This window comes from Hyla sarda, chromosome 2 (genome assembly GCF_029499605.1).
Source record: "Hyla sarda isolate aHylSar1 chromosome 2, aHylSar1.hap1, whole genome shotgun sequence".
Classification (NCBI taxonomy): Eukaryota; Metazoa; Chordata; class Amphibia; order Anura; family Hylidae; genus Hyla; species Hyla sarda.
In genome coordinates, this window is record NC_079190.1 from 179,090,388 (window position 1) to 179,162,476 (window position 72,089).

At 40.8% G+C, this 72,089-nt stretch overlaps 1 long non-coding RNA gene across 1 annotated transcript; it reads left to right on the top strand.

The window, feature by feature from the left end:
- Positions 1–10,781: 10,781 nt before the first annotated feature.
- On the top strand, positions 10,782–49,425 carry LOC130355557 (uncharacterized). The gene is made up of 3 exons (XR_008888578.1): positions 10,782–11,004; positions 49,118–49,242; positions 49,329–49,425. It is a non-coding gene; the product is annotated as an uncharacterized LOC130355557 (long non-coding RNA).
- Positions 49,426–72,089: the final 22,664 nt, after the last annotated feature.

Below are 72,089 nucleotides of genomic sequence, written 5' to 3' on the forward strand. Positions count from 1 at the left end.
GCATGTCACCCAGTCAGAAGCCATATGCCCAGCAGAGGCGAGTGTTATGAGTGTTAGGCTCAGAATGTGTGTTACGGTCCCATCCAAAATGAGGCCACCTCCGCGTGGTGGATAGGGGGACACGTTTTGATCAAAAAGTTCACTAAGAGCCTCCATTTTTTGACTGAGAGTGCTGCTACAACCTTCTTTTTTTGTATTTGTAAATTACTTCTATTTAAAAATCTTAACCCTTCCAGTACTTATTAGTTGCTGTATAATACAGAGGAAGTTCTGTCCTTTTTGAATTTTCTTTCTGTCTGATCACAGTGCTCTCTGCTGACACCTTTCATTTTAGGAGCTGTCCAGAGTAGGAGCAAATCCCCATAGCAAACCTATCCTGCTCCAGACAGTTCCTAAAATGGACAGAGGTGTCAGCAGAGAGTACTGCAGTCAGACAGAAAATAAATTCAAAAAGAAAAGAACTTCCTGTGGAGTATACAGCAACTGACTACTACTTTACATTGTAGCAGATGGTTCTTTCTTTAGTGTTGTCACATGAAAAGATGTATTAAAATATTTAAAGAAACGTGAGCGGTGTAATTGCTTATGTGAGATATTGTATTTAGCATTTTTACAATTTCTTCTTTGTTTGACAAAGGGACGTGTCCACAGTAAAAAGGGGCTGTAGCTTACTAGAAAAAGCATGTGATTTTAGATTCAGTAAAAAGTGCACCAAATGCTAAAGCACACTTTGCATGTTTAAGAAAAAAAAATAATAATAATAAGCTGTTGGTGTAAACTTAAGCTGGACAGATTTCAGATGCACCAGATTCATCATTTCGCCTGAAACATAATGGGGGAGATTTAACAAAACTTTTCCAGAGGAAAAGTTGCTGAGTTACCCAGCAAAACCAATCAGATCGCTTCTTTCATTTTTTAGAGGCCTTTCCAAAAATGAAAGAATCGATCTGATTGCAACTTTTCCTCTGGACAGATTTTGATAAATCTCTCCCATTGTTTTCAAATCTTCTTGGAGCAGAAAATAAACTACGTCAAGAACTTACGGAATTTTTTAGCTTGAATGGGCCCCTATTTTTACTTAGTAAATTTTGCACTTTTAAGGGCTTCCCTTAAATGTCATTGCACTTTTTAAAACTGTCTAGGAAGGAACAGAGAGGCAAAGACTGATGAATCTGGTGCATTTAAATACTATCCAGTTTAAATTGCGGAATTTCCTTAGTGCGAATGGGCCATTAAACAACCAGGATATGGCGTAAATAACATTTTCTAATGTGTCTATTAGAGATAAGCAAATTTTTGAAAAATTATTTTTGGCTGATTCGACGAATTTTCCCCAAAAATTTGTTTTGGTCCGAATTTATTTGCAGCAAATTGCTATTAAAAATGGCTTTTTTCTGGCCTACAGAGAGCCTCAATAGGGGTGTAGAACCCTTTGCCTTGCTGTAACATGCATAGGTAGTGTGCTGTGTTAGTGAAATAATACTGTTATTCAGTATGACATGCAGATTACAGGCATCATTACTAGAATCACTGCCACAGAGCATCTGGATGTGGCAGCAGGGTCGAGATTTTTTATGTAATTTTTATTTAATTAAATTTGAATTTATTTCAATTTTTAAAAATCCTTTTTTGAGGACCCATTCTTGTGAGCATTTAGCTGGCGGCCCACCGCTAAGCGAACTACCACCTGTTCCAGCCCCTGCCTCTCAGCCCCCCCCCCCCCCCCCCCCGGCTGTGTTATTCTGTGTGGAACTGCGAATGTTTAATTTAATCAGTTATGGTTCATTGTTATCGCTCCAATCTGTTTCATTGGATTCCTGTGGTAATTCCAGAGGTAATATATTACGACCACTAGAGAGGAGTGAATTTTTTAAAAATTTGATTTGCCCGATTTGATTCACTCATCTCTATTGAGGACCCATAGAAGGGAAAGTCTGATGCCAGCAGCCGCAGTAATTCCAGCTCCAATAGTAAACAATTGCTGCAGTGTATAAGTTGCTGCAGTGAAAAAGCTCATACTTGTATCTTAAAATCGAGCTGACAGTCCTCTGCCAGGCAAGCTACCACCTGTTCCGGCCCCTGCCTCTCAGCGCCCCCCCCCACCCCACCCCTCTCCAACTGTGAAAGTGCAAATGTTTCATTTAATCAGTTATGGTTCATTGTTATTGCTCCAACCTGTTTAATTGGATTCTTGTGGTAATTTCACTGGTAATATATGACGTTGATGACCATGGGGCCACAATTGAAAAGATTGAAGAGATTTTTTTACATTTAATTTGAAGATTTTGATTAGATTCACAAGTTTAATGTCCCGGGTGCCCGAAGCATTTACTTTGAACTAATACTGTATGACCACAAAACCCAATATAACAAGGAGTCACATGGTGGCACAATGACAGAGCCTAGAGGTGGCAGCAGCCCGACAAGACCACAGGGCCTCACAATTGAAAAGGTTAAAACTTAAATTGAAGATTTTAAATAGATTAATATGTTAAAAGTTTAATTTAATGTGCCAACAGCATGAGGAGGCCATATGGTGGCACAATGACACTGCATGGAGGTGGCAGCAGCATGAGGAGACTGTAATGTGGCAGAATGACTCAGCCTGGAGGTGGCAACAGCCTGACGAGACCATAGGGCCTCCCAATTAAAACGATTAAATATATTTTAGAAAATTTTAATTGAAGATTTAAAATAGATTAAGATTAAGTTTCATTTAATGTGCCAGAAGCATGGGGAGACCACATGGCCATGGTGTGTCTGGGTCCTCTGTCTCGTCTTCCTCATAACCCTGTAGCTCCACAGCCTGCTCCTCCTTTCCTGTCAGATGACTATAAAAACCACCCATTTGACAAAACCATGCCTGTGCTCCATTGTCCACATCCCCTTCCTCCTCCAGTTTAGCCCCCATATGGCTCATGTGGCCTTGAGATGTAGGCGCCCCATCTCCAGTTCCCTGACCAGTTATCGTTCCCAACACGTGTTGTAGGATATGAAGCAATGGAATGACGTTGTTCATCCCGTAATCCTGGCGACTGACTAATAATGTGGGCCTGTTCTCAAAGGGCCTGAAGAAACACCAGGTGTCACGTATGAGCTGCCACTTGTTGACATTGAAGTTACACAGGGGAGTCCCCCTATCCACTTGGATAATCAAGAAATCAATGATGGCTTTTCTCGTTCGTATAGTCAGTCCAACATATGGAGGGTGGAATTCCAACGTATGAAAAAGTCACAAATGAGATTGTGTTGGGGGATGCCATTCTGATGCTGCAGCTCAAGGAGGGTATGCTTTGCGGTGTATGAGTGGCTGAAGTGCATGCAAAGTTTTTTTCCCCATTGTTACGATATCTTGCAGATGGGGTAACACTTCAGGAATCGCTTGACAACCAGATTGAACACGTGTGCTAAGCAGGGCGCATGGCTCAGGCTTCCTTGAAGCAGCACAGACAAGATGTTCTTCCCATTGTCAGTCACCATCGTTCCCATTTCCAGTTTTCATGGAGTAAGCCATGATTGGATTTCTTGATGAAGGAAACATCCTGAAGGAGGCATGCCTGAGGAGACCAAATAGTGGCAGAATGACCAAGCCTGGAGGTGGCAGCAGCAAGATGAGACCATAGGGCCAATTGAAAAGAAAAAATATATATTTTAAAATTTAAATTGAAGATTTTAAATAGATTAACATAAACATTTTTTATGCAATGTGCCAGCAGCATGAGGAGACCATAGGGCCACACAATTGAAAATATTAAAGTTATATTTAAAAATTTTAATTTAAGATTTTAAATAGATTAACATAACAATGTTTATGTAATGTGCCAGCAGCATGAGGAGACCATATGGCTGCACAATGACACAGCCTGGAGGTGGCACCAGCATGAGAAGACCAAAATGTGGCAGAATGACCAAGCCTGGAGGTGGCAGCAAAGGGCCTCACAATTGAAAAGATTAAAAATATTTTTTTAAATTGCATGTGGCCATGTTAACATCCTCCGGATACTTGATGAAAAACTCCCACACCGCAAAGTAGCTGACTTTCCACTGAACAGTCTGAACTGACTGACTGCTCCATTACTTTCCGGACAGGTAGGCTACCCTGGGCACGTTTGGCTCCAGACTTCCCACTGCTGCCACAATGCTGACTCCTAACCATGCTACCACCTTGCTGGCTCAACTGCTGCCTCACGGGCAACCTGCCACCCTCTTCATGTGATGATGATGAAGCCCCTTCTGCACCCGAGTCCCAAGTTCGATCGGCTTCATCAACCTCGGCTTTATGTCCTCCTCAGGTTCCTCAACAGTGTGTACTTCAGGAGCCTGATCGCTCCCAACACCACACACCACGCCACTCTCCCCATCACTACTTGCCCGTTTAGCGAAGGAAGCAGGGGATGTCTCCTCTACCACTTGGCTGGGCAGTAGCTGCTGACTGTCCTCTAGTAGATCAACCTCACTAAAAAGTGGGGCTGAACCCACAGCATAGGATACTTCTATGGGGGAGGGAACAGCATAGGACAGAGGCAATTGGAGGACAGGGACTGCTCCAGGGCCATGCCAACTGATGGTTGTGTCTGAGGAACCCACTGACTGTTGACTGGCGGTATCAGATGTCACTTGTGATGAGGTGGATGATCGAGTTTTTGCACTTTTGTTTTTTCATCCTTACCTTTTATAAATCATAACCCTTTCAATTTTCCACCTAAAAATCCATATTATGGCTTATTTTTTGCATCACCAATTCTACTTTGCAGGGACATTAGTCATTTTACCCAAAAATTCATGGCAAAACGGAAAAAAAAATCATTGTGCGACAAAATCGAAGAAAAAACGCCATTTTGTAATTTTTTTGGGGTTTCTGTTTCTACGCAGTGCATATTTCAGTAAAAATTACACCTTATCATTATTCTGTAGGTCCATACGGTTAAAATGCTACCCTACTTATATAGGTTTCATTTTGTCGTACTTCTGGAAAAAATCATAACTACATGCAGGAAAATTTTACCTTAAAAAATGTCCTCTTCTGACCCCTATAACTTTTTTATTTTTCCACGTACAGGGTGGTATGAGGACTCATTTTTTGCGCCATAATCTGAAGTTTTTATAGTTACCCTTTTTGCTTTGATCGGACTTTTTGATCACTTTTTATTAGTTTTTTAATGGTATAAAAAGTGACCAAAAATACGCTTTTTTGGACTTTGGAATTTTTTTACGTGTACGCCATTGACCGTGCGGTTTAATTAACAATATATTTTTATAGTTCGGACATTTACGCACGCGACAATACCACATATGTTTAGTTTTATTTACACAGTTTTATTTTTTGGGGGGAAAAGGGGGGTGATTCAAACTTTTATTAGGGCAGGGGTTAAATGACCTTTATTAACACTTTTTTAAACTTTTTTTTTTTGCAGTGTTATAGGTCCCATAGGGACCTATAACACTGCACACACTGATCTCTCATGCTGATCACTGGCGTGTATTAACACGCCTGTGATCAGTGTTATTGGCGCTTGATTGCTCCTGCCTGGATCTCAGGCACGGAGCAGTCATTCGTCGATCAGACACCGAGGAGGCAGGTAAGGTCCCTCCCGGTGTCCTGTAAGCTGTTTAGGATGCCGCGATTTCACCGCGGCGGTCCCGAACAGCCCGACCGAGCAGCCGGGTCACTTTCACTTCAGACGCGGCGGTCAGCTTTGATCGCCTCGTCTGAAGGGTTAATACAGGGCATCACCGTGATCGGTGATGTCCTGTATTAGCCGCGGGTCCCGTCCGTGTATAGCCGCCGGGACCGACCCGATATGCAGCGGGGACACCGCGTGACCCTGTGGCATATCGCGGGAGCCGGCGGAGGACGTAAATATACGTCCTTAGTTGTTAAGGGGTTAAAACAGTATTTGTCTACAACACCAGCAGGTGTGTACTTTTGGCTGGCCTTTCACAGTAACCAGCCCCTTAGGACTATAACAGGAACAAAATGGTACACCACGTAGATGTACGTACACACGTATGTACGTGGTATGCACTTATGAGGGGAGGAAAATAGGCTTCACTAGGGTTAAAACAGTATTTGCCTACAACACCAGCAGGTGTGTACTTTTGCCTAGCCTTTCACTGTAACTAGGCCCTTAAGACTTTACCAGGAACAAAATGGTATACCATGTAGATGAACGTGCGTAGTATTCACTAATGAGGGGAGTACAATACGCTCCACTACGCTTAAAACAGTATTTGTCTACAACACCAGCAGGTGTGTACTTTTGGTTGGCCTTTCACAGTAACTAGGCCCTTAGAAATATAACAGGAATAAAATGGTACACCACCTTTGTACGCACAGATGTGTGTAGACCAGCAGCAGGTGTGTACTTTTGGCTGGCACTTCACAGTAACTAGGCCATGAAGACTTTAACGGGAACAAAATGGTACACCACCTTTGTACGCACAGGTTACACTTAATAGAGGACAATACACTCCGTTACGCAACCTGTATTGGCTAATGGCAGGTGATTATGGCTTTTAGTGCTCTGCTCACCCTAACTGGCTGGCTACTACTAGCTTTTCAGTTGTTGTACACACCAGTGCTGCAGCATACAGTCACTGTGTACTACACCCAAAATAACACTTTCTCTCTCAATCTCTCTCCCTTCCCTATCAGTGCTTCTAGGCTGGAATTGGGCTTTAGGTGAATCGCTGCTGTTATACACCCAACATTGTACTTTCCTCTCAATCTCTCTCCCTTCCCCATCAGTGCTTCTAGGCTGGATTTGGGCTTGAGGTGAATCGCTGCTGTAAAAATGCTTTTCTGTGCAACACACTGCTCTCTGTCCCTCTCTCTCTGCAATAGAACGCTGTTGAGACTGGCCGCAAGATAGCGGCCGATTATATAGAGCTGTGACATCACAGAGGTGGCTGGCTGCTGATAGGCTGCATGCTGCATGTGATTCAGGTCATCCCTCCTACCTTTGTTCCCGCCTTCCCAGCATTCCTTGCCCCATGTCCTGACATGTGGAGCCGTCATCTTAGATGCCCTGGAGCCTGGTCCACACTAAATGGAGTTTAATGAAGCGATTTGTGTGATCAAATTGCGGCGATATTCGGATTCGTTGCGAAGCAAATTTTTCCTGAAATTCATAACAAATTCAGATTCATCAGATTCGATTTGTTCCTCCCTAGTGTCTATCAAGATTCATTCAATCTATCACACTGACAAACTTCTGCCTGTTTTAGTTTTAAATTAAAGACAGTAGTAACAAATCTACCCTGTATGTTTTACTTAGTTTTATTTGTGCTTGTTGCCAAGAAATAAACCTTGCTCTGGTTACAAAAAAAATTTGAAATATAAAGTTAAATATATACATATGCAGTATATTCAGTGCAGGAAAAAAATCCAATTTATATAAGTCTAATCACATCATGGCATTTTTACTACTTTAATTTATGAATTAAGAGCCTACCTATTATGCATGGAACATTATTTGGGTTTCATTGTTCCTAGATGAGTGCCCTTTTACCAGTTAATGGAATACGCTGAAAATTAACAAAGTATGTTTACTTAACAACTGGCAATTCATAAATTCATTACACAAGAAAAAATGTGCATTGTAATAGCTTTAATAGGTCTCCTTTAAAACATCTCATTTACATTTCTGCCTTCCTTGGCTAAGAAATTACTTCATTAAGATTTTCCTTTCTAAATTAAAGAAATGTTAATGACTGCTCTTATTTATGGCTTCCATATGTAAGTAGTTATCTTCCTTACAAATGGGAACAAAAAAAAAAAAAAAAATCTTAACAAATGGAGCCAAGCCGTTGAGTGTATGTAGTCTTTTTTTTTTTTTTTTTTGGGAGAAAGTACATGTGCCTTATTGAATTAACTTTAACCTCTGTGTCTATTGAGCAGACATCCTCTAATGTAAGGCCTTTTTTAAGGGGAAAGGAGGGGGTCTTATTAAAATTTATTTTGCATTGCAGAGAACACTTTATCACATTTTTCAGCCAATAACCTTTGTGAATATTAAACACCTGGTATGTCTTAGTACCCCGGAGACCTGGTGCTGCCGTGTTTGCCCCGTGACCTCTGGCAGTGCTATTCGCCTGTTTTTGACCCACTCTGGCTCTGACAAGCTGGCCATTCTGAAGAGTAACACCTGTCTGTCTAGGCTGACCTTAAGTCAATGAAAAGATGAAAAAAGTCAGCTGTAAAGAATAGGACCTACGCAGGTGTTTCCTACTCACCACCAAATGAATACATACAGTTAAAAAAAAGACAGGCACAAGATAATATCTGTCTAATAAAGAGAGACTAAAAACTACCAAAATAACCCCTGCTTTCTATCTAGAGTGCAGAATGGGGATAGAAAGCATTAGTTGAAAGTTTCCAGCCACCATCTCCCATTTATCACCATGTGGACTTTAGCTAAATGAACACTTGTGCTGATTTTTTATGTTGTGTCATTTTATTAACGATGTTTTAAAATTTTGCTGAGTGCAAGGCAGGCTATAACTCTGCTGAAAAGAGTCCAGTGAAAAGGGGGACGGTAATTGCTTTCTTAATGAAATTACAGCGCCCGCTCTATGTTTTATGTGCCGTACTTAGAAAAACTGCTCCACGACTTCAGCGCAACTTATACTCACATTTCCCAGGTTCCAGTTATTATTATGTTAGTTTGCTCACTTTGTCAACAAGCCAGTAACATGACAGCCGCCAAGAAGAAAAAACAACATTTAAAAACTTTTTATTTTATTTATTAACTGTTTAATTAACTGTTTTTTACAGTTATACGTGATTGGAAATGTAATTCTTATTGAATTCTTCCATATGTTCTGTAAAATGAGTACTATAACAGTTGTTCTGGAAAACAGGCCAAGTCAAGGACACTTTTTAAACACTGGCATCGACACTGTGCATGCTAGACCAATACGCCTATGTTTCATAGTGTTCCTTTTTTTCTTTTTTTTTTTTTACCTCCCAAAACATAATAACAAATCTATTATAGAAGCCGTTTACAGAAATCTTACCTACAAGATCTCCCTACAGCGAGTCCCATTTAATTATATCTGGGGCAAGTTATGCTTTATAGCTTAGATTTTTTTTTTCTTTCGTTTTCACTGTTCCCGTGCCGTACGTGTAATCCTGCCTCTTCCAAAAGTGAAAGGTCAATTCAATATTCTCATTGTGCAAACACAGTCTCATTGCTGCAGTCTGATACTCAAACACGGACTAAGAGAAACCCTTAAGTGGAGTGAATAGATCATTGGCAGGCGCAGCAACACTCGCAATTTTCTTTCATCCCTACACCAGCATTTATCGTCTTATATGTGCGAAAACATCTGAGACTAATTATATATTGGGATTTAAAGCCTTAGTAAGATTATAAGGAGATATTATATGACTGTATTTTGTATTTAAACGATTTGCAACCCAATGACAGACAGAAAGAAGTGAGCGCAAGTTTTTTTTTGTATAATATTTAAGCAACTTCCTCACTTCTAGTAGAACAGTAGAATAAGTGAAATACAATTGCCTTCACCCTTCTGGAAGCAAATGGAAGTGATCACTTTGCATCAGGCAGTGGGTATGATTTCTGCCAGGGCTCATAAAAATGTTCTATTGTTGATGTGCCTCAGTCAGGAACACTTAGCAGTAAGAATGTCAAATTGTCAGGTGCTTTTAAAACTGTAAGGCAAGAGACATATAGTACCATTTCCAATAGAAGCCAGAGGGACGGATTCCCCAAATGTCCTTTTTTAATGCAGTAACTTATTGTGATAGATGATACCGGCCATAATCACTGGAAAAAAACATTGAGAACATTTTTACATTTTATTCTCTAGGGATGCATGTGATATAGTTGTATTTTATTTTTCATCTGGTAATTCATGTAATACAGAACAATTGACACATAATTGTCTCTCTAGTTAAAGTGTGAATTCTCCCAGACTGTAACTTATATTAAATTTCTTAAACATTAGATAATTGACTAAATCCAGCGATAACGTTTTTGCTGTTTATCCATTACTCAGCCATTACATTGCCAGTTTATTGTTTACCTTTGTTGTTTTAGGTGTCATGTTCATGGCAGAACCCTGAGGACTACTCTATTTGTATAACTTTCATTAAAGTCAAAAGAAGTTACACAAATTAAGTAAAACTACTGGTTCAGCTGTTTTCGGTTTCCTGACTAACACTGGCACCCGCAAACAGGCCAGGAGCCATGTTTAACCAAGGTAGAAACATTTCTAATGGAGCAACACAGTTAACATTTTTAGATAAGACAGCACTTTATTGTAGTGGAAGGAATTGTATCCTTTATCTATCCATGGTGAAGGGTACTGCCATGTCTCAACTCCTCTATGGAGTCTATTTCAAGCAAAATAAAAAGACTCCAAAGTATGATTAGACAGGTGCACTTAATAGTTGGGTAAATAGTGGGGAGGATGGGAAGAGAGGTTAGGATGGGAACAAAAGATTTGAGGATGGGATACTAGGATGCAAGTTTTGGGGGGGAGGACAGGGCAACATTGGGTACTCTGATAGATGAAGAGAGTGAAGAGGTAATGGAAAGGAAGTGTGCCGGGGCAATGCAGCTGTAGTGTACAGAGCAGTAACATCTTCCCTACTTCAACACGGGTGGTTCAAGTCCCCCAAGGTGCCTGTCTCTATTATAGGTCTGAGTTTGTGTTTTCAGAGGTATCAGCACACTGTCACTTTAACTGTTGTGCAAGGGTTAACTGTTTTCAACTGTAAGAGCTGGTGAATAGCCACCTGTCTCTTGCAGCCAAGAAGGGAAGTCATCCTTGTTTCCGCCCTACCCCTCTGAGATAGGGAAGAATTCACAACAGTCAGTTAAAAGTCTGGCTCTGGCCAGTAAAGATGCAACAGCTCCTGTGTCACTCTACTATTCCACCTAGATTAGTAAAGTTTAAGCGGTTGTCCAAAGTCTCAGCATTTTAGAATTAATTTCTCGGTGCCCGGATGCAGATGACTGCTCCATTGGAGTCATGGTAAGTGCAGTTCACACAGTACTACAACCACCATCAACACTGCAGATCCACACCACCACCACACTCCTAGCGTCGCAAACAAAATCACTGCCAGCCCAGTATCCTAAACATAGTGACTGTTCATTATCCAAACTCAGCTCATATACAACTTTGGCATCACTTCAACCTTGGTGTCTTAATACACATCCGAAAGTGGCCCAGTCAAATCTCTTTGATTCCTTACACAGCTCGTCAAAAGCTTTTTTTTAAGTATTGCAGCCGTGGACAAGCAAATTAAAGGTACGGTTACTCTATAAACTGTTTTAGCAGTTTCATTGCAATTTTCTGTTTTTGATCGGATGTAGTCTTGAACCTAACAATGTTTCCCTTTTTCACCTTTTGTATGAATTCCTACATATTCCATAGTTTAGTTTTGTTATTTGCACAGGACTACTTAAATTATACATCTGTGAAGATTATGACAAGGTAATGTCCCTGTGGGTAGCAATGCACGGAGAATAAAACTCACGTAATGTACTGATATGAGTTTATTAAGCCACTGAGAGTAAATCAATGATCTGAAATCAAATTACTAATACAAATTGAAAGGGCAGAAAAAGAAAAAAAAACTGCCCTAACAAATCTTAGAGATTAAATAAAAAGAAAAAAATTATGTCAGGATGTGATGAGTGATATAATATTTAAAAATAAGGAAAATAACAAAATATGTAAAATATTAATGTGAGGGGTTTCAAGTACATAAACAACTAGATTTTATCACCTGCAGAACAACCTAAAGGTATAGCAAAATTGATGTTTTTCTTGCAGATTTTGATGTAGATTTCAGTATGCATTTTTATCATAGATTGAACTATATGGCAGACTTTGAAAGTCCGCGGCATGACCTAAAATGCTCATAGATTTTTTACTTCTGGTCCACACAATCTGCATTTAATTCCTCAACAAACATTTTACTTGTAAACATAGCCATAGATTTTTACCAGGGCCAGATTATAGTAAGGGCACATGGTGCACTTGCACTTAAGCAACCATCCACTTGGGCACCTAGAAATCCTACATAATTTACCCTCCAATGACTTTTCCTGTCCTGGTGAGGTGGCCATGCCCACATGTAAAACTCTTATATGGGGTTTGCTGTTGGTTTGACTGTTCTTTTAAAGAAGCTGTCCAGCAGTTAGAAATGTATCCCCTATCTACAGGAGGGGGGTGGGGTGGGCCTAACCGCTGGGACCCTCAGTGATCTACCTTATAGGGCCCCTGGCTCGGCCCCGGCTGTTCTCCTGTATATGATCCTACCCAGCATGTCAGCTGGCTGAAACATACCCCCTGATTAAAACCACCATGAAGAAATCAGCTGAGAATATGGATTAAGAGGCCCTACCTTCTTCCATCCCAGCAGCCTGCACTAATGGAGCCCTCATGACACTAATCAATGCTGTGCAATAGCACAGCATTGTTCAGCATATGCAATTGCAAGATTGCATGTAATATTTCCCTATGGGGATGAAAAAATAGAAAACAATTTGAAAAAAGGTAATAAATGTATATGAGCCCCTTCTCTCATAAAAGTTTCAATCACCCCCCCCCCCCCTTTCCCATAAACTAATGTAAACAAATATAAACATGAACAAATGTATAACAATATACAAAAAAAAAAAGGTTATAGGGGTCGGAAGGACAATTTGAAGCATGCTACAAAAAGTTGTAATTTTTAAGTAGGAAAATAAAAGAAAACCTATATAAACTGGTTATTGCTGCAATCATATAGACCTACAGAATAAAACTGAAAAGTGCACTGCGTAGAAACAGAAGCCCCCAAAAGTTACTAAATGGTGTGTGTTTTGTTTTTTAAATTTTGCCCACAAATATTTTTGTTTGCTTGTTTCATCTTAGAATTGGTGGTAAAATGAACGATTTCATTGCAATTGGTGCCACAAACGACAAGCCCTTATATGGGTCTGTAGGGGAAATGGAAAGTGTTATGGTTATTAACCCCTTAAGGACCGGGGGGGTTTTCCGTTTTTTGCATTTTCGTTTTTTGCTCCTTGCCTTTAAAAAATCATAACTCTTTCAATTTTGCAATAATATAGAAGAGTTGGAGAGGCTCTTGTCTGACTACCCACCAAATAAACCCGGGCTACCTAATTAGACACTTATACCCAAGGTGTCAGATTGTAGTTTGTCTGTAGAAATATATATATTAGGGCTCAGGGTTTGAGACAACTGGACAGGTTGTGTTTAAAGTAATATTTCAATTTATTGATTGTATATAATGTGACAATTGAATATTAGATAAAATGTAAATAGCAGCAACTGCGTCACACAGGGCCCTTGTGTAGGCACAGCACCAACTATTAAGAACTATAGCATATGTATAGTACAGTATATAGAATATAAAAATATACTTGTAAAAAATTTATAAAAGATATAAAATAAGAATATAGAGACCACCATAAACATATATATAGACAGATCCCTCTCTATATATATGTTTATGGTGGTCTCTATATTCTTATTTTATATCTTTTATAAATTTTTTACAAGTATATATATCCCATAGGGACCTATAACACTGCACACACTGACCTTTCACATTGATCACTGGTTTCTAATAAGAAACCAGTGATCGATGATTCTGCCGCTTGACTGTTCATGCCTGGATCTCAGGCACTGAGCAGTCATTTGGCAAGCGGACAGCGAGGAGGCGGGTAGGGACCCTCCTGCTGTCCTGTAAACTATTCGGGATGCCGCGATTTCGCCGCGGCTATCCCGAACAGCCCACTGAGTTAACCGGCATGGTTTCAGTTTCACTTTAGACGCGGAGTTCAACTTTGAACACCGCATCAAAAGGGTTAATAGCGCGCGGCACAGCGATCAATGCCGTGGCCCCGCGTTATAGATCGGGAACGGACACATGATGTTCCAGTACATCATGTGTCCTTAAGGGGTTAAAAAGGGAGGAGAAAAAGAGTGCAAAAATGAAAAATCCCTGTGTCCTTAAGGGGGTTAAAGAGAGGGGGATGTACATGCACAGTCTCCTCTTTTACACATGAGGGGATAAGGAGTAGATGATGTTTAGTTCCTCACTCCATTTTTAAAAAATCTGGCATATTTATTTGCCACCTTCTTTAACAATAGCCATTAAAAATTAAAATAATGATAGGTTTTAATTTTACTATATAAAAGAAATACTGCAAACTCAGTGTGTTATTTTAGATATTTTACACTTACAAAATGTGTATGAAGTCACCTGCATTTAGGTTATTTTAGGTGATGAACTGCTAGAGTGCATTAGAAGGTTGTCCACAATGAACAGAAACTTCCAGGTCCTGCTGAGCTCTAATGTGCAAACCATAAGCCCAGTTGAAAAGAAAAACAAGAAAATCACTGATAAGTTTTCGTAAAAGAAGGTGTACAATTTACTGCACTCCTGGGACAATGTGTTGGTTTTACATGCCTCTTAACAGTATATTTACTGCTGTTCAATAAAATTCTGTAATGCACCCTTTGGGCCTATTACTTAACTAGTATACTTGGAGCAAATAGCTTTGAGGGGGTCTTACTGGTTGAATGACACATGCATTTCCTTTGTTACTGCTGTCATGAACTCTTTGTAGTTCCATAGCATAAAAATAAAGGACAATATTTATTCTATTTTGTACCTGAATACAGAACATGCCTCAAATTCACTGCATTGGTAAACCCTTGGCATACAATGATTCTTTACTATACATGTCAAACTTACACTATTACTCTGTAGATTCCCTCATAGTTTTGTAGATTGTATCATCTAAATACATAGAAGTTCCCCTTCCTAGTAAGATAAACTGTATATAAATATAATCAACCTATTTAGCAATAGCTAAGGTACCACCATTTGTATGATATGTATATGTCCAACATCTTAGGTAACCCCCAGGCACCGATTAGTAACCAAGTCATATTTGTGCCACAACCTAACAAAAAAAAAAAAAAAAAGGACTACAGTAATACGCAATACAATGTTTATTAATTCAGATACATTATAAAATCACACAAATACATTAAATGGGCATACGGTGCATAGTGCAAACAGTAATACGCCAATAAAATACAGTGCATCCCATCAATAACTCATTTGCCAAGGAACCACACGAGCACCAGCTACCATATAAATATACTGCTAAAAAATAAGGCACCAAGAAGGAGTTGTTGGAATTGAAGGAAAATTTAAGGGTAGGGTCACACTTAGCATATACACTGTGTATTTGATGCTGCTTTTTTTTTTTTCTTGCAAAGTCTATGCAAGTAATAATAAACTCCCATAGATTTTGCTAGCACTGAAATATGCAGCGTCAAATATGCTATGTGTGACCTACCCTAAAGGTGTGAATGTAATCGATTGCAATATTAAAGTGAAAATATAAGTTTATTGGGGACATTTTTATAACTAAAGGTAAGCTCTAGTACCCTGTTGGGCTGCCTCTAGCCTGGAAACAAGATGAGATATGGTTGGGCTCCACATGGCATCCTGTCGCACATTTGTTTACAGATATTACAGCTGGGCCTTTAGGTCCTGCACACTCCCAAGTTGCTGAAGCCGCTCACCATGAATGCCTGATTGGTGATAAATCTGGTGAGACATTCCTGGGAAACTCTTGCTGTGTGTAGGTGGGCATTACCCTGCCATCAGAAGGAACAAGGTGGCCACAGGATGTCCTGCACATATCGCTGAGCTATTAGTGTCCCACATATGACTACTAGGACAGCAGTTGGGACAGTGTGTCACTTCATAGAAGGATTGAAGTCTTCACTAAATCCAATCGTAGTTTCATCCCCAAGAGAACCTCTATTCGTCTCTAAAGACAATACTGTGTCAGTCAGTAGAAGTCAAGATTTCTTGTTTAAATCAATTACTAAAGGTACCCTAGTTAGAGGTTGAGGGTAAATTCTACTACAAAACCAATTGCCCTAAGGGCACAAACATTCTACTTGTAGACCCTAACTTAACACATAACTTTTGTGAACCCTAAAATATAAATAAGTGCTTTAATGTTAACAGCACTTGATATAGTAAAGTGTAAATGAGTGCAGTGCGATTATACCCATGCAGCTCCAGTCATTTGCTACATGTAAGTTCAGGGTCTCATCTTATGGATGTTAAATGTTAATGGTTGCAGACCATCAACGTGTACTCCAGCTACAATGAAATTGTAAAAGGCACATACGCACACAGCCTCCCTGACAGGTTTAGCTCCATATAGCTTCTTCTATTTTATTCTTGGGCTGCGGACATATTAAGAAACATGTGTACCAATTTCAATTTCCAGCCATTTGGAAGTTATGCTGGAACATACCTATTCACATATATACACGTACGTTTTGATATAGTGTATATGTGTTGTATATAATGCATCTAGTATTGAGGCTGTATGCGATCAGATTAGCTTTACGATCTTCTAAAATCTAATGAAAGAACTTTTATTCTCTTCTTCCATAATGCCGGGAACATTCATGCAGCTAACACACTGTAGCCTGCCTGCTGTCAAATCTTATTGCACTGGCTGACACTGAAGCTGGAACATTTCCAATGAGTGGTTTGGTAAAGACATTATGGATGTTGCTATTTTTATCAGTACAAATTAATACTTCTATAATTAACTTATATATTGATTTACTGCTTCTGAACTTTTTTATTGATTTATGTTATGGTTAACCTCCCTGGCGGTATGATTCTGTCTGGAAATTCGTACCAAAAGTGGTAAAAATTTTTGCATTGAATTTCACATCTCCCCCCCCCCCCCCCTTGTCACCCCCCCCCCTTGTTACATTCTCCCCCTCCATGTTACATTCCCCTCCCCCCCTGTCACATCCCCCCTTGTCACATCCCCCTCCCCTTGTCACATTCCCCCTCCCTTGTTACATTCTCCCCCCTCCATGTTACATTCCCCTCCCCCTGTCACATCCCCCCCTTGTCACATCCCCCCCCCTTCATGTCACATTCACTTCCCACCTGTCACATCCCCCCCTTGTCACATTCCCCCCCCCTTGTCACATTCCCCCCTCTGTCACATTCCCCCCTTTGTCACATTTTTCCCCCCACCCCCCTTCTCACCTTGTCCTGCAGCAGCATACACTAGGTTTGCCGGGCAGATTTCAAACCTAGTGTATTTGCTGCAGAACAAGTCCTTTCCCCTTCAGCCAATCACTGGCTTTACACCACTGCAGCCTGTGATTGGCTGAAAAAGGAAAGGTCCTAGAAGATGAATAGTGAAGAGAGCAGGGACCAGAGCGCACGGAGGGGAACGACATCTGCAGGGACCAGGATTAGGTAAGCAAAAGTTATTTTTTATTTTTTTACTCCTTTATCCTTTTACACTTAGCTCAGTGTTTTTCTAACAGGGTGCCTCCAGCTGTTGTGAAACTACTACTCCCAGCATTCCCAGACAGCCTTTGGCTGTTCGGGCATGCTGAGAGTTGTAGTTTTGCAACAGCTGGAGGCCCCCTGGTTAGGAAACACTGACTTTTAGTATTTTTCTTTACCTGCTCTAGCCGGCCCCCACCACGGGAGCCGACCAGAGCAGATGATCGCATGTTTTCCCGGGGGTCGTATCGCTATATTGCATTGCTTTTGCGATATATCGTGCAGCCCTGCCGACAACTCTGCAATTCTACCCTGAGCGTGACTCGGGGTTACCAATCCTGGCAGGGAAAATTAACCCTGAGTCACGCTCGGGATAACCGCTCAGGAGGTTAAGGGAATAAATGAAACGTAAAAAACATTAGTGGTATGTTGTTATACTTAGATAATGTTCCTAACTATGTAAATCCTGGGGATTGTTTACCTTTACTGCTTAAAGGGGTACTCTGCCCCTAGACATCTTATCCCCTATCCAAATGTGTAGACGAGGTGGCCGAGTGGTTATCCATTGTCCATGCATGGGTTCGAATCCCATCCTCATTGGGCCCTTAAGACTTTAACAGGAACAAAATGGTACACCACTTAGATGTACGTATGTGGTGTGCACTTATGAGGGGAGGACAATGTTCTCCAGTATGCTTAAAACAATATTTGTCTACAACACCAGCAGGTGTGTACTTTTGCCTGACCTTTCACAGTATCTAGGCCCTTAAGACTTTAACAGGAACAAAATGGTACACGACTTAGATGTACGCACAGATTACACTTAATAGAGGACAATACGCTTTTAGTGCTCTGCTCACCCTAACTTGCTGGCTACTATTAGCTTTTCAGTTGTTGTACACACCAGTGCTGCAGCACATAGTCGCTGTGTACTACACCCAAAATTGCACTTTCTCTCTCAATCTCACTCCCTTCCCTTTGAGTGCTTCTATAGGCTGGATTTGGGCTTGAGGTGAATCGCTGCTTTAAAAAAAAGTATTTCTGTGCAACACACTGCTCTCTGTCCCTCTCTGCAATAGAATGCTGATGTGACTGGGAGGTGAATCGCTGCTGTAAAAATGCTTTTCTGCTATCTGCTATCTGTGCCTCTCTCTCTCTCTCTCTCTGCAATAAAAGGCTGAAATGACTGGCCGCAAGATGGCTGCCGATTATATAGGGCTGTGACATCACAGGGGTGGCTGGCTGCTGATAGGCTGCATAATGCATGTGATTCAGGGTCATCCCGTCGACCCTTGTTCCCACCTTCCCAAGATTCCTTGCCCCATGTCCTCACATGTGGAACAGCCATTTTAGATGCCCTAGTGCCTGGGCCGCACTAAATGGAGTTTAATGAAGTGATTTGTGTGATTGAATCACGGCGATATTCGCATTCGTTGCAAATCAAATTTTTTCAGAAATTTGGAAACAATTCAGATTCATAACAAATTCCGATTTGCTCATCCCTAGTCATAATGGTTCGATGGCTATAGAAGGGACTTCCCCTGCTTAGTGGACTGGTGCAGTGATGAGGGGTCTTCACAAGTTGGAGTAGTTATGTTCTCATGTGGCACAGTTTGTGTATTGTCCGATCTGATAGCTTTTGGGTGGTGCCCATGATAGTAAGGTGCAGTAAGGAAGTTGTCCCAAGCAGTACTCAGAAATCTCCTCCAACAGAATCATGCTCCACCTCATGGAGAGGCTAACTTGCAGATCTCTCAGCTGCCTCAATGCATCCTCTTACCGGAAAGGTTAAACTAGAAAAGACTGAACTTCCTTTCCCTCAGCTGAGGGAATGTTCCCAAAGAAAACTCCTACCTTCCCTTATAAAGCTACCTATCTGAGTCTATAGGTGTGCATATGCACTGCTCAAAAAAATAAAGGGAACACTTAAACAACACAATGTAACTCCAAGTCAATCACACTTCTGTGAAATCACACTGTTCACTCAGGAAGCAAGACTGATTGACAATCAATTTCACATGCTGTTGTGCAAATGGAACAGACAACAGGTGGAAATAATTGGCAATTAGCAAGACACCCCCCCCCCCCAATTAAGGAGTGGTTCTGCAGGTGGTGACCACAGACCACTTCTCAGTTCCTATGCTTCCTGGCTGATGTTTTGGTCACTTTTGAATGCTGGCAGTGCTTTCACTCTAGTGGTAGCATGAGATGGAGTCTACAACCCACACAAGTGGCTCAGGTAGTGCAGCTCTTCCAGGATGGCACATCAATGCGAGCTGTGGCAAGAAGGTTTGCTGTGGTTGTCAGCGTAGTGTCCAGAGCATTGGGGCGCTACCAGGAGAAAGGCCAGTACATCAGGAGATGTGGAGGAGGCCGTAGGAGGGCAGCAATTCAGCAGCAGGACCGTTACATCTGCCTTTGTGCAAGGAGGAGCAGTATTGCCAGAGCCCTGCAAAATGACCTCCAGCAGGCCACAAATGTGCATGTGTCCACTCAAACGGTCAGAAACAGACTCCATGTGGGTGGTATGAGGGCCCGACGTCCACAGGTGGGGGTTGTGCTTACAGCCCAACACCGTGCAGGATGTTTGGCATTTGCCAAAAAACACCAAGATTGGCAAATTCGCCACTGGCGCCCTGTGCTCTTCACAGATGAGAGCATGTTAACACTGAGCACATGAGTATGGAGATGCAGTGGAGAACGTTCTGCTGCTTGCAACATCCTCCAGCATGACCGGTTAGGCGGTTGGTCAGTAATAGTGTTGGGTGGCATTTCTTTGGGGGGCCACACAGCCCTCCATTTGCTTGCCAGAGGTAGCCTGACTGCCATTAGGTACCGAGATAAGATCCTCAGATGCTGGTGCGGTTGGCCCTGGGTTCCTCCTAATGCAAGACAATGCTATACCTCTTGTGACTTTAGTGTGCCAGCATTTCCTGCAAGAGGAAGGCATTGATGCTATGGACTGGCCCACCCATTCCCCAGACCTGAATCCAATTGAGCACATCTGGGACATCATGTCTCGCTCCATCCACCAATGCCACATTGCACCACAGACTGTCCAGGAGTTGGCGGATGCTTTAGTCCAGGTCTGGGAGGACATCCCTCAGGAGACCATCCACCACCTCATCAGGAGCATGCCCAGGCATTGTAGGGAGGTCATACGGGAACATGGAAGCCACACACACTACTGAGCCTCATTTTGACTTGTTTTAAGGACATTACATCAAAGTTGGATCAGCCTGTAGTTTTCCACTTTGATTTTGAGTGTGACTCCATATCAGACCTCCATCGGTTGATAAATTTGATTTCCATTGATAATTTTTGTGCGATTTTGTTGTCAGCACATTCAACTATGTAAAGATGAAAGTATTTCATATGATTAGTTCATTCATTCAGATCTAGGATGTGTTATCTTCCCTTTATTTATTGAGCAGTGTATTTTAAGTTCTTAGCTCTCAGTCCCACTTGATTCAATACTGCCATAGTGGGAAAAAATTATGGGGGAGATTTATTAAACTGTGTGAGAGAAAAAATTGTGTGATTTTCTCACAGCAACCAATCACAGCTCAACTAATGAGCTGAGGTAAAGTGTAATCTGAGCTGCGATTGGTTGCTGGGGGAAAATCACTCTATTTTTTTCTCTAACAGTACAAAATCACCATCACCATGTTCAGTAAAATGGAAGGTTCCATCATCAATTGCAGATCAAAAAACTTATAATGAAAAACGTTTGAACCCTGTTTTCAGCTAGTCCAAAAAATGAATTTGAATCTAAGACACTGCCCACCATATAGTGTCTATAGAAAGAGTATAGAATGTTTTCCTTAACTCTGCTAAATTCCCATCTGCTTATATAGATTTTTAAGTAATCAACACCAACATTAAGCCATATGTGCTTAAAGGGGTTATCCAGGAAAAAAAACTTTTATATATATATATATATATATATATATATATATATATATATATCAACTGGCTCCAGAGAGTTAAACAGATTTGTAAATTACTTCTATTAAACAATCTTAATCCTTTCAGTACTTATGAGCTGTTGAAGTTGAGTTGTTCTTTTCTGTCTTAGTGCTCTGTGATGACACCTGTCTCAGGAACTGCCCAGTTTAAAAGCAAATCCCCATAGCAAACCTCTTCTTCTCTCTGCAGTTCCCGAGACAAGCAGAGATGTCATCAGAGAGCACTGTTGCCATACAGAAAACAACAACTCAACTTCAGCAGCTATAATTATTGAAAAGATTAAGATTTTTTAATAGAAGTAATTTACAAATCTGTAGCAGTCTGGAGCTAGTTGATAAAAAAAAAAAAAAAAGTTTTTTCCTGGAATGCCCCTTTAATTGATCAGTAAAACAGAAATGCATTTGCATTGTTATGTAGATATGTTATCATAGGATTTTAATATACTGCATTATTATTATTATTTTTAGATCTTGTTTTTAGATCTTGTCAAGCTATTCTCCTATATTACCATTTAATCTGGAAATGTTGTTCTTTTATAGCTACCGACAATGCTCGAGCGTCTCATTGTTACACCTCTTCTCTGCAGAAATCAATTTACATTTCAAAAAGTGTAGACAGCCTGTCACATGGCTTTACACCATAGGAGGTCTTAAGCTGACCATATAGATAATACAAGCAAAAGCATTTCAAAAGAATGTCCGTGTTATGGAAATGAGCAGCACAAGACACTTCTTGTCTTTACAATGTGATCAGACAGAAAAAAATCGAAATGTCTCCAATATATGTGTCCCCTGACAGCAGGCCTCAAGCATGAACCTGCTAGCCCCATACATATTAGATTGAATGTAGACCCTACCAAAATTAACAACTGTCTATGGGGAATTATAGACTTTCAGGATACATTGTTATCTTTTATTTATTCTTTATTTTACTATTTTGAAATACAAATGTTAAATACTAAATATTATGGTTATCATCCTTTTTCTAGTCATATAATAAAATATTTAAAGAAAATAAACTTTTTGCCCTATTCGGGTTTATATTTTAAGGCTCGGAGGGGGAGTTAAAGTTAATATCATGACATCACTCAAAAGTCCTAAACCCCGGTCATCCTCCAGCCATCTATTTATAAGAAGAAACAATAAAGTATCTACAGACGGTGCAGGAGAGTGGCTGACATTTGGGGCACTAATGACATGCATGTTATGATAGGTGTTTGCTTCATTCTGAAGTGGCATATAATTCATTCAGCTGTGAATGAGTGAGGACAATTAGAGTAGTCAATGTATCCCACGTGTTCCCTGTAGCATTCGGAACGCACTGAAGGCACCAAGACAGACAATGGTTTGGAAATTGAGACTGCTTTTCGGCTGAATGTGATCCTGATTACCTCAGTTAGGCCACCTGCTGCTTTAGTGGATCATTACGTTTGTGTGTCTGTGTTAAGCAGTTTCCATTTGTAGTGCCTCAGGGGACTGCAACCTTAAGGCCAAACCCAGCTGACACCAATCTGGTGAAGCACGGCCTGAACAATCAGGTATGCGCACGCTGGTCTTTGCTCATATGCTGCTGCCCTTTCTTCTCTTTGATAAGAACAATAGATGGATTTGTTTTCCTAGCAGGGAACTTCTCGCACTTTGATATGCCATGTTGGTCTTTTAAGCTTTGTTTGACTGTTAATTGATGACTAATTATTGTACTTTTTTCACTTATTTATCAAAACAAAAAACAAAACAAGGAACGGTAGAGAAGACTTTATGTCAGTGGTCTCAAACTGTGTCCCTTCAGATGTTGCAAAACTTCAACTCCCAGCATGCCTGGCATGCTGGGAGTTGAAGTTTTGCAACATCTGGAGGGACACAGTTTGAGAGCACTGCTCTATGTATACCCAAGAACAACTGTTGTAGCATGTTTAACCCCTTGCCAACATCAATACCTGTCCAGTGGACAAGTTGCTGAATTGCCCAAAACAACCAATCAGATCGCTTCTTTCATTTTTAACAAGGCCTCTGCAAAATGAAAGAAGCAATCTGATTGGTTGCTATGGCTGTCCGGGCATGCTGGAAGTTGTAGTTTTGTAACATCTGGAGTTCCACAGGTTGAAGACCACTGCCCTAGTGTATACATGCGTCACTGATGCCAAGGTGTAAGGGCAAACCACTGTACATGTATGGCATTGTGATAGTACAGGCTCAGTACCTGAGATTAAAGGGGTACTTTGCCCCTAGACATCTATCCAAACGATAGGGGATAAGATGTCAGATCGCCGGGGTCCCGCTGCTGGGGACCCCGGGGATCGCTGCTGCAGCACCGCGCTATCATTACTGCGCAGAGCGAGTTCGCTCTGCACGTAATGATGGGCAATACAGGGGCTGAAGCATCGTTGGATAGGGGATAAGATGCCAGGGGCGGAGTACCCCTTTAAGCCATGGGCAAACTGTGATTGGTTGCTATGGAAGAATCAGACAGTTGTTATTTCAACAATTTGCAAGGCCTTGGCAGTCTAATGTCATGTCTGTCACTGATATAATGAAAGGCATGAAAACGGAAAAACTATTATAAAAGCAATAAAATGATTTAAGTCCTCCGAGTAGAACTAAAAAAGTGTTTAGAAATATACAAAGAAAAAGGGAAAAAAAACTAAAAATGTATTTTTTATGAATTAAAAAAGCTTCCCAAAAAAAATAAAAATAAAAATAACAACAATCAGAAGCTCATACTTTGCATTTTTTTCATAGTGACTGTGGGGGAGATTTATCAAAACCTGTGCAGAGACAAAGTTGCCCAGTTGCCCATAGCAACCAATCAGATCGCTTCTTAAATTTTTAACAAGGCATCTAAAGAATGAAAGAATGGTTGCTATGGACAACTGGGCAACTTTTCATTTGCACAGTTTTTGATAAATCTCCCCCTATGGTCCTAGCCACCTTGAGATCATTGACAAGACCTTTCCGTTTAGTTCTGGGCTGATTCCTTACTGTTTCCATGATCATTGAAACTCCACGAGGTGGCATCTTGCATGGAGCCCCCGACCGAGGGAGGCTGAGAGTTATTTTGTGTTCCTTCCCCTTGCAAATACTTGCACCAACTTTTGTAAATTTCTCACCAAGCTTCTTGGCGATGGTCTTGAAGCTCATTCCAGCAGTGTCTACAATCTTGTCCTTTTACATCCTTGGACAGCTCTTTGGTCTTGGCCATGGTGGAGCATTTGGAATCTGATTGATTGCTCCTGTGGACAGGTGTCTTTTATACAGATAAGAAGCTGAAATTAGGAGCACTCCCTTTAAGAGAGTGTTCTCAATCTGAGCTCCTAACCTGTTTAACAGACACCTGGGAGCCATAAACCACTGTTATCTATGTACCCGGCTGGGGTAGATCACATCTACAAATTTTTCCTCAACTGCAACCTGTGCAAAATTTGCAACTTTTGTATGACAGAAAACTTGATTTTTGATTACTGTAAATGATACATCCGAGCAAAAGAACAGGATCTGTGCCCTCATCACACTGGATCAGCTTTTAAAGGCTTCTTTCACACTGACGATGTGATATGGTAGTGTGACGTCTGTCGTGGAACCCGAGGAGAATAGCGGGAGGAAAAATACATCATGTGACTTTTTTTCCTCCCGCTACTTTCGTCAGAAAACAACGGCACCTGACAGACCCTATAATAGTAAATGGAATGTGACGGGACCTGTTGTTTCCTATTGTATGAAAGGACCTTACCTGAATACTTTTAATAAACAAGAATATGGCATTCAAAGGATTAGAACATACATTTTGTACATATCCCAGAGTTCCTTTTTTCGCTGTATGCTGCATGAGCCAACATTATAGAAACTGAGCCTAAATAATATGCTGTACCGTTGAAGGAATGTGTTTTAATATCACTATATAACATTCAGGTTGTCAGAGGAAATGACAGTTACAAACTGCATGTGGCATTTGTTTCAATACAAAGTGACCCGTAAAAGTATTTAATCTCTGCAAACTACTCCGTCCCTTTCTCTCTCTCTTTCCAAATAATTAAGATTTTCACCTGACAGCCAATAAATAGCACCAGTCAATAGAAAAAAAATCCAGGTCTATTGGAGAACAACCTATAAAAAAAAAGAGAGAGATGGTGAGAAAAAGAGCAAAACGATCCTAATCTGAACACCATCTGTTGCCGAGTGCAATTCACAGAAACAAGGGGTTTTCTGATATTAGGTCTGAAGCGTGGACATAGATCATTTTTACCTTCTATTTTTTCCTCTCATTAGAAGAATTTATTTCCAGCTTTGTTGTCAGTAGAGTCTAACTGTTTTGTACATGTGTTGTAAATCTGTCCTCCAATCACTTAAGGCCGTGCAACATGAAACTGGGACTCATCCATTTCCTTTGCTTACTAATACATCTGTTAGAACGCAATGCCGAAATAAAACTAAACATGTTTGCACTTTTTTCTATTGCTTTGCCTTTTATTTTGAATAGAGGAATTTTTAATATTCAGACCATAGTCTTTGAATGAAATCATTTCCCCTCAATATAATTGTCATGGTAATATGCAGAGCCTAACTGGCAGTGGCACAGCTGGCTGTTTGCCATATCTGAGTCTCTGACTCAAAGACTTTAATTCTGTCATGCCTCATATGGTTTTATGTACTCGTTTGTAGTCAGTTCAGAGATTTATTTTTGTGCTTCCATAGATATCAACTGTTGCCTATGACTTTTTTTTTGTAGGCGTGTGCTTGCCTTCATCTAAAAAAAATGAACAAAGGGGAAAATTAAATGTTTTTAGAAACAGTTTCAACATTTATTTTTAGAGTCAGAATCTTAGATTTTGAAAACGTAAGAATTTTAAAGTTTGTAACAATGGACAGTTGTCCATGAATGATATCTGGTATTGCTGCTCAGCCATATTTATGTGAATGCAAAGCTCTGTATCATGTTTGCAATGCATTCAAGTTCTTCTATATGGTGAAACCTCTCAGAAACAACTACAAAATTGCATGAAATGGTCTTCTATAAAGGTGTTCCTATCACGAAAAATGACAACTGTATATATCTAAAGTTTATCGTTCAGCAAAAGTGTAAAAAGCTTACATAAGACCCCATAATAAAACTTGCAATCTCTCTCTCTCTCTCTAATCACTTCTTTGAACTTTTTACAAGGAAGATTGACTCTCTCAGTTGCTGATCCCACACCTAGTTATCTGGAAGTTATTTAATGTAGTTTATTATATATTCTTATTGAGAATTCATGCTGACCATAAATGGAACTGTATTTTTTCTGCTAACATTCAGCTTTCTGTTTTGACATAAATGGACAACATCAACGGTAGGTTGCTCCCTTAAAATGCTTGGGTATATCAAGATAATTATGGCGGCACAGAATATTGGCCTCCATGATCACTCTGGAAGCTCTATGTTGACTGACAGCCAGGTTCCTCTTATAAGATCGGAAACAACTTATATTCTGGCCATTTTACCAATTAGATGCCACATTCAATAGCAACCACAGCATCTAAGCCGTTTGAGAATTGTTCTGTGAGCCCTGCAACACAATATCAGGGCCCTGATGGGTTGCAATGGCAGCCAAGGCATAAAAATGGTCCCCAAGGATGCCATCTTAATATACCCTTGTACTAGTGTTCAGCTTTTAAATTTAAACAAAAATAATCTTGTTCACACCAAATATTTAGACAAAAAATAAGAATTAAAACACAAAGAGGCAAATGTTTTGGGATTTTTTACATGTGTCTAAGGCTGTGCATTTTGATGTGTATTTGTCTAGTATTTTGGTCAGAATTATTTTTTCAAAACCAGAAGTTGGTCCAAAACAAAGAAAAAGGTGCCAACCTTTCAATTATAGCTTTTTTTTTTTTTTTTACTGCATTGGTTCCATTCTTGTGGCTAAACATAATGACCAAAATACTGAGTGTGCACCTAGCTTTAGACTAAGGTATGAAACTGTCTCAATAAATCTGCACATTGCTATACTTTCCCTTTGGAGAAAAATGCACAAAGTGTATATAGAGGCATACATAAATTTGGTTAATCTAAATTCAGGCTAAAAATTTTATCCACAGATGATCCAATGTAGATTTGTACCACTTTTTGCACTGTTTATAACTTCCTTACAAATTAGAAAATAGTGGAATTGTTAAGCTACAAAGGTATTGTTGTTAAGCTTTTATGAAGTAAAACTGGAGACTTTGTTAAACCACTGGTAACTCTAAGAGACAAGGTGGGAGGAAAAAGCCAGTACTATGGGGGAGATTTATCGTTGCATTTAGAGCATTTTTTTGTCTATGTTTTGGCGCAGTTCAGGCGCAAGCAGCATATTTAGCAACTTTTATGCGTCTTTTGATATAGAGACCAAAAAATAGAAAATGGAGTCCTTCATAGGTGAATCATGATAATCTTTATTGACTAACAAATGATAAAAACATAATTGTAAGGAGGAATCACAAACCATGGGAACACTAGAACACTGCACCGAAACCTCTGCTGACATATGGTAAAAGGGGACACCACAGTAAAAGCTTGGAAGGGAGGTAAAAACTATTAATGATGGATCTATTGCACTGAATATGGCCTGGATAGGGATATAATAATCCCCCCCCCCTACACACACATAATTAGGTATGAGGGGATCAGTACAAACCAATGTGCAACAGCGCATAAAGTGCTGAACAGAGCGTATACCAACCTATATCAAGGTATTCAGTACGATAATAAGAATAGCAGCAAGCAGTCAGCAGGGTCCGGGGCAGCGTCACCCCAACGCGCTTTTCGGCACGTTACAGCCACGTTACAGCCACTCCCGGACGAAGGGGGGGGGGTTATTATATCCCTATCCAGGCCATATTCAGTGAAATAGATCCATCATTAATAGTTTTTACCTCCCTTTCAAGCTTTTAATGTGGTGTCCCCTTTTACCATATGTCAGCAGAGGTTTCGGTGCAGTGTTCTAGTGTTCCCATGGTTTGTGATTCCTCCTTACAATTATGTTTTTATCATTTGTTAGTCAATAAAGATTATTATGATTCACCTATGAAGGACTCCATTTTCTATTTTTTGGTCTTTATGTGATTTAGGAGTCTAGATTACTTTACCTTACGTTATAGGGGGTTGTTACCATAGTGGCTAGTGTTTAGGTGTTTTAGCCTTCACTATCTTCCCTCCCCCCAATAAGTGTTGTGTTTGTTTAGTCTCTTGATATAGACAGTTTCACTCTTTTTGCCCACCTGTAGAACTTTTTCTTTTTGACCATGCAGTGGTCATGTATTTATCATTTTCGACTTTTGTCAAAAGTCACTGGGGGGTATGTATGAAGGATTTTACCCTGTTTTTTTTACTGTGATTTGTCTCAAATTTCCTTTTATGTCACTTTTTGCGACAAACAATTGCGCCAAATGGTTTAGAACAAAATCACTGATTTCACTTTGTTAGTCATGATTTCAGTTACAATCATTCTTTGGTCTGGAATTCATTAATTGCGACTTTTCGATTTGGCACAAGTTTAGGCGTGAATACCTTCATTTAGGTGCAAATCTACACCATGAATAAAGTGACAGAGAAAAAAGCTACAACAATAGCATGTCCCAAAGTCAGATTTACTGCCTGGAATTCTGGGGTCTGCGCCTTTTGTAGGGCTACATTTGTGCCAAAATTACAAACTTACGTATGACAATTGATAATTTTGGCGCAAATATGCTCCATTTGACGCAAAAAACATACATAAAATTACACATTGCTAGACCATTATTGATACATGTCCCCCACTATTTTGTGCGCAATGGTACTTTTTTAGGCGCAAAGCTACACCACCTACCCGTAAGCTACACCACTTCTACCTTCCGCAATTCAACCTTTAACCTCTTGTGGACAGCAGCGTCCCACTCCCCTTCTATGACACCTACACAGGAGCTGAGCGCGGGTCATAGCTGGGCGGTCCAGGTGGCTATCTGTCACCAGGACCCATCTCTAATGCCAGACATCACCGATCACGGTGATGCCCGACTTTAACCTCTTAGACACCGCAAACAAATTTGATTGTAGTATCTAAAATGCAAGTAAAAGTGTCCTGGCAGCTCTGTGAAAGTAAGTAAAAACACCTAACCTGCCAAATTCAGGACCCGGGAAAGTGTCTACTTCCCTTCCTCACAAGTGTCTAGAAAAAGTGTATGTGGTAGAGCTTTTCCCACCACAGCAGAGCTGCACAAAATTCATCATCCTGCTGCACCTTCTTGGTAAATAAGATGCACGCTAGTCAAACCCACCACCCAAATAAACGTGGGAAAATAGCTCTACCATAGAAATTCTTTGATAAATCTGGGCCTATGAATTTCTGTATAGCATACATAAATATGAAAGATCTACCACTGATTATATGGCTCTACAAAGGTGCCCATACATATTAGACAAAATTTGCCCAAACATGAAAACTTGCTGGGTCAGTCAATGATCTATGTGTATGGGAGTTTACCAACTCTTCCCAAAAAATGTCTGAGAAAAAGAATGATCAAGTTAAATGTTATATGTACCCCATAAATGTTCCATAAAAAATACAAAAAAGCTCTACTTTGGCTACACTTGATATAGCGCTTGATAGGCAAATAATGAAAAAATATAATACATATAAAACTAAAAGAACAACAGGTAAAAAAGGACTTGTGACCAGTCAAAAACATTTTTTACTAGTTGGTTTACAATTTTCAAATAGAAAGGGTTGGAACAGATGGGTTGGAATTTTATTAGGTTGAGGCAGTATGAGTCGGAATTTCATAATCATAACCCCCTTGAAAGTGATACTCATCCGCCCTTCCTCCAGCCTTTAAATAAAAAAAAAAAAAAAATTAATAAAATATATATATACTTTTGTTTTTTGACTGACCAAAAGTCCTCATAAAGAAAAAAATGGGAATACATAAGGTACAATCTAGCAAAGTTTTCCAAACAGCTAACTGTCATTTTGACTAAAGATGTTCTTTAACCCCTTAACGACAATGGACGTTAATGGATGTTATGGTGCCATGGTACTTACCCCACCATGGCGTACATTTATGCTCCTTCATGACCGCGAGCACCGGACCGGTGCTCGCGTCATGCATGGCAGGTCCCGGCTTCTATCAGCAGCCAGGGACCCGCTGGTAATGCAGACATCTGCGTTCACGCGGATGTCCGCCATTAACCCCTCAGATGCCGTGATCAATACAGATCACAGCATCTGCGGCAGTGCGGTACTTTAAAATGATGATCGAAACGCCCGCAGTGCTACTGTGGGGATCCAATCATCCAGTATGGCAACCGGAGGTCCCCTCACCTTACTCCAGCCGTCTCCTGGGGTCTTCTGCTCTGGTCTGACATCGAGAATTTTTTTACACTTTATGGGGGTAAAATGGGAAAATAGGACATTTTACATTTTTATTGGGGGAGGCGATTTTTCTCATTTTTTTTATTTTTTTAAAATCTTTTTTAACTTTCATTTTTACACTTTAATAGTCCCCATAGGGGACTATCTATAGCAATCCTTTGATTGCTAATACTGTTCAGTGCTATGCATTGGGCATAGCACTGATCAGTGTTATCGGTCATCTTCTGCTCTGGTCTGCTCGGTGCCCTATGCATAGCACTGAACAGTATTAGCAATCAAAGGATTGCTATAGATAGTCCCCTATGGGGACTATTAAAGTGTAAAAATGAAAGTAAAAAAAGTAAAACAAATTTTGAAAAAGCTCCTCCCCCAATAAAAATGTAAAATGTCCTTTTTCCATTTTACCCCCATAAAGTGTAAAAAAAAAACAAAAAAAATGAATACACATATTTGGTATTGCTGCATGCGCGAATATCCAAACTATTAAAATATAATGTTACTGATCCCGTACGGTGAACGGCGTGATCGTAAAAAAAAAAAAAAAAAAAAAAGTGCAAAATTGTTGCTTTTTTGTCACATTTTATAAAAGAATTATAAAAAAAGTATAAGTTTTATATACACAAATGTGGTATCAATAAAAAGTACAGATCATGGCGCAAAAAATGCGCCCTCATCTCGCCACTTATACGGAAAAATGAAAAAGTTATAGGTCATGAAAATAGAAGGATACATAATAATTTGGTTAAATAGTTTGTGATTTTTTTAAGCGCAACAATAATATAAAAGTATATAATCATGGGTATAGTTTTTAATCGTATTGACCCACAGAATAAAGAACACATGTCATTTTTACTGTAAATTGTACGGCGTAAAAACTAAACCTTCCAAAATTGCAGTTTTCTTTTTAATTTCCCCAAACAAATAGTATTTTTTTGGTTGCGCCATACATTTTATGGTAAAATGAGTGATGTCATTACAAAGGTTAACTGGTTGCGCAAAAAAACAAGCCCTCATACTAGTTTGTGAATGAAAATATAAAAGAGTTGCGATTTTTAGAAGACGAGGAGGAAAAAATGAAAATGCAAAAACAAAATTGGCCTGGTCCTTAAGGTAAAAATGGGCTTGGTCCTTAAGGGGTCAAGTATCATTATAGGAAATGCTTCATTTACACCGATCCTGGATCCTAGGAAAACTTCAATTTAAATGGTTCACTTCCTAGTTCCTATAGTCATTCCAGAAACGCTGGATGTTGTCCTGACATACCTTGATTTATTGGCTCACATTTATTTATGTTCTCTTTTCTCTATGTAGTAGGATTAACTATTTTATTGTTGCAGCTTCATTATCTTGTAATCATATTTCATGTTTTATGTATTTTCATAACCTAAAACATAATAGAAGCTATTTTTAAAGAACAGTAGTGTGAGTAATAACTTATACCAAGGAGCAAGTGAGGGTAACAATATTATCACGGATTCGCTACTGAACAGAAAAGATTAATCTCTTAACATAACCTGTCACTCTTTAAGGCGGTAAATAATGGTTTTAAACCTTTTACAAGCACTTGATTATTTGTCACACGGTTCGCTATATCTAAGATTATGATTCATTCCATACACGATTGTGATCCATTATGCCCACAAAATGAGAGGGCTTACTTGAAAGACTGAATTGCCTGTTATAAGTCAAAGTAGACGGCCTGCTCCTGACTGCTAGAAGATAAACAACTTTTTAAAGGTCCCTAGGTGCAGTATTAAGTTTAATGGTCTAGTCTACTAAGATATACAATATGCCAAAGAATAAGATCACAGATAAGGGGCCAAATGTATTTACTAATTACTAGAGAAACATGAATTTGTTCATCCCCTTAAAAGGGGTATTTCATGGCACAAAATACATTTTTAAAGTGAGCCCTGGAGCTCTTAAAATAAAAAAGAATGCATACTCACATGCCCAGATCCCCCACTGCTGCCATATCAACAACACCTGGTCCCTACTGCTTCTTCTGATGTGTCAACCCTGCAGGAAATGTCCACTTGCCTAGTCCCTGACCGCAGTAGCAGTTCACTTAAGTCAGCAACTGGGTAGGAAGGCATTATCTGCAGGGTGAACATGTCAAAAGAAGTAGGAAGCAGCAAAGGACATAAGAACCTGGGCACCATTGGAAGCCAAGGATCTGGGCATGTTTTTTTTTTTTTTTTTTTTAAAGCACCAGGACTTACTTTAAAAAAATGGCACTGTAATACCCCTAGGCCTTTCTAAAGTTTAGAACATGTCAATAAGTAAAATAATTTTAGTTTGCTTGGATCTGGCAGCTAGGATAGGATGCTAACATTTTTTTTACAGCAAAATTGTTTCCCAGATTGGGACAGATGATCTCACTTAAAGATTTTTGTAACAGCATTCCATTTCAGTATATAGTGACTATATACCCCCAGCCACCTTTCAATAAATACTGGGGTCCATAAGGGATGTTGGATGCTTTCTCGAGGTTGGTGTGGTCCAGCAGCTGGGATCTGATATACTTTACTGTCAAAGATATTTTCACATCCATTTATTTGAAACACCTAAAGGTCCCTGTTATGTTCCCTAAACTGCTTTAAACCTTTTGGATCCAAGACACTTTTCATTACATTTACCCTTTGTCCTCTGTAAAACAGATGCACCTATGTAAAGCATTAACCTTTTTATTACTAATCTAAAGCAAAGTATATGTCTGATAAATCATGGACTAGCTCCCCTGACTGCTTTATATAATTGTGTTTTTAGCATGTAATAGGTTACTTTGAGATTCCTCAGCAAATTATACACGAGTTTCATTATATGTGAACATTGTATAAATGTAAAAAAGAAAATACATAATAATTTCCCTACAACTTTAGAAAGTCCAAAAGTCATTAAGATTAGAATTTTCTTATGATAGTGATCTCAGATAGTTACACTCAGAATATGTAGAACAGGACTGTCGGCTGCCGACCTGTGTGATAGCAGCAGCCTTCCTTGTGTTCCTCTCTACGTTTTATTTAGGATAATATAATGTAGAACAGTTAATTGTTACATAAAATTTTACACTTTGGGCAACCCTAATTGTTAGTAAGGTCCATTGATAAGTAAATCTTTGTAATCATTCTCTCCTTAAATGTTGATGAATAAAGGATCCCATTGAATAACTCAGTTTTCCAAACTGACAACTCCTTATGTGGTTTTTTCGATAATGGCCAGTTATCACCTGGAACAACAGGAAGAGGTGTCTGATTGGTAGGTGTATGACTGCTGGGACCTCCACTTATCATGAGACTAAGGGTCCTAAATTTCACTGTTTAGCACAGTGACTGCCATAGACATTCAATACCATTGATGGAGTACCAGTGCACCTACTTGACTGCTGCTCCATTCAGAAATTCAGAAAGGGGTTCTTAGGATTCCCCCTATCCCCAGAGGTTAGATTTTCATTCCCACTGATTAGAAATTTATCACCTATCCTGTGGATAGGTGTTAAGTTGTCATTATGGACAAGGTCCTTTGGGCAGTGTAAGACCTTTATTCTTTCCATTATACACATTAATGTGTGCATATGCCCATTAAGCTGGTACCACAGTGTAATGTAAGTGCCTGGGCAGCTGACATAAATTCAAAGTACATATGTGTAGTTCCATATAAAAGTTATTTTGTGTAACCTAAAATTAAAATGTTTGAATTTGGATGCCAAATGGACGCCATATTTTTCACTTTCTTTCTCTATATTACTTCCCTTTCTCAATTTTAAAGTTTTTTTTCTCTCTCATTTTTATACCTTGCATATGAAAAGTAGGTCTGTTGTTTACCTGAAACTTTCCAAATTGCTAAAATTGTTCACCAGCTGACATATGATTCCCATAGAGTGCTTTGTGCAGAGGAAAATTTAGCCTGAAGGCAAATCTTGTAACTCTCAAAACTGCAAAGACAGAATGATGACAAATTGTATAAATATGTGCAAATTGTCCAAACGATATCCCACATCTATGCGCATAGAATACAAAGAAGAATACAGTGACGCACCTCGTTCATTGAGACTCTCCATTGCATATAAAATTGGGGCAATTCTGTTCTACTGCAGGAGGATGATTTCTACTTGACTGAATATATCCTATAAATGGACTTCAGTAGAAATGACAACAAACTGTCTAAGGGTGAAGTATTACTGTTCTTTTCATATACTGCCAAGATGTAGTCAAAAATGTAGTACTAAAAAAATGCATAAATGTTTATGATGCATTTTTTGACTTTTCATAGATGAAACATGTTACTAACTCCATTGCAAATCATGTGTTTTTTTTGTCCTGCTATCATCTTGATCACCCCCTACTGTAACATGTGACTTCGCCCTAATGGAACCTCCATTACAATATGCAGGCATGTTACTCCATTTTTAGAAGGTCAAGTAGCTATACAATAAGTATCTTGAAAAAAAAACATTTTTTTTTAAAGATTTGGGATGGCATGAATTATTCTCAATTTACAAATACAACATAAAATTTTGATCGCATTTTAGTTGGATGAGTAAACCACAACCATATAGAGTTTAAACAATGCCCAGTTCAGGACTCATACATCAAATCTGATGACAATCTACTTTCTACGGGGGTTGACTTGGGCAAGGGGGAATTCCTTAAAATAAAAAGGGCATACAAGTTTATGTTGATACAACTGATAATGCTTGTGTAATTTCTTTCAGAATTTTGAATAGTAGGATGTTGAAACGATGTCAGTTTATCTACAATGCAAAATGGCAAAGTTTTAGTTAAGTTAAGCACCCCCCCCCCTTTGAAATAGAATCTCCAGAATTCCATTTAAACAGCACAACTTTTCAATTCCTTCGTTATCACATAGAAACACAAAAGAATAAAATATAGAATATAGAAGAATAAAATATATCAGATACATTGTGAAATAAAAATAAAAACTAAAACGGTTATATAAAAAAAGCAGATTTAGCTTAAAAACAGTGCCAAAGCTCTTCTCTATCTTTTTTAAATGATGTATTTATTTAATCTTATCAATAAAAAATAAATAAAACATCAATATAGAGTCAAAAAGTACAAAGTCAATAATCCGATACACTTGATATGACCCACACAATTACATGTACATATAAACCCAACAATATCTTCCCCAACCTCCCCCACCCAAATAGACAAGGAAAGAAGAAAGGAAAAAAAAACAGTTACATTTTAATTTATTACCACACTTCCCATATATTATAAAACTTCTTAAGACCACTCTTGGAACCCATAAACCAAACGTATTCATATATTTTTATTTTCTCCATAGTACACTGCTCAAAAAAAATTAAGGGAACAACAAAATGTAACTCCAAGTCAAACACACCTATGAAAGATGGCGGTGCTTTCACTCTAGTGGTAGCATGAGATGGAGTCTAAAACCCACACAAGTGGCTCAGGTAGTGCAGCTTATCCAGGATGGCACATCAATGTGAGCTGTGGCAAGAAGGTTTGCTGTGTCTTTCAGCGTAGTGTCCAGAGCATGGAGGCGCTACCAGGAGACAGGCCAGTACATCAGGACACATGGAGGAGGCCTTAGGAGGGCAACCCAGAAGCAGGACTGCTACCTCTGCCTTTGTGCAAGGAGGAGCAGGAGGAGCACTGCCAGAGCCCTGCAAAATTACCTCCAGCAGGCCACAAATGTGCATGTATCCACTCAAACGGTCAGAAACAAACTCCATGAGGGTGGTATGAGGGCTCGACGTCCTCAACTTACAGCCCAACAACATGCAGGATGTTTGCCATTTGCCAGAGAACACAAAGATACGCAAATTTGCCACTGGCGCCCTGTGCTCTTCACAGATGAAAGCAGGTTAACACTGAGCACATGTGACAGAGTCTGGAGACGTCGTGGAGAACGTTCTGTTGCCTGCAACATCCTCCAGCATGACCGGTTGGGTGGTGGGTAAGTAATGGTGTAGGGTGTCATTTCTTTTGGGGGGCCACACAGCCCTCCATGTGCTTGCCAGAGGTAGCATGACTGCCTTTAGGTACCGAGATGAGATCCTCAGACCCCTTAAGACCATATGCTGGTGCGGTTGGACCTGGGTTCCTCCTAATGCAAGACAATGCTAGACCTCATGTGCCTGGAGTGTGTCAGCAGGTCCTGCAAGAGGAAGACATTGTTGCTATGGACTGGGCCACCCCTTCCCGAGACCTGAATCCGATTGACCACATCTGGAACATCATGTCTCGCTCCATCCACCAATGCCACGTTGCACCACAGACTATCCAGGAGTTGGCGGATGCTTTAGTATAGGTTTGAGAGGACATCCCTCAGGAGACCATCCGCTACCTCATCAGGAGCACGCCCAGGCATTGTAGGGTGGTCATATGGGCACGTGGAGGCCACACACACTACTGAGCCTCATTTTGACTTTTGATTTTACTGACAGTACATCAAAGTTGGATCAGCCTGTAGTGTGGTTTTCCACTTTAATTTTGAGTGTGACTCCATATCCAGACCTCCATGGGTTGATAAATTTGATTTCCATTGATAATTCTTGTGTGATTTTGTTGTCAGCACATTCAACTATTTAAAAATGAAAGTATTCCATACGATTAGTTCATTCATTCAGATCTAGGATGTGTTATCTTAGTGTTCCCTTTTATTTTTTGAGCAGTGTACATACCCACGCAGAGCATAAGAAGTTTGGCGTAAAATATGCCCTTAATGATCAGAAGCCTATCCTTCCCCATTTTTGAGGATTCTCCAAGAATCATCAATGCACACTCTCTAGGTATAGAATATTTTACCTTTTTACTAACTCACACATAATCTCTTCTTAAAAAACTTGTATCCTGGGGCAATGAAAGATCATATGCAGAAAATTGGCGTCTGCTACATTAAAGGGGTACTCCACTGGAAAACATTTTCTTTTAAATCAACTGGTGCCAGAAAGTTAAACAGATTTGCAAATTACTTCTATTAAAAAATCTCAATCTTTCCAGTACCTATCAGCTGCAGTATAATACACAGGAAGTTCTTTTCTTTTTGAATTTTCTTTCTGCCTGACCACAAGTAATCGCTGCTGACACCTCTGTCCACGTCAGGAACTGTCCAGAGCAAAAGAGGTTTGCTATGGGGATTTGTTCTGGACAGTTCCTGACATGGACAGAGGTGTCAGCAGAGAGCTATGATTGTGTGTGGTATAACAACTTAGCACTGTTCACTTTAACCCCTTAACGATGCTTGACGTAAATGTACATCCTGGTGAGGTGGTGCTTAACGCACCAGGACGTACATTTACATCCTAAGCATAACCGCGAGCATCGGAGCGATGCCCGGATCATGCGTGGCAGGTCCCGGCTGCTGATTGCAGCCAGGGACCCGCCCGTAATGGCGGACATCTGCGATCCTGCGGATGTCCACCATTAACCCCTCAGATGCCGTGATCAATACAGATTACGGCATCTGCAGCATTGCGGTCATTAAAATGGATGATCGGATCGCCTGGATCGCTGCCGTGGCGATCCGATCATCCATCACGGCAGACGGAGGTCCCCTCACCTTGCTCCGCTGCCTTCCCGGCGTCTTCTGCTCTGATCTGCCTTTCCGCAGACCAGAGCAGTGCTATGTCCTATACATAGCACAGAACAGGATTAGCAATCAAATGATTGCTATAAATAGTCCCCTATGGGGACTATTAAAGTGTAAAAATAAAAGTAAAAAAATAAAGTAAAAAAAATTTGAAAAACCCCCTCCCCCAATAAAAATGTAAATTGTCCCATTTTCCCTATTTCACCCCCAAAAAGTGTTAAAAAATATTTTATATACATATTTGGTATCGCCACGTGCGTAAATATCTGAACTATTAAAATAAATGTTAATGATACCGTATGGTGAACGGTGCAAACATAAAAAAAAAGTCCAAAATAGCTGGTTTTTTTTTTTTTTTTTTTAACATTTTATTCCATACATTTTTTTTTATAAAAAAATTGATTAAAAGTTTTATATAAGCAAATATGGTATCAATAAAAAGCGCAACATTAATAGAAACGTATGTTATCATGGGTATCATTGTATTGACCCAAAGAATAAAGAACATATGTCATTTTTACCGTATAGTATACGGCGTGAAAATGAAACCTTCCAGAATAAGCAAAATTGCCGTTTTCTTTTTAATTTCACCACACAAATAGTATTTTTTTGGTTGCACCATACATTTTATGGTAAAGTGAGTGATGGCATTACAACGGATAACTGGTCGCGCAAAAAACAAGTCCTCATACTAGTCTGTGGATGAAAATATAAAGGAGCTATGATTTTTTGAAGGCGAGGAGGAAAAAATGAAAACGTCCTTAAGGCCCAAATGGGCTGAGTCCTTAAGGGGTTAATAGAACTGAGCTTCAATACCATACACAAACTGAGGACAATAGCAGCACTCTTTTTGAAAGAAATTGCTATGTTTATTTTTTATCCTAGTTTTTCTAAAAATGTTTTTTTCATTTTCAAAGAAAACAAGAGGAACAGGACCCCATGAGAATATAATACAAACTTTAGGGACTAGGGTACCCAATTCAGCAAAGAATGGCAAGAAAGTAATGGCCATACAATCAAAATTTATCACAAAGGAAAAAAGTATGCATTGTCCCATGTGCTCAACTTTTTGGGCAAATGAAGAGTGAGCATTTAAGCTTCTTGCAATAAGATATTTTATTTTAATATTGTTATTGTAAAAGTTTTTTTCATTTTTTTAAATCAAAACTAATACATTTGATTTTCTTTCTTTTTTTAACTCCTTTTTTTGTACAAGAGACATATACAAACAGCAATTATATTTTGCAGTGATTTCTGATGATTCGTTGCTGAACTTAAGGTCTGTAGCCCTATATTCAAAACGGGACATGTTCTAGATATAAATGTTTATTCTGTGGGTATTACCATTGTACTGGCTTCTCTATAGGACTGAAAAAAACATGTTACAAATCAAATTGATAAAAAAAAAAAAAAAAACACAAAATGTTTGTAAAAAAACACCAAAAAGATGGTGTGAAGGAGGCCTAATGATTGCTCATCTGGGTTCTGCAGTCAAGATGGAAACCACAGAACGTGTATGAACAGGTGGCCTTAACTTGAGATCATTAATTACAAAGCTGAAAAATTTCACTCAAGGACCCGTTCAGCATTAGGAGGTCACACAGATTCACACAAAAGAAACACACATGTATCAATACTTAAAGAAGAAACAGAGCACAGAAGGAACCTGTTTGAAAAGAATTTGGAAAACGTATGTGATGATGTATATTTTTTAAACACCGCCATTTAAAAATATGATATGGTGTAATGCTTTTTTACCATTAAGCAACTTGATATAACATCAAGTTAACACCCAAGCAGCTGAGAACCATTCCCTGACCATGTTTCAAGTACAGCTTTTAAGCGTGTTGTAATCATTACATTCAGGACAGCATTACGTCTGTCAAACTCTTGGTTGTAATGAGTTCAACAGCAGTATATCCCTCCAAATACACAGCTGGAATGTGTCACACACCTCTATGAGACAGCATTATATGTGCAATTAGCTTATTAATTTATAGCCGCTGATGATTTCTAGACACCAGAAACCAAGTCGCTGTTTAACTAATTCCATGTTATTTCTAAGTTTCCAACATTTCCCAAAAAGTTTATTTCCTTTACAAATTTTTTTTTTAAGTAGAGGTCTAAAAATATAGTTCACTGTAGTTAATTCTACCTCTTCTAAATGCCTCATAAACATAGAGCCAGTATGATGTGACATGAAGTCTCTATGGGTCCACAATACTTATGACATCATGTGCCTCCATATGGTGCCTCTGTAGGACATCACACAATAGTGGAAACTCTGCATCCTGTGAGCCTGCCAGAAAAGCCTCTGAATGAAAATGGAGGAATATGAAGGTTAAATGGGTTATCCAGGAATAGACAAACAGAGCTAATTTCTTTCAAAAACAGCTCCACGTCTGGCCCCAGTTTGTGTGTTGTATTACAACTTACCACACCCAACCTGGAAACAGACGGGGAGTGTTTTCTGAAATAAATTAGCTCTGTTTTACTATTCCTTGATAACCCCTATATTAAAGCTCAACTGTCATAATTTTTTAACCCCCAGGCTACTATAATGTTGTTCCTGATGACAATAAAGTGACTGCAGCCATACCTTTATCGCTGCTCTTCCTTCTTTTATAACTTATAAAATCCTTTTATTCAGCGGTCAGGCACAGTCGGATAGGCATGGCTTGGGGTTCGCAAAGCCCCGCCTCCGCTACGCCTATCCTCTCTTTAAGCGCTGGGACCGCTGTGTAGGAAGACACAGCGGTCCACAGCGCATGCGCCCCTCCCGTCCGGCTCTGATATTCTACAAAAAAAATGCCCGTCATTGTCCTCTTCAGCTCCCGGCGACCAGGTTGTGCTGATACTAGAGGCAGAGAGGTTGCTTGTTCACTGCCTCTAGTACAGCACATGCGCACTGAGCTCATAGATGGCGGTAGGGAGCGAGCGCTTGCTCTGTCAATTCAGGGCAGCGGCGCACACGTCTGAGAGGGGCGCATGCGCACTGGATTCGTTGTGGACTGCTGTGTCTTACTACACAGCGGTCCCAGTGCTGAAAGAGAAGATAGGCATGGCGGGGTTTTGCGAACCCCAAGCCACGCCTATCCGACTGAGCCTGACCGCTGAATAAAAGGATTTTATAAGTTATTAAAGAAGGAAGAGCAGCGATAAAGGTATGGATGCAGTCACTTTATAGTCATCAGGAACAACATTATAGTAGTCTGGGGGGTTAAAAAATGATGACAGTTGCGCTTTAAGGTGGATTTAGGGACCAAATTTTAGACTTCAGTGCTGGTGAAAGGAATGTCAAAAGGAATTTGCAACATGTTAAAAGTTAATTTAGGTAACTCAAATACCGTATTTATCGGGGTATACCAGACACCGGCCTATAACACGCACCCTCATCTTGCCAAGGATATTTGGGTAAAAAAAGTTTTTTACCCAAATATCCTTGGTAAAATGAGGGTGTGTGTGTGTGCGCGTGTATACCCCGATACACTGTTTCTTACCCCACAGAAGCCCCCAGGAAAGGCAGGGGGAGAGAGGCCGTCGCTGCCCGCTTCTCTCCCCCTGCCTTTCCTGGGGTCTAGAGCCCTGCTGCCGCCGCTTCTCTCCCCCTGGCTATCGGCGCCGCTGCCCCTTCTCTCCCCCTGTCTATCGGTGTCGCTGCCCCATTGCCGGCGCCGATAGCCAGGGGGAGAGAAGGGGCAGCGGCACCCATTGCCGGCGCCGCTGCCCCATTGCCTCCCCCATCCCCGGTTGTATAATAACCTGTTGCCGGGGTCATGTCCGCGCTGCTTCAGGCCTCCGGTGTGTGTCCCCTGGGTCGTTGCTATGCGCTGCAAGAAGCAATGACGAGTGACGTCACTCGTCATTTTTTAGCCTAAAAAATGCATGTTATACGCCGATAAATACGGTAAATAAAGGTGGTCCTTTCACTTGGTCAAATATGAACAATTGCTACTTTGCAGTCAAATGTGAATTTTCCACTGTGCCCATCTACTTCAAACATATAGTTTTGCAATTCAATTGATGGAGAAAAGAAGTGAACACCCTAACAGTAGGCTGGTGGGTGGCAGTGGGGTTCTTGATCGTGTTCTATTCAGCCTTTATGTTGAGGTACTCATATTCCTTTGTTTCTCTTTTTCAAAGTGGGTCAAACTGATGTATTCTTTTAGGCTCCCAGTAGGTTTTCCTGAGACTTTCCACTGACAGTACCCAGTGGTGGGGTTCAGGAAACTAGATGTAACCACTTCAGCTACCCTGATGACAGGAACACAAAGTAGGGCCCTGCACCTGCATCGACTATCAGACTGCTTGAAGGGGCATCCATATGTACAGTGCAACAATCAAGATCTTAGATTTCTTTGTCATCCGCAAGTGAAAATGTGACTGTCTATTATAGCCCTCTCCTGTCGATGAAGATAGTGTGGACATAGTGGCGGTACACTGTGGTTTGCTCTATATGTTTTTTTGTTTGTTATTAATTATACCTTAATTATATAAATATAAAAAAGTGTTACCCTTCAAAACATTAAGGGTCTTATTAGAAATTAAATACTATAATAATGTTTTAACCCCCTTAAGGATTGAGGGTGTACCCATACACCCCCATTTTAGAGTCCTTAAGGATTAAAGGCGTATGGTACGCCCTTGGGAATTCCGGTCCCCGCTGATTGCCGGTCGGGGACCGGACTGGGATGCCTTCTGAAATCACTCAGCAGGCATCCTGGCACATCGCCGAGGGGGGTCCTGAGACCACCCCATGTCAGCCATGGCCGCAAATTGCCAGTCAATTTAGACCGCATTCTGCAGCGATTCTGGGTCATACGGGTCTCCGGTGACCCGGAAAATAAGGGGGATCGGGGCTATCCAAGACACCCACTAGCCCCCTGAAGGAATAGGAGTGAGGTGGCAGGGGTGCCACCCCTCCTATCCCTGCTATTGGTGGTTTAGAAGCGACTGAACAATAGCAGATCGGGGCGGGGGGTTAATGTCTGGTTCCCCCATTCTGCCCACCCACAGTAGTCCGGGCAGAACGGGGGAACTGTCCTGTGACCGGCGCCATTGGCGGCGGTGATGATGTGTGGCTTGCTCTATGGTGCAGACTACGGAGGCCGGTGAGTTGCCTAGCAACATCTGGAGGGCTACAGTTTGGAGACCACTATACAGTGGTCTCTAAACTGTAGCCCTCCAGATGTTGCAAAACTACAACTCCCAGCATGATCAGACAACTGTTTGCTGTTTGGGCATGCTGTGATTTGTAGTTTTGCAACAGCTGGAGGGCTACAGTTTGGAGATCACTGCGGTGGTTTCTAAACCGTGGCCCTCTAAATCTTGCATAACTACAACGCCCAGCATGCACGAACAACAAACGGCTGTCTAACCATGCTGGGAGTTGTAATTGCGTACCTTCAGCTGTTGTATAACTACATCTCCCAGCATGCTCTTTGGCGATCAGTACATGCTGGGAGTTGTAGTTTTGCAACAGCTGGAGGCACACTGGTTGGAAAATACTGAGTTAGGTGACAGAACCTAACTGAAGGTTTTCCAACCAGTGTGCCACCAGCTGTTGCAAAAGTACAACTCCCAGCATGCATGGTCTGTCAGTGCATGCTGGGAGTTGTAGTTTTGCAACAGCTGGAGGTTTGCCCCCCCCCTTCCGCATGGGAATGTATAGGGTACATTCATAAGGGCGGGTTTACAGTGAGTTTCCTGCTTTAAGTTTGAGCTGTGGCAAATTTTCTGCTGCAGCTCAAACTCCTAGTGGGAAACTCACTGTAAACCCCCACCTGTGTGAATGTACCCTTAAAACACTACACTACACTACACTAACACATAAAAGGGTAAAACACTACATATACACGCCCTTACACTGACCCCGCCAATAAAAATGAAAAATGTATCGTACGGCAGTGTTTCCAAAACTGAGCATCCAGCTGTTGCAAAACAACAACTCCCAACATTTCAGGACAGCCACTGACTGTCCAGGCATGCTGGGAGTTTAGCAACAGCTGGAGGCACCCTGTTTGGGAATCACTGGTGTAGAATACCCCTATGTCCACCCCTATGCAATCCCTAATTTAGTCCTCCAATGCGCATGGTGCTCTCTCACTTCAGAGCCCTGTTGTATTTCAAGGAAACAGTTTAGGGCCACATTGAGTTACAACATTTTTTTTTGGGGGGGGGGGGGCTTTTCCTCCTTTTACCCCTTATGAAAAGGAAAAGTTGGGGTCTACACCAGCCTGTTAGTGTAATATAAAAAATGTACACTAACATGCTGGTGTTGCCCCATACTTTTTATTTTTACAAGAGGTAAAAGGAAAAAAAGACCCCCAAAATTTGTTACGCAATTTCTCCTGAGTGCGGCGTAAATTGCTCTGGAGTGCACAACAAGGCTCAGGAGTGAGAGCGCACTATGTACATTTGAGGCCTAAATTGGTGATTTGCACAGGGGTAGCTGATTTTACAGTGGTTCTGATATAAAAATCACCGACCTAGGGCCACCTAGTATTGTTAGTCCATACACAAATTATGGAAGTCATGAGGAAAATAGCAAAGAGAATCACCGAAACCATTCCTCCTGATCTAAATGATAATGTCTAAAACATAACCTTTAATTTATATTGGTTAAATAATACCAAGAATAATGGAGAAAAAAATTTTAAAAGTGCAATTGACAGTGCAACACCACAAAAAAGCACAAAAAACTAAATCTGTGCTATGGAGCCCAGTGATGTAAAGCCCAGCCAGGTTGATAGTCAGGTAATGGTTTATAGCAGTTGATGATACAAATAGATCCCTATCTTATAGTAGAGGGGATAATATGAAGTATTATCTAATACACTTGAACAGAGGTGGTTCTCATTTAAACCAATAGAGATGGTGGTAAGATAACAGTCAGATAGACGGAGTAAGGGAGGGGAACTGCCCAATAGCAATATGTTGCCCGTCCCTCTGTCCCTGCTTTTTGGGGACCCACCTCCTTAAAGGGGTACTCCGCCCCCAGCCATCTTATCCCCTATCCAAAGGATAGGGGATAAGATGTCAGATCGCCGCGGTGCCGCTGCTGGGGAGCCCCCGGGATCCCGGGGCTCCCCAGCAGCGGCACCGCGGCGATCTGACATCCTATCCCCTATCCTTTGGATAGGGGATAAGATGTCTAGGGGCGGAGTACCCCTTTAACAGGGTGGCCTCAACAATGGTGTCGGACCCTACACTCCCTAAGTGAGGGGAAAAAAAACTAAAATGGGTGACAAGGTAGGGGGAAGGGGAAGAGGGCTGGGCCTTACAACCTGGGCTCCAGAAAAAACAATATTAATAACCAAAATTGTGATACAAGAAACCTGTGCATTTAAAATCTTAAATGCTGCCATGGAATTCATATTTGGCAGCATTTAAGATTTTAAATGCACAGGTTTCTTGTATCACAATTTTGGTTATTAATATTGTTTTTTCCAGAGCCCCAGGTTGTAAGGCCCAGCCCTCTTCCCCCTTGTCACCCATTTTTTTGTTTTTTTCCCTCACTTAGGGAGTGTAGGGTCTGGCACCATGGTTGAGGCCACCCTGTTAAGGAGGTGGGTCCCTCAAAAGGCAGGGACAGAGGGATGGGCAGCATATTGGTAGTGGGCACTTCCCCTCCCTTACTCCATCTATCTGCCTGTTATTTTACCACCATCTCTATTGGTTTAAATGAGAACCACCTCTGTTCAAGTGTATTAGATAATACTTCATATTATCCCCTCTACTATAAGATAGGGATCTATTTGTATCATCAACTGCTATAAATCATTACCTGATTATCAACCTGGCTGGGCTTTCCATCCCTGGGCTCCAGAGCACAGATTTTGTTTGTTGTGGTTTTTTGTGGTGTTGCACTGTCAATGGCACTTTTAACATTTTTTTTCTCTATTATTCTTGGTATTTTTTAACCAATATAAATTAAAGGTTATGTTTTAGACATTATCATTTATATCAGGAGGAATTGTTTCGGTGATTCTCTTGGTTTTGATATAAACCCAAAAAAATAAATACCCACGTGTGACCCCATTTTGGAAACTACAATCCTCACGTAACGAAACAAGGGGTATAGGGAGCCTTAACACCACACAGGTGTTTGATGAATTTTTGTTAAAGTTGGATAGAAAAATGAAAAAAAAATTTGAACTAAAATGCTGGTGTTACCCTAAACTTTTCATTTTCACAAGGGAAAATTGGAAAAAATGAAAATAAAAAAAATTTGTAACCCCATTTCTTCTGAGTAAGAACATACCCCATATCGCATGGAAAGTGCTCTGTGGGCGCACTACAATGCTCAGAAGAGAAGGAGTGCCATTGGGCTTTTGGAGAGAAAATTTGTCCGGAATTGAAGGCCATGTGTGTTTACAAAGCCCCCATGGTGCCAGAAGAGTGCCCCCCCACACACATGTGAACCCATTTTGGAAACTACACCTCTCATGGAATGTAACAAGGGGTACAGTGAACATTTACGCCCCACTGGTGTCTGACAGATTGCCAGTGGGGTGTAAATGCTCACTTCACGCCTTATTAAATTCAGTGAGGGGTGTAGTTTTCTAAAATAGGGTCACATGTGGGGGGGGGGTCCCCCGTTCTGGCACCACGGGGGTCTTTGTAAATGCACATGGCCCCCGAGTTCCATTCCAACCAAATTCTCTCTCCAAAAGCCCAATGGCACTCCTTCTCTTCTGAGCATTGTAATTTGCCCACAGAGCACTTTACATCCACATATGGGGTATTTCCATACTCAGTAGAAATGGGGCTACAAATTTTTGGGGGCTTTTTCTTCTATTACCCCTTGTGAAAATGAAAAATTTCGGGTAACACCAGCATTTTATTTAATTTTTTTAAAATGTTATCTTTACATCCCACTTTAACGAAAATTTGTTAATCACCTGTGGGGTGTTAAGGCTCACTGTACCCCTTGTTACATTCCCTGAGGGGTTTAGTTTCCAAAATAGTATGCCATTACTATTCTGGCATCATGGGGGCTTCCTAAATGCGACATGCCCCCAAAAACCATTTCAGCAAAATTTGCTCTCCAAAATGCCAATGTCGCTCCTTCCCTTCTGAGCCCTCTAGTTCCCCCCACAGAGCCCTTTACATCCACATGAGGTATTTCCTTACTCGAGAGAAAATGAATTACAAGTTTTAGGGGGCCTTTTTACCTTTTACCCCTTGTAAAAGTGAAAAAAAAGGGGCAACAATAACATGTTCGTGTAAAAAATAGAAATTTTGATTTTTCTCCCCCATTTTGCTGCTATTCCTCTGAAACACCTAAAGGGTTAACAAACTTTTTGAATGTCATTTTGAATACTTTGAGGAGTGTAGTTTTCATAATGGGGTCCATTATAGGAGATTTCCAACATAAAGACCTACCTTAACTGGTCTCTGAAAAATTCAGATTTTGTAATTTTTGGGAAAAATTGGAAAATTGCTATTATACTTTGAAGCCCTCTGATGTCTTCAAAAAGTAAAACATGTCAACTTTATGATGCAAACATAAAGTAGACAAATTGTTTATGTGAATCAATATGTAATTTATTTGACATGTCCCTTTTCCTTGTGAGCAGAGAGCTTAAAAGTTAGAAAAATGCTACATTTTCTAATTTTTCCTGAAATATTGGAATTTTTCACCAAAAAATTATGCAAGTATTGAAGTAAATTTACCACTAACATAAAGTAGAATATGTCACAAAAAAAACTATCTCTGAATCAAAATAAAGTAAAAGCATCCCAGAGTTATTAATGCATAAAATGATAGAGGTCAGATTTGCAAAAAATGCTCCCGTCCTTAGGGTCATAATGGGCTCCTTCCCCAAGGGGTTAAAAAGTTATTCTAGGAAGTAACTAATAAATGTTACAATCACAGTGTTGGTTGTTAGGGTACATCCACATGGGCTGGAAATGCAGCAAATTGTCCTAAGTTGAAACCAGTAAATGAACAGAGGCAAATCTGCACCTAATTCATTTTGGTTAGGATTTGTTGCAGATTCCTTCCTCCAGATTTTATTGTAGTTGCTGATTCTGCGGACTTCTTGTGTGGACTTCTCCATTAGGTTGAACTAAATCTGCAGAATTTACACAACTTAAATTGACATCCTTCTCATTTAAAATCTGCACATTTTTGTGTGGATTTTTTTTCTGCAGCATGAAGTCACCTGTGTGAATGTTTTCCATGACAGCATGAAACAGGTAAAGGCAGCTGGATGCTTAGATGCTGGATGCTGAGGCACTAAGATTAATGAATCGCTGGGCCGAAGGACCTAGCTAAGGTTCCCCATTCTCTCTCCATATTAATTCCTAGGGAGGGATTCACCATTCAAGGCAGGCGGGGTTGGGAGCAGCCACCAGGTATTGATCCAGTCAAGAGTTGCACTGGTACTGTCATCTTTTGAGAGAAAAAAAAACTATGATGATGCAGTGTCTCTTAATCCCACTGTCTGTACCTGTTTCATGCTGTCCATGCATTGAGCAACATGAAACAGGTGATAAGTTCCCTTCAAAATCCCATCCACTTTGCCACTGCTATATTTGTAACAGATTTTCACTGCTGGAAATACAAATGGAAAATCTGCAAGGTATCCATCACATGTAAACATTTGCTTAGACTAAGGACCTGTGTTTATTTCACTCATCTGGATCCAGTGCCTATTGCTGATGGTTGTATCTGGTGCTAGATGACCGAATTATGCTTGATATTGCTTCTTTCTTCAGCTTGGGATTGCTAATCATAAACATGTTGCACTGTGGAATATGTTGGTGCTATATAAATACATTTTTTATTTATTATTAAAATAAATATTCTTCTACTCCTGACTCTGATCCTTAACTCATTTCTGACTATGCAGCAGTATAGTTCTTTGGCCTTTTGTATCCTGAAAGACCTCACCTGTTGAAGACCCCTGGCTCTGTTAATGAGTGTTATGACTGAATTAGTCTACTGCTGCCAATTTTACACACATTATGCAAAGATGTAAGTTTGTTTCCATGTCTTAATTTATTGAAATGATACTACAGATACATTAGATGTTAATAAATACATATAAGATATAATTGCAGATCCAAAAGGTACATCTCCCCTCCAAAGTATTCTACGGCCAAGAATGCTACAAATCTTTTTAGGTGGATTTTGGACTTTTTGGAGAGCCGGCATCAGATACAACAGTGGTATGTATAGGTCACTTTAGCATTTATTTGCATGCATTTTTCAGTACAATGATCCCATAAAAGTGAAAGCACCCACAGTAAGCTGGCCATGCTTTCTAGGACAGAACAGTGGCCAAGATGATAGCATTGTTGTCCTGGGGTTCCAACCCACATAATGTGGGAGTAAGGACAGATACATTTATTTTAATACTGCCCTTTTTCAAGAAGTCTATGGACCCTTACCCATTGGAGATGGCTTGTCTAGATGAGAGGCATGACATTTTTTCATTAACATAACTGCCTGGATAGACGTGGCTGGAACCCACAACCTCTCCTCTGGACTATACCCTCTCTACTTAACAAGGTACTGAAGAGAATTATAGACCATGCAACAATTCAGAATTCATATTCAAGTTCATCTTTAACTTCAACAAGTGTTGAGGGCTCCTGAGTTGGAGAGTAAGATGGAACATACTCATTTAACAAAATGCAATGAAATGCATTACGAATCTGGAAGGTTCTAGATAATTAAGTCTTTAAGAAACTGGGTTGCTAAGTTGCTACTTTCCCTGAAGATTCCTTAAGGTTCAAGTTTTTAGTGGACCACACCTTGTCTTCAACGATGAACCCTTTGCCACAAGTGTGTTTCTTGTTGGCATACTTGTGGGGTACTTTGAATACTTTTCTAGCTTCGATCGAACTTGGGACCAAACTGTGCACAGCTCTTGAAGGGTAGTACCCACTTCAGGAATAACTGATTCAGTTTCGGACAATGAACAAAACTAAGGCTGCAAACCATAAATACAAAAAGGTGACATCCTGTTAAATGAATTTTCATGATTTTAGGCAAATTCAGCTAGTGGCAAAAATTAACCCCACTCTGATAATACCTGAGACATCCGCTTTTATATTCTTACACCTTATGAAAGTTAAGTTCTTATGATCTGTGATAACTGTAACTTTATCTACCTCGCCTTCTCAAAGGAGTGACACTATTCTTCAAAAGCTGGTTATTGGCCAGTAATTCTCAAATACCAACATCATAGTGCCTTTTGATACTAGAGATTTTTATTTTATTTTTATTTTTTAATTTTAATTTTTTTTAAGAAAGAATGCACAGACATGTAAATACTGTAAGTGGCTGAACAGGTTTCTTGGGAAAAAATAGTTTCCACACATATCATAAAAGCCTTCACTTCAATAATGAAAGCTTAAGTCAATTCAAGTTGAATCAAAACTGGAGCAGTAAAGCTTATCTTTAGCTTCTCAAAAGATTTTACTGCTTCAAGTTGCCAACTGACCAAGTTTGCATCTTTCTTGCTCAAATCAGATAATAATTTAGTAACTACAGAGAAATTTGGAAAAAATTACAATAGTATTTGGCAAAGCCCAGAAATTGTTTAGCGCCTTCATGGAGGAAAGGCGCACCCACTAAGAAACTGCCTAAACTTTGGCAGGGTCCATATTAACCCCTTAAGGACCAATGCAAATAAACCTGTCCGCCCCTGAAAGACCAGGCCTGTTTTTTCAAATCGGGGATGTCTGTCTTTATTAGAGAATAACTCTGGTAAAGTTTTGCTAATCACGATAATTCTGACATTGTTTTTTTGTCACAAGTTGTCCTTCATGTACATAGTAAAAGTAAGCCGATATCATTTGTAGTTTTTTTTTTACAATGCAAAAAATCATGAAATTTTTACAAAAAATTAAGATTTTTTGCTATTTTAACACTAATTGGTTGCATATATTTATACATACTGACCAAATAGTTTATGAAACTTATACTTTCAGATGTCTACTTTATTTTGACTTCATTTTTTAGTTTTTAATTAACATTTTAAATTAGTTAGAAGCCTAGCAATTTAACTTGAAATTTTGAAAATTTAGAAAATTTGAAAAGTACATCTTTTTTTATGTGCTATGCAAGGTTTGCAGAAATTAAAAGGTAGTAGAACATAGGAACACCCCCCCCAAATGACCCCATTTTAAAAACTAGACCCCTCAAGGTATTCGCTAGGGGGTACAGTGAGTATTTTAACACCATAGTTTTTTGGCAGGAATTATTACAAAGTTAGTGTTAAAAATTCGAAAATTGCAATTTTTCACAAATGCATCATTTGGGGGGCATATTTTTTGTACATCACTTCTGATATTGAAAGAAATGCACCCTATATTTTATTTAGCTGCTTGTCCCATGTTCGGAAATACCCCCGCTTTGGCCATATATGGTTCCTTGGCCGCGTGGTAGGACTCAGAAGGAGAGGAGCGCCATTTGGCTTTCAGGGCAGAACAGTACCCCCACCCCCACAAGTGACCCCATTTATATACCGCACCCCTACAAGTTATTGGCTGGACCAGGGACCTCTCTGATTGGTCCTTGGTCGGCTAGCAGTATAACGCGTCTGTCTGTGACAGTTAAGGCTCCTGATGGATATATCCGCCATGTTGTGGGAATAAGCACCCGCTCATGGCGAATATATCCATTACTGCTGCGTCTGGGTAGCTCAGTGTGTCTGCTCATGACTGCTGGCGGAAAATCCGCCTCTATGAGTGGACGCACAAAGCTACCCAGCCACAGCAGCGAGCTCATTACCGTGACTGCTGCATAATGTGTAGGATCACGTGGCGGACATCCGCAGCATATTACATGCTGCGGATGTCCGCCAATGCGATCCTACACATTATGCTTTTTTTTTTTTTTATTAGATTCATTTAATAAATGTATTTTTTTTATATATATATATATATATATATATATATATATTTTACACTTTTATTACATTTTTATTTATTTTTACACTTTTATTTTATTTATTTTTACACTTTTTAATGCTTTGGAATACTTAGTATTCCAAAGCATTGCAGTTATATGCTGCCTGCCAGTTTTCACTAGCAGGCAGCATATTTCACTAGCAGGCAATACCCAGGGCAGACCTGGGGGTCTTTGTAGGACCCCCGGCTGCCCAGGTATGCAGCAGCACCCCGCGATGCTCCGGGGTGCTGCAGGAGAGACAGAGGGAGCCCCCTCCCTCTGTCAGAACTCCTTACAGCGCGCGGTCACTTCTGACCGCGGCTGTAAGGGTTAAACTGTCGGGAGTGAAGTGAACTTCACTCCCAGCAGTGCGGCAGGCCCCGGCCAGCCGCGTATTACACGCAGCACCCCACGATCGCGCTGCGGGGTGCTGCAGAGGAGACAGAGGGAGCCCCCTCCTGCTGTCAGAACTCCTTACAGCGCGCGGTCACTTCTGAACGCGGCTGTAAGGGTTAAACTGTCGGGAGTGAAGTGAACTTCACTCCCGGCAGTGCGGCAGGCCCCGGCCAGCCGCGTATTACACGCAGCACCCCACGATCACGATGCGGGGTGCTGCAGAGGAGACAGAGGGAGCTCCCTCCCTCTGTCATAACACTTACAGCCCGCGGTCACTTCCGACCGCGGCTGTAAGGGTTAAAACTGCCGGGACCGAAGTTTACTTCGGTCCTGGCAGTGCAGCAGGGTCCCGGCTGTGTGATACAGCCGAGTCCCTGCCGCGATCTCGTGGGTGCACTGGGCAGCACCCACGAGAATAATGGACGAGTATAGACGTCCATGTGCGGGAACGGCCGCCAACCTGGACGTCTATACTCGTCCGTGGTCGTTATCGGGTTAAACAAATTATTTCTGAGTTTGGCAAACAACCCATTCCTCGTAAGGATGTGTAGTACGCTTTGCACGTGCGTCACATGTGTATCAAAATTAGACAAATAAATCAGAATATCATCTAATAAATAACCAAGACTTTTCCAAAATCACCAAAAATGCAATTGACCATGTTTTGAAATACAGTAGGAGCGTTACTTAACCCAAAGGGCATCAAGAGATATTAAAAATTCCCTTTGGGTGTGTAAACACTGTTTTCCACTTGTCCTTTTCTCGGATCCGAATAAAGTTGTAAACCCCTCTTAGGTCAAGTTTTGTAAACTGGGGGGTATCCTCAAGCTGATTATATAAGTCTGGGATAAGTGGCAACAAATATTGATTTTTAATTGTGATTTTATTTAGTGCTCTATAATCAATGCAAGATCTGAGACCACACAGAGAATGGCAAGATAAATAGAAATACATTTTTGCATACTGTCAGGACCCATTTAATCAGTTCTTCAGGAGACAAATTAAACACTGTGTTTTGTTTCTTTAACCAAGGAATACCCAAGATGACATTTTGGGACACATTTTTCCATCACAAAAAATGAGCAACACAGCCTCAGGTGTGGCTCACCCATTAACACCTTCAACAAGAGTCGTATAACTCACTTTCATAACTCTTATAGTAAGATTTAACAATGGATAGCGGAGTAAACTGACGCATTCAAAGTGAACAAAATTGGTCTCCCAAGTCCACATATGCCCTCCATACACTGGTTTTCCCTTTAAGTGTTAACTGTCAGAAATCAGAACTTTAGATAATCCTTGGTAACATACCTGTGCACCTACAGTGGGGATCAAACGTTTGGGCACCCCAGGTAAAAATTTGTATTAATGTGCATAAAGAAGCCAAGGAAAGATGGAAAAATCTCCAAAAGGCATAAAATTACAGATTAGATATTCTTATAATATGTCAACAAAAGTTAGATTTTATTTCCGTCATTTACACTTTCAAAATAACAGAAAACAAAAAAAATGGCGTCTGCAAAAGTTTGGGCACCCTACATAATTTATAGCATGCACTGCCCTTTTGCAAAGCTGAGACCTGCCAATGTCATGGATTGTTCTCAATCATTATCTGGGAAGACCAGGTGATGTCAATCTCAAAGGTTTTAAATGCCCAGACTCATCTGACCTTGCCCCAACAATCAGCACCATGGGTTCTTCTAAGCAGTTGTCTAGAAATCTGAAACTGAAAATAGTTGACGCTCACAAAGCTTGAGAAGGCTATAAGAAGATAGCAAAATGTTTTCAGATGTCAATATCCTCTGTTCGGAATGTAACTAAGAAATGGCAGTCATCAGGAACAGTGGAAATTAAAGCAAGATCTGGAAGAAATATCAGACAGAACAGCTTGCAGGATTGTGAAAAAAACAATTCAAAACCCACGTTTGACTGCACAATCCCTCCAGAAAGATCTGTCAGACACTGGTGTTGTGGTACACTATTCCACTATAAAGAGATACTTGTACAAATATGGTCTTCATGGAAGAGTCATCAGAAGAAAACCTCTTCGACGTCCTCACCACAAAAATGCAAATGAACATATAGACAAGCCTGATGCATTTTGAGGTTAAAATGTAACTTTGTGGCCGGAATGAGCAAAGGTACATTTCGAGAAGAAGGAGAACAGAATATAATGAAAAGAACCTCTGTCCAACTGTTATGCATGGGGGTGGATCAATCATGCTTTGGGGTTGTATTGCAGACAGTGGCACAGGGAACATCTCACGAGTAGAATGAAAAATGGATTCAATAAAATTTCAGCAAATTTTGGATGCTAACTTGATGCCATCTGTGAAAAAGCTGAAGTTAAAGAGAGGATGGCTTCTACAAATGGATAATGATTCTAAACACACCTTGAAATCCACGGGGGATTACATCAAGAGGCGTAAACTGAAGGATTTGCCATGACCTTCACAATCTCCTGACCTCAACATAATTGAAAATCTATGGATAGACCTTAAAAAAGCAGTGCATGACAGACCCAGAAATCTGTGGAGAGAGATTGCACTATTGAGGTGGGGTTTAGATATACAGTCAAGGCCGTAAATGTTGGCACCCCTGAAATTTTTCATGAAAATGAAGTATTTCTCACAGAAAAGGATTGCAGTAACACATGTTTTTCTATACACGTTTATTCTCTTTGTGTGTATTGGAACTAAACCAAAAAAAGGGAGAAAAAATCAAAAATTGTCTGGACAAAATTATTGACACCCTTTCAAAATTACGGATAAATAAGATTGTTTCAAGCATATGATGGTCCTTTAAACTCACCTGGGGCAAGCAGCAGGTGTAGGCAATATAAAAATAACACCTGAAAGCAGATAAAAAGGAGAGAAGTTAACTTAGTCTTTGCATTTTGTGTGTCTGTGTGTGCCACACTAAGCATGGACAACAGAAAGAGGAGAAGAGAACTGTCTGAGGACCTGAAAACCAAAATTGTGGAGAAATATCAACAATCTCAAGGTTACAAGTCCATCTCCAGAGATCTAGATTTGCCTATGTCCACAGTGCGCAACATTATCAAGAAGTTTGCAACCCATGGCCTGGGCATGGACGGAAGAGAAAAATTTATGAAAGATGTCAATGCAGGATAGTCCAGATGGTGCATAAGCAGCCCCAAACAAGTTCCAAAGATATTCAAGCTGTCCTGCAGGCTCAGGGAGCATCAGTGTCAGCGCAAACTATCCGATAACATTTAAATGAAATGAAAAGCTATGGCAGGAGACCCAGGAGTACCCCACTGCTGAAACAGAGACATAAAAAAGCAAGACTAAATTTTGCCAAAATGACCTTGAGTAAGCAAAGATAGAGATGAGACCAAGATAGAGCTTTTTGGTAAAGCACATCATTCTACTGTTTATCCCGCAAATGGAATGAGGCCTGCAAAGAAAAGAACACAGTACCTACAGTGAAATATGGTGGAGGTTCAATTACGTTTTGGGGTTGTTTTGCTGCCTCTGGCACTGGGTGCCTTGAATGTGTGCAAGGCATCATGAAATCTGAGGATTACCAATGGATTTTGGGTCTCACTGTACAGCCCAGTGTCAGAAAGCTAGGTTTGCGTCCGAGATCTAGGGTCTTCCAGCAGGACAGTGACCCCAAACATACGTCAAAAAGCACCCAGAAATAGATGGCAACAAAGCGCTGGAGCGTTCTGAAGTGGCCAGCAGTGAGACCAGATCTAAATCCCATTGAACACCTGTGGAGAGATTTTAAAATTGCTGTTGGGAAAAGGCGCCTTTCCAATAAGAGAGACCTGGTGCAGTTTGCAAAGGAAGAGTGGTCCAACATTCCGGCTGAGAGGTGTAAGAAGCTTATTGATGGTTATAGGAAGCAACTGATTTCAGTAATTTTTTCCAAAGGGCGTGCAACCAAATATTAACTTAAGGGTGCCAATCATTTTGTCCAGACCATTTTTGGATTTTGGTGTGACATTAAGTCCAATTTGCTTTGTTTCCTCCCTTTTTTGGTTTAGTTCCAATACACACAAAGGGAATAAACATGTGTATAGCAAAACGTGTTACTGCAATGCTTTTCTGTGAGAAACACTTCATTTTCTTGAAAAATTTCAGGGGTGCCAACATTTACGGCCATTACTGTAGCTTATATGATGATCCGTGAGTAAGCTACTATTATTTGGTTGTGACATGATAATGCCCATCCTTTTAGCCTTGGAGCCAGAAAAATGGGGTCTCAAAATTTGCAACTCTCTGAAAGAAATGAACACATTTTCACCAGAAAAAACATTCCAGGACTTTAATCTAAGGTTTTATGGGAACCACTACAGTAGTGGCAGAGGTCTCAGATAACTCTCAGCCAGGTCTTTCAGGCCCTGCATCTTGTCCACTAATGCCCTTATGGCATCCATAGCAATAAGTGTCACCAGATGAAGGTATTTGAGCCTGTCACTGTCATGTTCGGGATAGGGTAGAGTGCAAACTGACATTTGCCAAAACCCCTTGTCCCTACCTATCTGGATGATTAGTCCCTAAAATGTCAGTCCCCAACTTGGCGATTGTCCTTTCACAGGACCATGTGCGTGACCGTCAGGCTAGTTAGACAATCCAGGTCATCAACAAATGGGCAACAAGGTAAAAAAAATCACTAAGGCAAAGACAGCCTCAGTAAACATGCAATAGATCAGACCTATACAGTGGCATTGTACAAACTCTGCAGACAGAAGAATGGTCAAGGTGCAAGGAAAGGTCAAGTAAAGAAAGGTCAAGACAATAGCAAAGCTCAGGGTACAGGAACGTCAGTGACGGAATTAACCTCATTTAACTGTTGGTTTATTTATATCGACCTTTAAGGAGGTGGGAGCAGCAGGAAGGCAGCTGACTGGCCTGTCCCTTCAACCACCTGGTATGTCAGCAGGGCTTTCAGTACTGAGCAGGGCTAATCATTATAGTGATCCTAGGACACTCCCAGCATTGCCCTGCAAGGAGTGAACACACTATGGGAGCAAGGAGAGGTACATATATAACAGTCTGATGGGTAATAACATTATAAAGGAATCTACCAATTTTGTGAGAGAATGGACATCAGCTCTAACATATTATAAATTCTCAGAGAAATGCCTTGTTTATTATTATAAACATTGTGATATCAAATTGTTAATCTAACCATTTCTCTGCATTAACCCCTTAACCCCTTAAGGACCGAGCCCTTTTTCACCTTAAGGACCAGAGCATTTTTTGCAATTCTGACCACTGTCACTTTAAACATTAATAACTCTGGAATGCTTTTAGTTATCATTCTGATTCCGAGATTGTTTTTTCGTGACATATTCTACTTTAACTTAGTGGTAAAATTTTGTGGTATCTTGCATCCTTTCTTGGTGAAAAATCCCCAAATTTGATGAAAAAAATGAAAATTTAGCATTTTTCTAACTTTGAAGTTCTCTGCTTGTAAGGAAAATGGATATTCAAAATAATATTTTTTTTGGGTTCACATATACAATATGTCTACTTTATGTTTGCATCATAAAATTTATTAGTTTTTACTTTTGGAAGACACCAGAGGGCTTCAAAGTTCAGCAGCAATTTTACAATTTTTCACAAAATTTTCAAACTCGCTATTTTTCATGGACCAGTTCAGGTTTGAAGTGGATTTGAAGGGTCTTCATATTAGAAATACCCCATAAAAGACCCCATTATAAAAACTACACCCCCCAAAGTATTCAAAATCATATTCAGTAAGTGTATTTACCCTTTAGGTGTTTCACAGGAATAGCAGCAAAGTGAAGGAGAAAATTCAAAATGTTCATTTTTACATTCGCATGTTCTTGTAGACCCAATTTTTGAATTTTTGCAAGGGATAAAAAGGAGAAAATTTTTACTTATATTTGAAACCCAATTTCTCTCGAGTAAGCACATACCTCATATGTCTATGTTAATTGTTCAGCGGGCGCAGTAGAGGGCTCAGAAGGGAAGGAGCGACAAATGGTTTTTGGGGGGCATGTCACCTTTAGGAAGCCCTTATGGTGCCAGGACAGCAAAAAAAAAACATGGCATACCATTTTGGAAACTAGACCCCTCAGGGAACGTAACAAGGGGTAAAGTGGACCTTAATACTCTACAGGTGTTTCACGACATTTTACCTAAAATGCTTGGTTTCCCCAAAATTTTACATTTTTTAAAAGGGTAATAGCAGAAAATACCCCCCAAAATTTGAAACCCAATTTCTCCCGATTCAGAAAACACCCCATATGGGGGTGAAAATTGCTCTGCTGGCGCACTACAGGTCTCAGAAGAGAAGGAGTCACATTTGGCTTTTTGAAAGCAAATTTTGCTCTGGGGGCATGCCGCATTTAGGAAGCCCCTATGGTGCCAGAACAGCAAAAAAAAAAAAAACACATGGCATACCATTTTGGAAACTAGACCCCTCGGGGAACGTAACAAGGGGTAATGTGAACCTTAATACCCTACAGGTGTTTCACGACTTTTGCATATGTGAAAAACTTTTTTTTTTTTTTTACCTAAAATGCTTGGTTTCCCAAAATTTTTACATTTTTAAAAAGGGTAATAGCAGAAAACCCCCCCCAAAATTTGAAGCCCAATTTCTCCCGATTCAGAAAACACCCCATATGGGGGTGAAAAGTGCTCTGCTGGCGCACTACAGGTCTCAGAAGAGAAGGAGTCACATTTGGCTTTTTTAAAGCAAATTTTGCTCTGGGGGCATGCCGCATTTAGGAAGCCCCTATGGTGCCAGAACAGCAAAAAAAAACACATGGCATACCATTTTGGAAACTAGACCCCTCGGGGAACGTAACAAGGGGTAATGTGAACCTTAATACCCTACAGGTGTTTCACGACTTTTGCATATGTGAAAAACTTTTTTTTTTTTTTTACCTAAAATGCTTGGTTTCCCAAAATTTTTACATTTTTAAAAAGGGTAATAGCAGAAAACACCCCGCAAAATTTGAAGCCCAATTTCTCCCTATTCAGAAAACACCCCATATGGGGGTGAAAAGTGCTCTGCTGGCGCACTACAGGTCTCAGAAGAGAAGGAGTCACATTTGGCTTTTTTAAAGCAAATTTTGCTCTGGGGGCATGCCGCATTTAGGAAGCCCCTATGGTGCCAGAACAGCAAAAAAAAAAACACATGGCATACCATTTTGGAAACTAGACCCCTCGGGGAACGTAACAAGGGGTAATGTGAACCTTAATACCCTACAGGTGTTTCACGACTTTTGCATATGTGAAATTATTTTTATATTTTTTACCTAAAATGCTTGGTTTCCCAAAATTTTTACATTTTTAAAAAGGGTAATAGCAGAAGACACCCCCCAAAATTTGAAGCCCAATTTCTCCCGAGTACGGCGATACCCCATATGTGACCCTAAACTGTTGCCTTGAAATACGACAGGGCTCCAAAGTGAGAGCGCCATGTGCATTTGAGGCCTAAATTAGGGACTTGCATAGGGGTGGACATAGGGGTATTCTACGCCAGTGATTCCCAAACAGGGTGCCTCCAGCTGTTGTAAAACTCCCAGCATGCCTAGACAGTCAGGGGCTATCTGGCAATACTGGGAGTAGTTGTTTTGCAACAGCTGGAGGCTCCGTTCTGGAAACAGTGGCGTACCAGACATTTTTCATTTTTATTGGGGAGGGGGGCTGTGTAGGGGTATGTGTATATGTAGTGTTTTTTACTTTTTATTTTGTGTTAGTGTAGTGTGTTTAGGGTACAGTCGCACGGGCGGGGGTTCACAGTAGTTTCTCGCTGGCAGCTTGAGCTGCAGCAGAAAATTTGCCGCAGCTCAAACTTGCAGCCGGATACTTACTGTAATCCTCCGCCCATGTGAGTGTACCCGTACGTTCACATTGGGGGGGGGGGAAACATCCAGCTGTTGCAAAACTACAACTCCCAGCATGTACGGTCTATCAGTGCATGCTGGGAGTTGTAGTTTTGCAACCGCTGGAGGCTCCGTTTTGGAAACAGTGGCGTACCAGACGTTTTTCATTTTTATTGGGGAGGGGGGCTGTGTAGGGGTATGTGTATATGTAGTGTTTTTTACTTTTTATTTTATTTTGTGTTAGTGTAGTGTAGTGTTTTTAGGGTACAGTCGCACGGGCGGAGGGTTCACAGTAGTTTCTCGCTGGCAGTTTGAGCAGCGGCAGAAAATTTGCCGCAACTCAAACTTGCAGCCGGATACTTACTGTAATCCTCCGCCCATGTGAGTGTACCCTGTACGTTCACATGGGAGGGGGGGGGGAAATACCTCCAGCTGTTGCAAAACTACAATTCCCAGCATGTACGGTCTATCAGTGCATGCTGGGAGTTGTAGTTTTGCAACAGCTGGAGACACACAGGTTGTGAAACACCGAGTTTGGTAACAAACTCAGTGTTTTGCAACCAGTGTGCCTTCAGCTGTTGCAAAAGCTACAACCCCCAGCATGTACAGACAGCGGAAGGGCATGCTGGGTCTTGTAGTTATGCAACAGCCGGAGGCATACTACATTGGCTGGGGATGCTGGGGATTGTAGTTATGCAACAGCTGGAGACACACTGGTTTGCTACTTAACTCAGTGTGCCTTCAGCTGTTGCAAAACTACAACTCTCAGCAGTCACCGACAGCCAACGGGCATGCTGGGAGTTGTAGTTATGCAACCACCAGATGCACCACTACAACTCCCAGCATGCACTTTAGCTGATTGTGCAAGCTGGGAGTTGTAGTTACACAACAGCTGAAGGTACACTTTTCCATAGAAAGAATGTGCCTCCAGCTGTTGCAAAACTACAAGTCCCAGCATGCCCATAAGGGCATGCTGGGAGTTGTGGTGGTCTGCCTCCTGCTGTTGCATAACTACAGCTCCCAGCATGCCCTTTTTGCATGCTGGGAGCTGTTGCTAAGCAACAGCAGGAGGCTGTCACTCACCTCCTGCTGCTGCTCCACGATGCCGCCGCACAGGTCAGTCCCTCGCCGCCACCGTCGCTCCTGGGGCCCCGATCCCAACAGGGACGCCGGGGATCGGGGTCCCCAGCATCGGGGGTCGTCTTCCTGCACCCGCTCACGTCCTCCGGAAGAGGGGCGGAGCGGGTTGCGGGAGTGATACCCGCAGCAGGCGCCCTGATTGGTCGGCCGACGGATCAGGGCGATCGTGAGGTTGCACCAGTGCCACCTCACCCCTGCTGGCTCTTGCTGTTCGGGGCCGTCTCTGACGGCCCCGATCAGCCAGAAATTCCGGGTCATCGGGTCACTGGAGACACGATTGACCCGGAATCCGCCGCAGATCGCTGGACTGAATTGTCCAGCGATCTGCGGCAATCGCCGACATGGGGGGACATAATGACCCCCCTGGGCGATATGCCGGGATGCCTGCTGAACGATTTCAGCAGGCATCCGGCTCCGCTCCGGCTAGCGGCGGGGGCCGGAAATGCTCAGGGCGTATCCATACGCCCTCGGTCCTTAAGGACTTGGAAACGGGGGCGTATGGATACGCCCTATGTCCTTAAGGGGTTAAGGCTTGTTTTATGTACTACAAATTATACTTTGTAATGACATCAATCATTTCACTACAAAATCTATGGCAAAACAACAACAAAAAAATTTTTTGAGAGACAAAATAGAAAAAAAAAAAAAAACGCCATTTTGTGTTTTTGGGGGCTTCCGTCTCTACGAAGTGCCCTTTTCAGTAAAAATGACACCTTATCTTTATTCTGTAGGTCCATATGATTAAAATGTTACCCCACTTATATAGGTTTGATTTTGTTTTACTTCTTTTAAAAAATGATAACTTTTTGCATGAAAATTAGTACGTTTAAAATTGTCATCTTCTGACCCCTATAACTTTTTTATTTCTCCTTATACGGGGATCTGTGAGGACTCATTTATTCTGTTGTGATCTGTAGTTTTTATCTGTACCATTTTTGTTTTAGTGGGACTTTTGATTGCATTTTATTCTTTTTTTTTAGGGCAAACAAAGTGACCAAATATATTCTTACCTATACGCCATTTGCCGTGCAGTTAAATTAACATTATATAAATATACTATTTTTATAGTTCGGACATTCATGCATGTGGCGATACCACATATGTTTATGTCTATTTTTGTTTACATATTTATTTTTTTAAATGGGAAAAGTGGGGTGATTAAAATTTTTATTATGGAAGGGGTTAATTCGTGTTTATTAACTTTCTTTTGAAAAAAATGTTTACACTATTTTATAGTCCCCATACCGGACTATTACATGCAATCCTTGGAATGCATACCCTGTTTAATGCTATGCCATAGCATAGCATAGATCATTGTTATCATGCTCGATTGCTCCAGGCTGCAGAGGCTTCCTGGAGCATCGAGCAACCGCTCGGACAGCAGGTAAGGGCCCTTCTGCCATCCTCTCAGCTGATCGGGACAGCACGGTTTTACAGTGGTGGTCCCGATCAGCTACGCTGAGCTGCTGGGACTGTTTTTAATTTTTTTTTAGACGCCGCGATCAACTTTGATTTGATCGTGGCATCACGATTGGTGATGTCCGGCATTAGACACTGGTCTCGGCGGCTGATAGCCGCTGGGACCACACCGCTATGACGCGGGATCAGCTCCTGAGCCCGTGTTATAAAGGAGAGCAGACGCAGGGCTTACGTGTATGCCCTGCATCCTCAAGGAGTTAATAAACTATGATCTATAGCTCTCTCTCTTTCTTTCCCTCGCTCTCTCTCTCTCTCTCTGTACACACACATATATATATATATATATATATATATATATATATATATATATATTTGCAGCCATTGAAATGCTGTACATACTTTAGATTTGCATGCTATTTATATTTCATTTCAAGATAATACTGCAGCTTTATTATCATGAGGCATGTCTAATTTCTTCTTAAGCCAATATAAAAATAAACAGCTGTATTGTTTTGACAGTAAGTTATTGGAGTTCAGGAAAAGTCAAAGCATGCATTATTCTATAAAATGTGCATACCGTAATTGACAATAGGAAATTTGTTGTATAAATGAACTGCTCTAGAAATGCTAAGTTCCCAAATCACCAATTAGAATATGGATTTCCTAAAAATAAAGTATTTTATTTTGAAAGTATAATGCGGTAAATAATTACCTTTATTGCTGGGGACACCTGTGCCTGCTCGCATTCACTGAAGGGAAAGGCTTGACACAGAATGGATTTATCATCTCTACTAATATTTAAAATATTGAGCTTTCTTCTATTGTACATTATGCTGCTTTGTCCAAGAATAACACTGGCACAGTCCAATAGTTCTAGAATTCACTAACACTGGCAAACACGTAGAGGTAAGAAATGGGTTTAATGGCAATTGGCAGAAAGCAGCTGTTGGGTATAGTAGCATAAATGGCTGAGTAGCAGATCCATAACTTCCCCTAAATCAGATTGGAGTAATCATCAGGAAAAATTTTCCCATATGTCAGATGAGCGGAGTTGAAACTTAAGGTTATGGCAAGGACACAGGCCATATTAAGGTTACAAAGTCTGGCTACAATTAAAATGTTCATTTCAGAAATTGTGATGATGCTTCAGGGAGCTCTTGCACTTTAGTCCTAAATAATTGTACTCTAGGAAATTACTCATTGCAAAATTATTAGAGACTCTGTGAAAATAGTTAACAAGTGCATTTTCCAGTGAAAAACTTTATATAAAGTCTTTGTATTAGAACACAATATGATTATACACTTTCAGTCACTAGTTTTCCACTTGTGTTGTTATTAAAACTCCTGGGAGTGTACACTTAAGATGGTCATGGAATTTCATAAACATCAATACTCATATTTTACTACAAAACCCACATAATAAAGATAATAAAATATGACATGTCATGTTGGATCACATTAGTCAATTGCTTTACTTCACATTTGTTTCTTATGTCTGTACTAATTGAAGTGCTATTGATTTGCTCTTTGAACTAATGTCATATTCATTGTACGGTATTTCTGGTCTGACAACGTCCCTCCTAAAGTTACCTACTAGGTGAGTTTTCATTTGTAGTCCATTAGACAAAGCTGCTTTTATGTCACAAAACCTTTATATTCTACACTTTGTTGACCTTGTATCATGTAGTATGTAGCACAGATAATTCCTTCTTTGGTGCAAAGTTCAGTCATTATCTTGTGAGCTAAACTGGAAGGTTTAATATCTAATTAACAGTATTAAACAATAAATATGAAAACCTTGGCAGTGCCAGACTTCTGTTGGGACCCTGTTTTTATTGGGCCCTATGGGTCCGATGTTTACTTACTTCTTGAATCGTTGCTTAAACATGCCAATTCCACTGAAACCTCTATTATATTTATTTAATGTGCCTCCAAAGGGCTTGAGAAACTAACCGAGATTTCCTCATAGCCACTAAGACTCTTACCTTTATAAAATAGAAACAGTCAGCTCCCCTCTCATAAACTGACCTCTAAAATTTAGGAGGCCAGGTCTCTAGAACACCTCTAGAAAGCTTCTTTACTCTTTACTGGAGATTTAAGATCTGTGTGATTCCCTCTCTATCTATCACCTCACATAGAGGTTTCCATATCTTGTCAGTCTATTTTTTCTCCCAAGGGGTGCCCTGCAATATCCTTTCTTCCCTCCATCCCTCTTTTTTCCACTGAACTTGATCATGATGGCTTATTGAACCATATATCCCTTCTTGTTTCTTCTGTTCTGTTTGTTCATTTTGTTTGAAGCCCTGACATTTGAGTATTAAGCAGTTGGTTTCTAATGTTCCAATTTAGTATTTCTCCATTCTATTGTATTCTTTGTTTCATTGTCAAATAAATATTCCAATTTGAAAAACGAATGCACTCTTTGTTCATCATATAGGCAAGTTTGTACACCTTTTATAATGCATAGGGCCAGCTAAAACAAATGGGCACTGTCAGTTAAATTATTTTTTGCATATGATACAGCAGGTAAAATATATACGATTTGTAATCAACTCCCTGTAAAAAATGTCTTTTATGTCACTTTCATGGCCTTATAAATGTGGTCACTAGGGGTCTGCCTTCTGGTCCAGACTGCATTCCGTCTGCTCAAAAGCACAGACTTTGGTCTCAAGCTGGACTACCAAACCCAGGAAGTGCTATCTGGCCATAGGCAGTGAATAGCACTTGCTCTCCCTGTTTCATACACAGACAGAGACTATTCACTGCCTATGGCCAGACCACAGTTTTCTGAATTTGGTCTCCTGCCAGTCCAGCAGGAGACCAATGTCTTTACTTTTGAGCAGACGAAACGCAATCTGTACCACAAGGGAGACCCCTAGTGGCCACATTTATAAGGCCATGAAAGTGTCATAACATTTTTTATTTTTTACAGGGAGTAAATTACAAATCTTATTTATTTTACTTGCTGTATCATATGCAAAAACATAATTTTAACGACAGTGCCCATTTAAAGCATACCTGTTATTTCAGGAAACTTTTTAGGAAAAATTGGGTGTAGCAGTATTTTTAGCTATTATAAATCTTGTGTATGACACTTTTCCCTCTAAAGGCTCTATCTCTAATTTTCAGTTGTCCCTAAGCTAGTGGTTGGAGTTTAACTGCTATATTATCTCCTATTTAACACACACACACACACACAGAAGAGCCTCCCTTTACAGTATATCTATATCCTAAAAAAAAAACAGGAGCATTGAGGACATTATAGAGCAGTACTAAGCCATATAAGCTATGAATCAAGCAGGGGGTTACAAATAACACTTAATAGATTGTCTCTGTCTACTTTGCCTCTCTTTAGACCGGGGGTAGGCAACGTTTTGGTAGTGCTGTGCCCAAATATTTTTTTCGAAGTCGCTTGTTGTGCTGGCAATATAATTGTGGCTTGTTGTGGGTGTGGCTTGCAGTGGGTGGGGTTTGTAGGGGTGTGGCTTGTCATCGTTTTTTTTTTTCCAGAATTGTCCCTATATATTGTTCTTGCTGTAAGGACCTTACAGAATCAGACGTCCCTACATAACACAGACCTCAGAATCAGACCCCACCATAATAAAGACCCCAGAATCAGACCCCATAATAATACAGACCCCCCATTACATAATACAGACCCCAGAATCATTCTCCACCATGATACAGATCCCAGAATCAGTCACCACCATAATGCAGACTCCAGAATCAGTCACCACCATAATACAGACCCCAGAATCAGACCCCATCATAATACAGACCTCAGAATCAGACCCCCACCATAATACAGACCCAAAGATCAGTTTTCACCACAATACAGATCCCAAAATCAGTCCCCACCATAATACAGACCCCAGAATCAGTCCTTACCATAATACAGACCCCAGAATCACCACCCACCATAATACAGACCCCCAGAATCAGTCCCCTCCATAATACAGATCCCAGAATCAGTCCCCACCATAATACAGACCCAATAATCAGTCCCCACCATAAGAAAGACCCCAGGATCAGACCCCGCCATAATACAGACCCCAGAATCAGACCCCGCCATAATACAGACCCCAGAATCAGACCTCACCACAATACATACCCCAGAATCAGACCCCATCATAATAAAGACCTCAGAACCAGACCCCACCATAATACAGACCCCAGAATCAGACCCCGCCATAATACAGACCCCAGAATCAGACCTCACCACAATAGATACCCCAGAATCAGACCCCATCATAATAAAGACCTCAGAACCAGACCCCACCATAATACAGACCCCAATATCAGTTCTCACCACAATACAGACGCTAGAATCAGTCTTCACCATAATACAGACCCCGGAATCAGTCACCACCATAATAAAGACCCCAGAATCAAACCCCATCATAATACAGACCTCAGAATCAGACCCCCACCGTAATATAGATCCCAAGATCAGTTCTCACCACAATACAGATCCCAGAATTAGTCCCCACCATAATACAGACCCCCAGAATCAGTCCCCACCATAATACAGACCCCAGAATTAGTCCCCACCATAATACAGACCCCAGAATCAGTCCCCACCATAATACAGATCCCAGAATCAATCCCCACCATAATACAGACCCCAGAATCATTCCCCACAATAATACATGAGAAAATAGGAATCCCCGCACTCAATAGATCTTTTTCTTCTTTTTATTATTTTGCAATATCAAATAAAGTACAACGCAGCACGCGTTACGGCACAAGAGCCTTTCTCAACTGCATGAAGCAAACACATCACATGACTAGTCTATAACACATGGTGGCTAATTACAACTCATTAGTCACCATGACTACAATACATCAACAAAAAGAGCAGTTGCCACATAGATATACATAGGTCAGAAAAAAACAAAATACTTATAATATTTCATTTTCACGTCCTCGCCTTGAAAATTTTCATTCAAGCTGGTCTCTAAAATAAAATCAAAATACTATTTATTATACAATCATACACAAAACGAGCAACTATAAGATACCTCAAAGCAATCTTGCAACCTCATATTCACGGTTCATTCCCCGGGGTTCGAGGGTACCCAATTTGTGGATCCAGTAAGCCTCTCGCTTCAGGAGGAGTTTCTTCAAACTCCCCCTTCTGCGAGGAGGCACTATCTCTTCCAATACCTGATACTGAAGCTGTGCAATATTATGCCCCATTTTTTAAAAATGGGCAGGTATCGGGAACAACAGGTTATGGCACCGTATCGTGGATTTGTGCCTGTTGATGCGGTCTCCCATAACCTGGGTAGTTTCTCCAATGCACAGGAGACCGCACGGACACTTGATCAAATACACTACATTTTTCGTTTTACAGGTAAAGAAACCTCTCACTGCAAACACCTTACCAGTATGTGGGTGCACAATCCGGTCTCCCTTCAAAACATTTGAACATTAAGCACAACTCAAACATGGAAATGTCCAATTTTTCCGGGAACCTTAGAACATTTGTTTAATTTTTCTACTGGACCCCAGATCAGCCCTCACCAATCTATCTCGTAAATTCGGGAGCCTCTTGTTACATATTAGGGGGGGAAGTCTGAAATCCTGTTATGTCGGGGTAAGCATTACCTAATATTGACCAGTTCTCGCATACTATCTTATTGATCATATTCATCTGAGGATGAAAAGTCCTGACAAATGATATTTTTTTAAGATCTTTTGTAATCTCTCTGGGTCTATCCTGTGGGATAGCATTTATTACCCTCTCTGGATATCCCCTTGCTTTAAATTTCTCTGTCAACTCACCAATACATTCTTCTCTCAAGAAGGGGTCAGTAACAATCCTCTGTATCCTCTTCTTTTGCGAAAAAGGAATTGATCTTTTAATTGAGGCTGGGTGAGCACTATCAAAATAAAGTAAACTATTTTTATCCGTTGATTTCTGATAAAGGTCAGTATCAAAACCACCCATATCATTCTACATCAAGAGGGTATCCAGAAAACTTACCTGTCTGTCATCTACCGTCATTGTAAATTTCAGTTCATCCCAAATATTATTTAAGTACTGAAAAAACTCTTCCAAGGACGAACGTGGCCCCTCCCATTTGCAAATGATGTCATCAATGAACCGACACCATACCTTGGCATGTCGCATGAATAGACCGTTATTATACACAAAGTGGTCCTCGAACCAAGACATATATGCATTTGCATATGCCGATCCTCTGCTCTGGACACAGAAATTGTCCTCAAATAAGAAGTTATTCTCATAGAGAACTATCTTGAGTAAATCCATGAAAAATTATTTCTGCTTTTCAGTGTAAGAACTCATTTGTAACAACCATGTCACTGCATTTAAACCTTTATTATGTTCAATGCTTGTATATAAACTAACTACATCAATTGTGACCAATAATGTAGTTTCTGAGACACCAGTAATATTCCCAACAGAATTTAAAAAGCCAGTAGTATCTAGCAGAAATGCTGGAGTCTGCTTTACAAGTGGGGTCAAGGTTTTTTCTAAAACTATAGACAAGGGGGATAACACTGAGTTCACCGATGCCACGATCGGCCGACCCGGTGGATCCTGGAGCCTCTTGTGCACTTTCGGGAGAACGTATATCACTGGGTTATGGGATCCTCTTTCTGTAGATATTTATGCAATTTGATATCAATCACCTCCTCCTCCAAATATCTATCCAGGAGTATTTTAATGTCCTTCTGAATCCTGACCAAGGGATCCCTATCAACATGCCTACAAGTATCCCTGTCTGCTTACTGCCTTAATATTTTATTCCTATACGCCGCGGTATCCATCACAACTATGGATCCGCCTTTATCGTCAGCTTTAACCCCTTCCCGCAGAATGTCATATATAAACGCCGGGTTGTGCAGTGCGTTCGCGCATCCCGGCGTTTATAAATGACATGCAGTTAACCCGGCGATGCGCAGCATCGCACGGGTTAACTGGCAGAAGTCCCGCTGTTTCCAGCAGGGGACAACTTCTGCTTCACCCCCAGGACCATCCATTGATGGTCCTGGTCAGCGATCACTGTGATTGGTCCCTGTGGACCAATCACAGTGATCTGGGGTGAAAGTTCAGATCCCCCGCACTGCCCGCCCCTGGAAGTCGGGCAGAACGGGGGATGAAGGCTGCAGGGGCTCGCGGGGACCTGCGGCATTCGGGGGGAACACGTGGGGACCGGCGGACTTACCTGATCCAGCGGCGGGACCGAGGAGCAGCGCGGGACCGGCCACGTGGACGAGCAGCGACGGGTAAGTATGTGGTCCTCAGAGGCAGCAGTGAAGATCTTCACTGCTGCTTCTAGGAGTCTGAAAACTACAACTCCCAGCATGCCTAGACAGCCTTTGGCTGTCTGGGCATGCTGGGAGTTGTAGTTTTGCAACATCTGGAGGGCCCCCGTTTGGAGACCATTGTATAATGGTCTCCAATCTGTGCTCTTCCAGCTGTTGCAAAACTTAAACTCCCAGCATGCACTGACTGTCCAGGCATGCTGGGAGTTTTAGTTCAGCAACATCTGGCCCTTCAGATGTTGCCGAACTACAACTCCCAGCATGCCCTTCAGCTGTCTGGGCATGCTGGGAGTTGTAGTTTTGCAACAACTGGAGACACACTGGTTGGGAAACATTGTCTGTTTCTAACTCAGTGTTTCCTAACCTGTGTGCCTCCAGCTGTTGCAAAACTATAACTCCAAGCATACACTAACAGACCATGCATGCTGGGAGTTGTGGTTTTGCAACAGCTGGTGCACACCCCCCCCCCCCCCCCTGTGAATGTACAGGGTACATTCACATGGGCGAGGCTTTTACAGTGGGTTTCTCGCATCTTGAGATGCAGTAAATTTTGCGCTGGGAAACTCGCTGTAATCCCCCGCCCATGTGACTGTACCCTAAAAACACTACACTACACCAACACAAAATAAAATAAAAAGTTAAAAACACTACATATACACATACCCCTACACAGCCCCCCTCCCCCAATAAGAACGTCCGGTACACCACTGTTTCCAAAGCAGAGCCTCCAGCTGTTGAAAAACAACAACTCCCAGTATTGCCGGACAGCCGTTGACTGTCCACGCATGCTGGGAGTTTTGCAACAGCTGGAGGCACCCTGTTTGGAAATCACTGGCGTAGAATACCCCTATGTCCACCCCTATGCAAATCCCTAATTTAGGCCTGAAATGCGCACGGCGCTCTCACTTTGGAGCCCTGTCGTATTTCAAGGCAACAGTTTAGGGCGACATATGGGGTATCGCTGTACTCGGGAGAAATTGCGTTACAAGGTTTGGGGGGCTTTTTCTTCTTTAACCCTTCATGAAAAGGAAATGTTGGGGTCTACACCAGAATGTTAGTGTAAAAAAATTAAATTTTTTACACTAACATGCTGATGTTGCCCTATACTTTACATTTTCACAAGAGGTAAAAGGGAAAAAAGCCCCCCAAAATTTGTAACGCAATTTCTCCCGACTACAGAGATAAACCATATGTGAGCGCAAAGTGCTCTGGGGGCGCACAACAAGGCCCAGAAGGGAGAGTGCGCCATGTACATTTGAGGTGATTTGCACAGGGGTGGCTGATTGTTACAGCGGTTTTGACAAACGCAAAAAAAAAAACCCACATGTGACCCCATTTCGGAAACGACACCCCTCACGGAATGTAATGAGGGGTGCAGTGAGAATTTACCCCCCACAGGTGTCTGACGGATCTTTGGAACAGTGGTCCGTGAAAATGAAAACTTGTACAGCCCACTGTTCCAAAGATCTGTCAGACACCAGTGGGGGGCAAATGCTCACTGTATCCCTTGTTACGTTCCTCAAGGGGTCTCGTTTCCAAAATAGTATGCCATGTGTTTTTTTTTTGCTGTTCTGGCACCATAGGGGCTTCCTAAATGCGATATGCCCCCCGAGCAAAATTTGCTCTCAAAAAGCCAAATATGACTCCTTCTCTTCTGAGCATTGTAGTTCGCCCATAGTGCACTTCAGGTCCACTTATGGGGTACCTTCATACTCAGAAGAGAAGGGGTTACAAATATTGGGGAGTATTTCCTGCTATTAACCCTTGCAAAAATGTGAAATTTGGGGGGGAAACACACATTTTAGTGGAAATTATTTTTTTTTTTTTACATATGCAA